Raw genomic sequence first — 72,089 nt, forward strand, 5'->3', positions numbered from 1 at the left:
CCTTGCTGCCCTATCTATCCACTCTTTGTTGTACCCACACACCGTGAAGTTTTCCTGCATTTTCCCAGCTTGTGCCTTGAATTGTTCTTCTTTAGAGCAATTCCTTTTGACCCTTTTCAGTTGTCCTGCTGGGATTGAACGGAGCCAATTCCGATGATGGCAACTCGTTGCATTGATATAACTCAATGAATCGGTACTTTTAGTATATGTTTTTGTCTGGAGTGAGTTATTCTCTACATAGATTGTAATGTCCAGGAAGTTAATACACTCCCGGCTACTTACAAAAGAGAACTCTATATTCAAAGAATTATCATTTAAATATAGGCAGAATTCTCTAAGGGATTCCTCATCCCCTCTCCAGAAGAACAGCACATCATCGATGTACCTGGACCAGGACACCAGGCTCGCCCCAAATCGGTGGCCACTCCATATGTGCTCATCCTCCCACCTTCCCATGAACACATTGGCATAACTTGGGGCGAACCTGGTGCCCATCGCGGTCCCAATCTTCTGCAGGAAAAAATCCCCCCCAAAGGCAAAGTAGTTATTCTGTAGAATGAAAGTCACTGATTCCACCAGAAATTTTTGTAATTCCTCACTAAGTTCGCTTCTCTCCAGGGTTTTCATTACTGCTCCAATGCCATCCTGATGGTCTATTATGGTGTATAACGACCTGACGTCGGCAGTCACCATAATCAGGTCATTATCCCATGTGATGTTTCTGATTAACTTAAGGGTATCTTTGGTGTCCTTTAAATGCGATCTATTCATGGACACTAAGGGCTGCAAGTGGTGGTCCACAAACTGTGACAGATTTGCTGTCACGGAGTCGATTCCCGATACTATAGGTCTCCCCGGGGGATCCACCAGGCTTTTGTGGATCTTGGGGAGAACATACAGTACCGGGATAACAGGCTCCGTGTTATTGATGAATTTTTGTTCATCCTCCTTGTGAGCGGCTAACAAGGATGTACCGCCTGCTGCTGTGCAGGTGTCGTCACTCCACCCACCTGTGCAACGCCGCCGCAGACGATTTCCAGGCACGCCAGAGACTTCACTCTCGAGACCACTCCTCAGGGCGGACACCACCTCACCGCGGACGACAGGGGTCTGGAAAGAGAGGAATATGTCGGTTGAGACGTACGCCCGACCTCCGCCTGGAGTACGGGACACGTCAGGGGTAGCCGCGACCTTAACCGGCTGGGCGGAAGGTCATCACTGGCCAATAGGCCTCAGCTACCCAATTCTCACACACTCGCACTCTCGCACGTTGTGTGGTGAGAGGGGGGTCCTCGCGTCCGCGAGCAAACCCTCCGGACCGGTATACAGGGGGGATGACCGACAGACAGACACAGGGTGATACTCACTTCCAACTTGCGGGTCACCTTGATTGTCGCACCTCTCCACTCCTGTTGGGACAAGAAGAACAACCTCCCTACCTGCAGGCTACTCTACGGCTAACAACGATACAGCCAACTACGCCTGCCTAACAAACTAACTCAAACAACTGGAGGCTACTGGTTCTGCCCCAATCAACGGAGACTGTACTAATTAACACGTGCACTACCCGGCAAGTCAGTGGAACACTTCCCCGGCCTAACAGTATACCCCGATTTACTAGTCCTACCTTCCGGATGTTGGACACCAGCCGGTGCCTTCGGTTCACAAGGGAGGGCGGGGGTCTGGAACAGACTGGCCCACTTCCGATGACCGGGGGATGGCGACGTGTGGGACGGGAACGTTACTCCACACTTCCAATCCCCTGGGTCATACACCGCGTGGGGCCGGTCGGCTTCAAACAGCAACCTCTGACCCCTCGAGAGCTGCTGCACAGCCCACTTCCAGCCGGAAGGGCGCAGGCAGGAGCCTGAAGGAGGGGCACAGGCCTGGGGCCTGGAGAGAGGGCACAGGCCTGGGGCCTGGAGGGAGGGCACAGGCCTGGGGCCTGGAGAGAGCACAGGCCGGAGCCTGGAGAGAGGGCACAGGCCTGGGGCCTGGAGAGAGCACAGGCCGGAGCCTGGAGAGAGGGCACAGGCTTGAGGCCTGGAGGGAGGGCACAGGCCTGGGGTGAGGGTACAGGCCTGGGGCCTGGAGTGAGGGCACAGGCCTGGGGCCTGGAGTGAGGGCACAGGCCTGGGGCCTGGAGAGAGCACAGGCCGGAGCCTGGAGAGAGGGCACAGGCTTGAGGCCTGGAGGGAGGGCACAGGCCTGGGGTGAGGGTACAGGCCTGGGGCCTGGAGTGAGGGCACAGGCCTGGGGCCTGGAGTGAGGGCACAGGCTTGAGGCTTGGAGGGAGGGCACAGGCCTGGGGCCTGGAGTGGGCACAGGCCGGAGGCCTGCCTAACGTGCACACAGGCCGACAGGGCCTGACTCTGCCCGCAGGCCTAGTGCCTGTCCCTGGTGCTTTAGGGAGGATTATATATAGGTAGAGGTGGCCCAGGGCCGCCTACCTGTCGCGGAGGGAGAGGCTGCAGCGGGGAGCTTCGTTAGCTCTTTTGCTCTCCACACGCTGCAGCACTCTCCGCCGGACATCCGCCGCTGGTCACCGTCTTCCGTCTTCCTGGGTGCCTCCGCCGACGTCTTCCTCCGCACCGCCGACGTCTTCTTCCGCACCGCCGATGTCTTCTTCTCCGCCGACGTCTTCTTCCGCAGGAGCTCTTCTTCCTCTTCTGTCCTCGTCCGCCGTCCGACTGACTGGTCCCGCTCCGCAGCGCCTCTTATATGGCGCCGGGAGCGGGTGGAGCTATGACGCGGCGAGCCCCGATTGGCTCGCCGCGGCGAGCTCTGATTGGCGGCCGAGGCGCGAGCCCTGATTGGCTCGCGCTTGGCGCGCCGTTTGAAATACGCCGCTGGGATTGGAGGGGCTTGAATCCTTTCGGATGCAAGCCCCTCCAGACTGGAAACCGCCCGCCGCTCCGCCGCCCGCCGCTCTGCCGCCCGTCGCTCCGTGGAGGGGAAAGTGGTAATCCCCTTCACATTTCCCCCCCCTTTGTCCTTTGTGGTCTCCACAAAGCAAGAATCCGACCACACAAAGTTCGGATCCGCGTAGCGAGGGCCCGGAACGCCCCTATTTGAGCGCAGAGAGCGCCTTGGCAGGGGAGAGGCCACTACTTCGGCTGGGGGTTGAGGTTCCGATGCCTCCTCCGGATGATTCTCCTCCACCGGCAACCACCATTCCTCGTCTGACAGAGGGGTCAGAGCGTCCTCGATAGGGGCCCCTAACCCGTCCTCCGCTGCCGGGGACTCAGCCCCGCTCGCCGGATCCGGGAACGGACAAGGTCGCAGTTTACTACGATGTAACGTGCGCAGGCGTCTCGTCCCATCGGTAGACTCCACTTGATACACTGGTCCCCCCGGGTCCAAGCGACGGCGAACAAGGTATGGGGTTACTTCCCACCGTTCGGACAATTTCCCCCCTGGGCGAACCTTTCGCACCAACACTCGCTGGCCCACGGCCAACGATCCAGGCTCGTGGGACCTCACAGGTGGATGCTGGTGGTCGGCGATCAGCCTCCCAGCCAACTCGTGCGCCGCCTTCAGACGTAAGCGATGGTCCTCGACCCATTCGGCAGGGGCGAGGGGCGTTACCTCCTCAGTCCCGGACAGTTGTAAGTCGTGTGCCTCCCGTCCGGGTCGGCCGAACAACAAGAAAAAAGGTGAAAATCCCGTGGTGTGGTGAACTCTGTTGTTGTAAGTCCAGACCAGCTCCTGAACACGTTCGGGCCATCGCTGCTTCTCGGCACGCTCCAACACGCGGAGCATATGCAGCAGAGTCCGGTTGAATCTCTCGCAGGCGCCATTCCCCTGCGGATGGTAAGGTGTCGTGCGGGACTTTTGAACGCCATAAAGCTGGCAGAGGCGCTCCATCAGCTGCCCCTGGAAACAGGCACCCTGGTCCGAATGGATCCGCTCAGGACAACCGTACTGCCGAATGAAATGTTCGACGATCGCTCGTGTTGCCGACTCTGCGGTCTGGTTTCGGGTGGGAACCACTACCGTGAATTTAGTGAAGTGGTCAGTCATTACCAAGGCATACTGGTGCCCACTTACAGATTCCCCGACCAACACGTAGTCGATCATCAGCATCTCCAGTGGCCGACTGGTCCGGATCGTCTGGATGGGCACGTGTTGTTCCGGTGGTTTAACTACCGCACACCGCCTGCACTCACGACACACCTGGTCCACGACCGCTTGCAGCCGGGGGCGAAATATTGGCGTCTCAACCAATGGTATGTCTTATAGGGTCCCAAATGGGCCCCTTGCTCGTGCGCCTCTTCCACCAGCGACCGCACCCGGGCTTCTGGCACGACCATCTGCTCCACAGTACGCATTTCCTGTTCCAAGTAGCAGCGTCTCCGCAAGGTACCAGCGCAGACCCGCAAATGGTCCCAACGACGTACCACCTTCCTACAGAACCCGGTCAGTCCATCCTGCTCTTGGCGGGATGGCACATGACCCCTCTGTACCCACTGTCGAACGAGGTCCAAATCCTCATCAGCCTGCTGTTCCTGTGCCCAGTCCATCTCCGTGTACCTAAGCAAGGCAGTCTGGGCGTTTTGTCGGTACAACTCTCCGGCCGTGGCCTGCCGCACATGAGTGAGATCCGGCATTTCTTCGCCGCAGTCCTCTTCTTCCCCACCAGGTTCGGGGGTTTCCACCGGAAAACGAGACAGGGCATCTGCGTTGGCATTACTCTTCCCCGGTCGATAGCGGATTTTGTAGGAGAACTTGGCCAACCTGGCCACCCATCGTTGCTCCAAGGCACCCAACTTGGCGGTCTCCAGGTACGCCAAGGGGTTGTTATCCGTGAAAATATCCACGTGGGTGGCGGTCAAGTACTCCGCAAACTTCTCGGTCACGGCCCACACCACTGCCAGTAGCTCCAACTTGAAGGAACTGTAGTTGTCTGGGTTCCTTTCGGTCTCTCGCAGGCTACGACTGCCGTAAGCAATCACCCGCTCCTGCCCATCCTGGACCTGAGCCAAGACCGCGCCCAACCCCTGTAGACTCCCATCCGTGTATAGGACGAAGGGCTTCTCGAAGTCTGCGTACCCCAACACTGGAGCTTCCGTGAGACTTCCTTTCAGTTGGTCAAAGGCCAGGTTCTGCGCTTCTCCCCAAGTCTCCAGGGCAGCTTTCTTAGTGGTCGCAATCCCCCTAAGCAAGGCATGTAGGGGTTCCGCGATCCGGGCGAAATCCTTGATGAAGCGCCGGTAGTACCCCACCAAGCCCAGAAATGCCCGCAATTCCGTGACGGTGGTGGGCACCTTCCATTCCTGGACGGCCGCCACTTTGCTGGGGGTTGGGTACACCCCATCACGTGACACTACATGCCCGAGGTACTCCAAGCTGGATTTCAACAGGTGGCACTTCCGGGGCTTGAGCTTCAGGCCGTATGCTTCCAACCGCTGAAGAACCAGGTCGAGTCGAGCAAAGTGTTCCTCCAAGGTCGGGGCGAACACAATGATGTCGTCCAAGTAAATCAGCAAGGCTTCAAAGTTCAAGTCTCCCAAGCACCGTTCCATCATCCGCTGGAATGTGGCGGGTGCATTGTTTAACCCAAACGGCATGCGGCAGAATTCGAACAACCCCATGGGAGTGACGAATGCGGTCTTCTCCCTATCCTGGGGGGCCACCGGCACTTGCCAGTATCCACTGGCCAGGTCCAGGGTCGAAAAAAACTTCGCATTGCCCAGTGCAGCTAGGGACTCCTCGATCCTAGGGAGAGGGTAAGCGTCCCGGACGGTGCAACTGTTCAGCTTCCGGTAGTCCACACAGAACCGGATAGTCCCGTCCTTCTTCCGGACTAAGACTATGGGTGCAGCCCAGGGACTTTTGCTCTCCTGGATCACGTGGTTGTCCAGCATCTGACGCAACATGCTCTTTACTTCCTGGTACAACCGGGGCGGTATCGGCCGATACCGCTCCCGAACCGGGGGGGCGTCTCCGGTGCGGATCTCATGCTGCAGGTCCTCCGTATACCCAAAATCTTCCTCATGCCGGGAGAACACCTTCTGACGGTTCCAGAGCATCTGGTCCAGCTTGGCTACGTCCCCGGCCGCGCACTCTTCCAGCGACACGTCCATCTGTGTACGGATCATGGTACCGTTCCACTCGGGGCAGGGCCCCTCCTGCTCCTCCACTTGAACGGATAACGCCCATGCCTCGGAAGCCTCTGGCCGTAGGGACAGTTTACGCATACCCTGAACGCTATTCTCGTGAATCGCCACCACCTGAGCGATAACTGTCCCAGCCGGGACTCGGCAAAGCTGGTCGGTAAGATTGCAAAAGCGGACGGAGACCTTTCCACCGGTCACCACCGACACGGTCCGTGCCACCATCACTCCAGACCCTACCCTCAGCACATCAGTGGGCTCGACCATCACCTCCATGCCATTTAGGCGCTGATGGGTCCGCACTTCCAGAGGGATCAGGACTTCCTGGCGAGGTGGCAACTCCAGGCGCTGGTGGTGACCGACCTTCAAAAGGCCCAGGTGCTCTTCGATTGTCCCTAGGGCCCTGGTTCCCCGTCGTCCCACTTGTTGGAGTGCCTGCTGGACGGGGCGCTGGACTCCCAGGTTCCTCCAATATTGTGGCCCATTTTCCTGGAACAAGAGCTGGTCGAGATGTCGGAGTACATTCATCCCGAGGATCACTGGGCCATGGCTCAGTCCCGGGCTGCTGACTACCAGCAGCCCCTTCCTACCCAGCTCTCGGCCACAAACTACCATCTCCATCCACACCACCCCCACCACGGGAATGGGTAGGTTATTAGCCGCCGTGAGGGTAATGAAGCTCTCGGACACCTCACTTTTAAGATGGGCGTAATGTTCAAGAAAACAGGCCTCAGAAATGGTGGATACCTGAGAGCCGGTATCCAACAAGCAGGACTGATCTTTCCCGCCGAGGCGGCTGACTACCACGGGACACTCTCCTACCAATTCAGCCTGTTCGTTAATGGCTGATCTCTCCCCATCGCTCCCCCCCACGGGTGGTCCCGTTACCGCGAGGGAGGTCAGTTTAACTGTGCCTCCGGGATTGCTTCGGTACAGGTCCGCGCAATATGCCCATACCGATGGCATCGGTAACAACGAGGGCCCCGGCCCTCTCCCGGACGGCCGTCCGGTTCCGCGCCTCGCCCACGGGGCCGCCTGGTGTCCCGCTCACGGGACTCCGTGCCCCGCTGGTCACGCCGGTACACTTCCTCCCTCAGCTGGGAGACCTCTTCCCTCATTTCTTTAGTCACCCGAAGGAAGGCCTCTTTCAGGTCTTGCACGCAGGTCTCTAAGGGATTGGTCTCCCGGCTAGCCACGGGCGCGGAGATCGGCTGTACCCACTGGGGAAAAACGGCGTGTGGCCCGTAATTGGCATTGCGGTCCCTGGCTACGGCGTCGATCTCCACCTGATGGAAGGTCAGGGTGTCATCCTGGGATATCTTATCCAGCATCACCTGCCTCAGGGGCACGTTCCGGAGTCCCATGGCGAACTGGTCCCGCAATATTTGGCTGGTGTTGGTGAGCGCCCCAAACCCATCGGGGTCTTTCCGACGCACTTCTCCCATCATCTCTTGGAGCGCGTTTGCATACTGGGGGATGGACTCATCCTCCCTCTGGAACCGGCCAAACAGACGCTGCCGGAGGGTCCCCGCCGAGGAGGTGTCGCCATAAATATCCCCCAGGATATTATAGATCTCCTCCAGCTCCTCGCGTTCATCGTCGGGCCGCAAGAGAATCGTCCGACGAGCCTCGCCTTCCAGAGAATTCAGGGCGAGGGGCACCTGCAGGTCGTCGGGCACCCGATAGATGAGGAATGTCGCCTCTAGTCGGGCCTTCCAGTCCTCTAAGGTCATATTGCGACCGTCGTAACGGGGTAGGTGGGCGAGGGCTGGTCCGACGTTGAGTCGACGCGATGACCTCCGTCGCTCGTCGTCCGTTCCCCTCGCCACCACATCAGTGGAGCTGGCAGTCGAGCCTCTCCGAGTGCGTGGTTTCGGCGCATCTGTCCACGGCTTCTCGGCCGTGGGTAGTGACCGATCTTCGTCCATCCTGCCGACTACGCCAAGTGTGAGCGGCTAACAAGGATGTACCGCCTGCTGCTGTGCAGGTGTCGTCACTCCACCCACCTGTGCAACGCCGCCGCAGACGATTTCCAGGCACGCCAGAGACTTCACTCTCGAGACCACTCCTCAGGGCGGACACCACCTCACCGCGGACGACAGGGGTCTGGAAAGAGAGGAATATGTCGGTTGAGACGTACGCCCGACCTCCGCCTGGAGTACGGGACACGTCAGGGGTAGCCGCGACCTTAACCGGCTGGGCGGAAGGTCATCACTGGCCAATAGGCCTCAGCTACCCAATTCTCACACACTCGCACTCTCGCACGTTGTGTGGTGAGAGGGGGGTCCTCGCGTCCGCGAGCAAACCCTCCGGACCGGTATACAGGGGGGATGACCGACAGACAGACACAGGGTGATACTCACTTCCAACTTGCGGGTCACCTTGATTGTCGCACCTCTCCACTCCTGTTGGGACAAGAAGAACAACCTCCCTACCTGCAGGCTACTCTACGGCTAACAACGATACAGCCAACTACGCCTGCCTAACAAACTAACTCAAACAACTGGAGGCTACTGGTTCTGCCCCAATCAACGGAGACTGTACTAATTAACACGTGCACTACCCGGCAAGTCAGTGGAACACTTCCCCGGCCTAACAGTATACCCCGATTTACTAGTCCTACCTTCCGGATGTTGGACACCAGCCGGTGCCTTCGGTTCACAAGGGAGGGCGGGGGTCTGGAACAGACTGGCCCACTTCCGATGACCGGGGGATGGCGACGTGTGGGACGGGAACGTTACTCCACACTTCCAATCCCCTGGGTCATACACCGCGTGGGGCCGGTCGGCTTCAAACAGCAACCTCTGACCCCTCGAGAGCTGCTGCACAGCCCACTTCCAGCCGGAAGGGCGCAGGCAGGAGCCTGAAGGAGGGGCACAGGCCTGGGGCCTGGAGAGAGGGCACAGGCCTGGGGCCTGGAGGGAGGGCACAGGCCTGGGGCCTGGAGAGAGCACAGGCCGGAGCCTGGAGAGAGGGCACAGGCCTGGGGCCTGGAGAGAGCACAGGCCGGAGCCTGGAGAGAGGGCACAGGCTTGAGGCCTGGAGGGAGGGCACAGGCCTGGGGTGAGGGTACAGGCCTGGGGCCTGGAGTGAGGGCACAGGCCTGGGGCCTGGAGTGAGGGCACAGGCCTGGGGCCTGGAGTGGGCACAGGCCGGAGGCCTGCCTAACGTGCACACAGGCCGACAGGGCCTGACTCTGCCCGCAGGCCTAGTGCCTGTCCCTGGTGCTTTAGGGAGGATTATATATAGGTAGAGGTGGCCCAGGGCCGCCTACCTGTCGCGGAGGGAGAGGCTGCAGCGGGGAGCTTCGTTAGCTCTTTTGCTCTCCACACGCTGCAGCACTCTCCGCCGGACATCCGCCGCTGGTCACCGTCTTCCGTCTTCCTGGGTGCCTCCGCCGACGTCTTCCTCCGCACCGCCGACGTCTTCTTCCGCACCGCCGATGTCTTCTTCTCCGCCGACGTCTTCTTCCGCAGGAGCTCTTCTTCCTCTTCTGTCCTCGTCCGCCGTCCGACTGACTGGTCCCGCTCCGCAGCGCCTCTTATATGGCGCCGGGAGCGGGTGGAGCTATGACGCGGCGAGCCCCGATTGGCTCGCCGCGGCGAGCTCTGATTGGCGGCCGAGGCGCGAGCCCTGATTGGCTCGCGCTTGGCGCGCCGTTTGAAATACGCCGCTGGGATTGGAGGGGCTTGAATCCTTTCGGATGCAAGCCCCTCCAGACTGGAAACCGCCCGCCGCTCCGCCGCCCGCCGCTCCGCCGCCCGTCGCTCCGTGGAGGGGAAAGTGGTAATCCCCTTCACATACATTTCCATATTTATCAATCAGAGTTTGTAATTTTTTGAGGATCTCTATAGTAGGGTCAGTTCGCAATTTCCAATACGTGGTGCGGTCCCCCAACTGTCGCATGATCTCAGCCTCATAGTCTGTGGTGTTCATCACTACGACCCCCCCACCCTTATCGGCTGGTTTGATGGTAATTTCTGGCCTCTCTTGTAATTCCTTTAGGGCTTTCCTTTCGTTTCTAGTTAGATTTTGTCTACAGTGTCCTTTTTTCACTTGTTTCAAATCATCTAGTACCAATGTATGGAATGTATCTATAAAATTTCCTTTACAGTAAGTGGGGTAAAAAATGGACTTTGGCCTGAACGGCCTATATTCCACTTCTTCCATAGTGGTGGGAGTTTCCGTTTCGCGGCCCAGGAAGAATTTTTTTACGGTCAATTTTCTTATATACCGTTGTAAATCTACAAATAGGGAGAACTGGTTAATGTTATTGGAAGGAGCGTATTTTAGCCCTTTCTCCAAAACACTATTTTCATGTGTAGTCAGAAGGTGAGTGCTTAAATTGAAAATTTTGATTTTCCCTCTACACGGATCTGTGCCTTCTATAATCTCATCAATCTTATCTTCTCCTCCTTCTCTTTCTTTGGTAATATTTTTTTCCACATCAGTTTTCCCTTTTCTCTTCCTTCTGGGTCTTTTTCGTTTCCCCCCCCCCCTTTTACCTCTTTTCCTCCTTGGGGCTCCGTTCAATCCCAGCAGGACAACTGAAAAGGGTCAAAAGGAATTGCTCTAAAGAAGAACAATTCAAGGCACAAGCTGGGAAAATGCAGGAAAACTTCACGGTGTGTGGGTACAACAAAGAGTGGATAGATAGGGCAGCAAGGGAGGTGGAAACCTTAGACAGAGATTCGTTGCTCAAAGATAGGGAAGGTGACATAGAAACCAAAGAGAAGAAGAAAAAGAAAAAAGATCTTGGTTGGGCTTTTGTGACCACCTATAATGACCAATTTAGATCAATAGAGAAAATCATGACCCGACATTGGGAGGTCCTAAGGAAGGACCCAGTGATAGGGGGGTCTCTGCCCAATAAGCCAGTGTGCATCTATCGAAAAGCGCCAAATATAGGAAATAGCCTTGTAAGAAGTGCCTTTCATCCAAACACAAACTCTTCAAGGGTGAAATCAAAGGGCTTCTATAGATGTATGTCTTGCATTGCCTGCAAAGAGGTGAAAATGGTAAACCAAAGTAAAACTAGTGAATTGGATATTAATGGGAAATCATTTGAAATAAAAGAATTCATCACGTGTGCGACAAAGAACGTTGTATATGCGGTAGAGTGCGAGTGTAAACTGGTATATATAGGGCGAACATCTAGACCCCTTAAAGTTAGGCTGGGGGAACACCTCAGAAACATAAAAAAGGGTTTGGAAACCCATGCCCTCTCTAACCATTTTAAGAGAGTACACGGGTGTTCAACATCAGCCATCACGCGGTTTCTAGGTTTGCAATGGGTTCAGGGACATTGGAGGAGGAGGGATCTCCCCACTCAACTAGCAAGGGCTGAAATGAAGCTAATCTATGAAATGGGTACCCTTCAACCGGGTGGATTAAATCTAGATTTTGAGGTGAAGTGGTTTCTTTAAACATATTGTGAAATTGCTAATTGATTTTTTTACTTTTAAACACCTTTTTAGATCTGAATTGTAAACATGTTCCGTATGAATCGGATATGAACTTGTTATTCATAAGAAACCTCCTCATCATGTACAAACGGAGTGATCTGGGAATAAGACCGGTTCCGATCACCATAGCAACCGAGTAACTCAAAATAACACGGGAAGGAAAGGTCTCCAAGGCAACGAGATACATCAGAGAATAGTCACGTGAACGGACTACGTGATGACGCGAGTTACGATGTACGGCCAGACGGCTGCTGTGACGGAAGTTGCTAGGAGACGATAAACACACAAACTTGTGACGTCAGTGTGTTTTGATCACATGACCGGCGAATGAGAACGGGATTGAATGAGGAGGCTAGAGATGTCATACAGGGGGCGGTCTTGGCACACGAGCGTCAGAGACTTGAGGATAATGATTGTATAGAGACCAGCTGTGCCGGGACCAATCAGGAATAAGGGAGGGACTTTTAAACCAGGAGAAGGACTGAGAAGGCATTCAGAGGAGCTGACCTTGAGAAAGACCCAGGAAGGGTCGGAACGCGTGGGTGCTCGTGGGGACTGACCTGACTAAATCGGGACGTGGTACCATCTATGCCAGACCTGGGAGGCGTTTGGACACCAGAAAACTCTCCAAGCTGCAGCTGGACAGTCTGATGTAACTTATGCTCATAGAACTGATTATTCGGTTCTCACCAGTTCGTGGTAATTATCCATTGCTCTATTTTTGTCAGGACCCAGCCCACAGATGAATGCCATTAGCACATGCTGTGCAGATTTTATGTATTTGTAGTGGAGATTGCTTTTGGAAAAATCATCTTCCACTTTTTGTCTTGTTTTTAAATTTAAATTTTAATAAATTATGTAACCTAAGGTAATACACTATGGTTTGCAATTTTCCCTTTTTTTCCGGTACAAACTGAGAAATCAGGAAAACTACGGGAATACGAATCTGTTCTACCCCGATACAGCGCTGGTTTTGTGGTATCATATATGTTGTGTGCTTGTCTGTTTTGATTTGAGGGAGGAGAAACCTCTTTTATGATATCTTAATTAGCAGCTGTAAGCAGCGCCTTGTCACTTGTCTAAATTCTATTTTGCAAAACCCTAGGGACTCCATGCTTGCTGGCCTGACTCACTAACCTACTCCTCAGCTCACCCCACATCATTCCTCGCCAGCCAAGCCATCTGACACCCTGCACTCCAAGTAATGCCTGAGACCCTTCCGAGGCCACAAACCTGGCCGCCCAGTAAATGTAAGAGTGGCCAACCACCCAAATGGTCAAATAGTCGTCAAACCATCCTGAAGGGAAAAAGAGGGGTAGAATTGATTACTAAGAGGCTTATTAATTGTTTATACTGAAGGATCTGCCAAAAAGAAAAACTTTAGATCTCGCTATTGCAGCAGTCACGGCCTAGCCGACTGCACCATGTTTCGTTTCCAATTTAAAGCTCAATTAAAGACACAAAGGGGGAAGATCAAATAAAACAAACTAAATAAAAACAGGGAGGGGGGGGGGGTATAAAATGGGAAACACATGTAATAACTCAGCTGGAGGTGAAAGCGTAAAGACCTGCTGAGGGACTCTGATTAGACCAGATTAGCCGAATTGTAGATTAGAATTCAGTCCGTCAAGTCAGGCAAAAAATCGCAAAATAACTCCAGACCCCCGCTGCCGACTCATGCCAGCAACGGCGAGTAGCTAATCCCTGAGTAGGATAAAAAGGGGGAAAAACACCAACAAACGCACACTCCACAAACTCACAGAACTGGAACAGCATAATACATTGCAATAACAAAGCACCAAGCGCAAACCGACCTCTCATGTGACGGGGCGAATATATCGTCTGTAACTTGACGACTTCCATCGCCCCACCGCCTGGATTTCAGTTCTGGAGAAACCCGCCGCAGCAGCCGACGTCGCCGCGCCTATACGAAAGGAATGGGTACCGAAAGCAGCGGGTGGGAGGCCCAAGCCTGCCAAACAACGACCCAGCATCCAACGGAACTGATATTTCGTGAGTGGCAGCCCGTCATAATGCAATAGCCAAGACCCCTCCTTAACGGGTCGCACCACCACATATTGCATTGCCAGACCCACCGGGCAAACGCCTTCCTCTAGCGCTGGAACCATTGTGACCCAGCGGCCTCTCCCCACTTGATCCGTCTTGGAGCGCCGCAATCTGCACAGCAAGGACCTCTCACCCACTACCACGTCCCCGACCAGCATGCGCGAATCTGCTCTCTTGGAAGGCGCTACCAACTCAGAAACTCGAAAGGCCCCGTGGTAAGCCATTGAGAACGCCAAACTGAACAAGAGCATCTCAAACCTGGACGACGCGACTCGCCCTACCGCCGCGATGACTGCCGGCAACAAAGCCGCATCGATGGGCCGCCTCCTATCTGGTGGCGTCGGCGCAACTCGCGCCCACCCTTTCATTGCCTTCCGCAGAACCTCGCTTTTCGTTACGTCAGGGACGCCTCGCAGCTTGCAGAAAAATGAGACGCCAGCCAAGTACCGTGATACCACCGCTCGTGACCTACCGGAAACGTAAAGCTGCCATATAAAAGAAAGCATCAGCCGATGCCTGCTCTTACCTTGATGCTGACGACCCTGGACAAACTCCTCCCACTCGCTCCAAGCTTGTCCGTAAGCCTTGAGCGTGGCTGGCGCGATTGACCGCAACGCTAGACCCTCCAGTCCGGCCCGATCACCTGCCAAACATAACCAGGACAGTGAAAACCTTGCTCTTCGGCCTCGGGTGCCAAATCCCAAAATCTCTCCCACTGTCCACGCGACAACGCGTCTGCGATTCCGTTCTCCAAACCGGGCACATGTTGTGCCCGGAACCATAGGTTCCTGCGCAAGCACGTCAAAAGCAATTGTCCGAGCACCCGCAGAACCACTAGCGATTTCGCCCTCTGGTTATTAATCGCATGCACCACGCCCAGATTATCGCACCTAAACACTATGCTGCGGTTAGCCAACCGATCACCCCAAACTTCCAACGCTACCATAATGGGGAAAAGTTCCAGCAGCACCAGATCTCTTGTAAGACCCTCGCTATGCCAGTTTTCCGGCCAAGAAGCCGCACACCATGATCCCTCCAAAAAACAACCGAATCCAGAAGCACCTGCAGCATCGGTAAACAGCTGCAAACGCTCGCTGTCTACGGCTGGCGCTTGCCATATGTTCACCCCGTTGAAATCCTCCAGGAACGAAGCCCAGACGGCCAAATCCCTTTTTAATTCAGAGGACAGTCGAACGAAATGATGCGACCTGGCACACCCCGCCGTTGCCCTCTCGAGCTTCCGGCAGAAAACCCTGCCCATCGGTATTACCCGACAAGCAAAGTTCAGCATGCCCAGCAAGGACTGCGCCTGTCGCAGCGTGACTTTACGCGAGCCGTTGAAACAGCAAATGGTTTCGCGGAGCTTCGACACTTTGTCCTGGGGCAGGCGACACTCTCCCGCCACAGTGTCAATTTCAATCCCCAAAAATGATAGGCAGGAGTCCGGACCCTCCGTTTTGTCCTTGGCTACAGGAACACCGAAGTGGTAAAAAAGAGCCCGGGTGCTAAACAGCAAGTCGCCGCACCTTGTGTCATTAGCCGGACCCGCACATAGGAAATCATCGAGGTAATGTGCAACCCCGTGACCGCCTGACGCCGACTCCACGCACCAATGAAGAAAAGTGCTAAAGCGCTCGAAAAACGAGCATGAAACGGAACATCCCATCGGCAGACATTTGTCGATGAAATACTCCGCCCCAATCCGGAAACCCATAAAACGGAATGAGTCCGGATGCAATGGCAGTAATCTAAAAGCTGACTCAACATCAATCTTAGCCATGAGGGCCCTGCTCCCGTAGCTGCGGACCATCTCCAGCGCCTCGTCAAATGACTGATACACCACCGAGCAATAAGCCGGTGGTATTTCGTCGTTGACCGATGCCCCTGGCGGGTAAGAAAGATGCTGGATGAGCCGAAAAGCACCTGGAGTCTTCTTCGGTACCACCCCGACCGGGGAGATGACCAAGTCATCCACCGGGGGTGACTTAAACGGCCCCTCCATCCTGCCCAACCTGACCTCCTTATCCACTTTCTCCCGTAACACCGTCGGCATGGCTCGGGCAGACTGAAGGTTCCTATGCGCGCGCACTGACACTTCGCTTGCAACAGGCAAGCGAAAACCAAACTTAAAACCGTCTAACAAAAATTTTGCATCCCTTTTATTAGGATACAGACCCAACCATTTACCCATCGTCTCCAGCTTAACTGGCGTTGGGGCTCTGCTGAGCGGTCCCGCTTGCGGCCTGTTTCGGGTATGGTTGTTTCCCCCGATTTCCCTGTCGTCCCCCTTTGAAACAAGAGGAGGCTGGGTGGGTTCCACCACACTGCTGGCAAGAGTGACGAAAACGACACTATTTGCCAAATGAACATGTTCCGCTGTTAAAAGCGAAGCATTTCCCTCGAGGGGCAGACCGCCCGCCCATGCGAACGGCCAATCCGCCTGTCTTGGCAAATCCCCCGTCCGCGCCCGCTCCCTGCGCTGATGACCCCGCGCGACGCCCACCTGCTCCCTGTTTCTGGGTTTCCTCCTCCCGCTGGGATGCCCGGGTCACTTTGAGCCAGACCTCCACGTCCTTGAACCCAAAATCCATGACCCGTAGCCCGTCCTGCTTCTCCCGAAACTCTTGGTCATATCGCCGCCATTCCGAGCCCGAGGATGTGCGCTGCATGTCGTGCACGAGATGAAGGTACCGGATGATATTCATGTGCTCTTCCGGCCTATCCTCCAAATAGCAAGCCGCAAACACCCAGAAACCGGCCAGCCAGTTATCAAAAGACCGGAAAGCTTCTGCCCCCATGCCCTTCGTAGCGGCCGCCGCTTTGTACTCCTTCTTCATGGCCTTAGTCAAGCCGAATAAGTCCACGAAGTCACTCCTACGTATCTTCTTGCGGCAGCTGTCTCGCAGCCCCCGCATAACTGCGGTGTACTCGCAGCGCACTACCCCAGGCAGATCGCGCCGCTTCTTCCCCCTGCGCTCCTCCTCACTAATTCGCCTGCGCCGCTTACGCCTCTTCTGCTGTTTTGCTGCCCTTTTGGCAAATTTTTCGGCCTCCTTCCTTGCCCTAGCAGTACTATCAGCGTCGGACGCTTGCGACGCCAAAGAAGAGGAGGAGGACGAAGAGCTACGCGAACTCGAGCTCGCGGTGGAAATTGATATAGACTGTACCAACTCACCGGATGCCATCGACCTCTCCGACCCGGATTCTTCGTTTTCTTCAGTCCAATCATCGTCCACCACGAAATCTGCCAAATCCCTTTCCTCTCGGCCCTCTGTGGAAGACAAAACAGAAGAGGGCCCGGCCCGTGCTTGCGGCGCACGCCGGGCACCCCGTGTGGAATGCGCAGTGACCGTGCGCCCCTGCTGCTCCCGGTCTGACCTTAGCTCCAGCTCCGCCGCGGCGGCCCCCAGCTCTCGGCTGGCTCGTGCCACTCGCTGCGCCGCTGATGCCCTTCGATTGCCAGACCCCCTGCCTCCCGCAGACTGGCCGAAATCCGCCATCGCCCTAGGGGAGGCCACTGCAGCTAACGGCCCCAGAGCCTCCACCACCGTGGCCAGCGCCGACGCTATGGCCCCAGGAGGATCACGTGCGGCGCGACCCCCGGAAATGGCGCCCGAAGGACGACCGGTCCTTGGTTGGGCGCGAGCCCGCGCCCACCGACCGCCCGATGCGACCCGGGGACCCTGCCCCTCATGTTCTGACCCGAAAGCAAGTGCCCCCCGGCCGGCCCAATCGCTCTCAATTTCCGATCCTTCGCCTTCCCTCTCTAGGGAAGCAGAAGAATCCCCTGGTCCTGGGGAGGACCCGCTGTCGTGCGCAGCGGCCCGTGCCGCGGCCCTGCGGCCGCTGACCCATTCCCTGTCTCCCCTCCCGCCGCGGGACCCGCTGCGTCCCGCCTCCGCAGTGCTGGTGTGGGTAGTCACAGGGACCTGCTGCGCCCCCGCGCGTGCTCCCCCGCGCGTCACCTGACCCGCGGAGTGCGCGCGCGCATGCTGCTCCCGGCCACCCCTTGTAGCTCCTGCCGTGTCCCGCTCTCCTATTGCCCTCTCTATGCGCCCAGCGCTGCCTACCCGAGGCATACGCTGCACCCCCCTAATGCGCTCACTCCCCCTGCCGGATTCCGGCATCCGGGGAGTAGAAGCGGGTGGCCTGTGTGATGGTGGCGCCGCTGCGCGCGCACGTGTGCGGCCAGCGGCGTCCGGAGCGAGCGTGGGCGCGCGCGCACCCCGAGCGCGCGTCCCACGTCCTCCCGCCAACGGCCTCCCGCACTGCTCCTCCTCCTCGGCCGCCGCGCGAGGTTCCTGCACAGGCCCCGCGCGGCGACCGCCAGCTCCCTCTCCCGTCCTCTCCCCCCGCCCGGCACGAGCATTCGGCCGTGGCGAGGAAGGAGAGCTAGTGCCTGCAACTCCCGGGCGCCCCCCACGGCGCGCACGCGCGCGCCCGCGGGCGCCCGACATGATCCCGGGCTCGGCGGCTCCCGGAGGGGACGGCCGCCGCCCGCCGATCCTCGAGCGGCTTGAAGGGACCCCTGGTCCCCCACGCCGCCCTCGCCTGGCCGGAGTGCCCGACTCGGCTGCCGGCGGCGAGCCCGCCCGGGCCCCGCTTGCGTTGTTTGCGGCCGTGGTTGGTGAGGCCCTAGGGGACGGAGCCCCGTCCCTCATGCCGCCCACTGCCGCCTCAGGGCCCGCTCGGCCGTCCGACCCACGGTACCGAGCCGGGGCCCTCAGCACACGCTGGGGGCGAGCAGACATCTCAGCAGATAATAATACTAGGAGGGGAGAAGGAGTATGACAATAGGTAGGGGTTACTCTGGAGAGGAGGAGTATTACCAAAGGTGAGGGTTATTCTATGTACTGTTTGCACAGTAAGTGAGAAAAACAAAATTGCTTGCACTGCAGCACTCACCTAAAGCAAATCACCAAGAGACTTAAGATGGCCTCACCTTCCCTATATATACCAAACCCTCCCCCTAAAGAAGGCTGTACTTTCCTCACAGCTAGGTCCACCCCTCCCCAGATGTTTAACTCTTTTCTCTCCTATACAGTCAATACTCTCTCCTTCATGAAGCAGTGAAAAGTGTGGAGAAGTGAGACAGTGGAGAAGTTGCCCATGGCAACCAATCACACACACAATTGTACGGAGCAGCTGATTGGTTGCCATGGGCAACTTCTCCACAGGCACATTTGTCTACTCTTTTCACTGCTTCATGAGTAGACCCTTTAGTATTTTAAAGTAGGTCAGGTTACTTGGCTCTCGGTATATGTCCAGCCCTGAGTTAGTGCCAAGCTGATACTGCCTGAGGCGTTGTGGCTGAATATGCTTTACCGGGAGTTGTACCTAGCACGCTCAGTCATACAACTTTAGTAAGCGCCCGTTCCCTCATTACTTAATATAAAAACAATGTCATTAGTATGAGACCAATAAGCATAAAATAACATTAAACTCAATACAAGATAATGCAATTAATAAAAGTCACTATGCATTACCATGCTCACTGCAGTTCTAGTATATGCTTACTTGCCCTGTGGTGTAATATAGCCCTGGCACTATACACAGGAAGATAATTCATGTCAGCTTCAGAAAAAATCAGATTCTCGTGCTTACTACACCTTGGTAATCAATATGGTAACATTGTGGATTGCTGTCATACAAATAACTTGGGAACATAGCCTGGGGGCGCAGTGGCCACAGGCTTCTGGCTGTAGCTCCTAGCTCCCGAGGTGTACATTCACTGATTACACAGACCTGAGAGGAAATCTGATTACGCTCTTCTCCTCATTAAACGTGATATTGATTCAGAATTCACATATATCTTACACGGCTTCTTTCTGTTTCATGTTTGCACTGAAATTATTTCTTCCCAGACATACTGTTGGTTTATCAGCTTTGAGTGGAACAGACACAGAGCTAAACAGACTGTAATTTAAATGATATGAGCCTACAAGATGCTCGTCCCAATTTTAATTTTTATTAACGACTTCCTTCTTTTCAAAGACAGCGAGAGAGAGGGAGTACACACACAGAGAGAGAGAGAGAGAGAGAGAGAGAAAGTGTGAGGACAGAGAGAAAGAAAAAGAGGAAAGAGAGAGAAAAAAAGAGGAGAGATAGAGTACAGAGAGAGAGAGAGAGGAGAGGACAGAGGGCGGGATGTACTACAGGGAAAATGCGGCAAAAACCACATTTTCTGGAGTTTTATCGCATTTTCATATGTACTATAGCCTGCCCGCCGTGTTTTCACCGCCGAGGGTATCGCAATCTTTTTATAAGCCTACGGGCTTTTCGCACCCACCGCCACATCCAGCCGCCAAGCGTTGCATCCGCCGCCCAGCGCCGCACACGTAGGCCCCCCTTCTCACCTGTATCCAGGCAGCGCTCCATGATCCACCAGCTCCTTCTCCCCCGCAGCACAGCCATTTCTGCTTCCAGCAGCAGGGGGGAGGAGGAGGAGCCCGGGGACTCCCAGCACATGTCACCTCCTGGGGCTGAGACAGGTGCTTGGCTTCTTTTGAAAAAGCACTTCGGAGAGATTTTGAAATTAACACCAGGGCCACAACTGGGGGAGGGGGTGGGGGGTTTTAAAGGGCGCTGGAATTGAAGGAGTGCTGAGGGGTTACAGGAGAGCAGGCATAGAATACAGGCAGTGTTGTGCTGCTTCAGTGAGCAGAGTAGCTGCCACTGAGAGAGGCTGAATTCTCTATATTAAGGCAACCCTAGAGGCGGATCTCGGGATGGAGGTGCAGCTCTTTGAAGAAGCCGAGACTACTAGGAGGGATAGCCACAGTGACACCAGACTAGAGATGAGTGGGTCCGGTTTCTTGGAAACCGAACCCACCCAAACATACCAATTCCGAGGGGATCTGAGACCCAGCTCGGATTTCGGCGCCATTTTCGGAATCCAAAATAAGCCCGGAACGTCATCCTTCCGAGTCGGATTCTTGCGGAACTTGGTATCCATAAAAAGTGCCGCGGCCGGGACTCTGCGCCATTTATGTCTAGTGCATGCTACCGTTAGCTGCGTTGTACTCTGCTGTAGGGGCTGTGTGTAAGAGGCACACTTACTGTACTGTGTCTGACTCTAGACTCACAAGCCATAGCTGTGCAATTATTACCGGGGCACACTGTACTACTGTGCTGTGTCCGACTCCAGACTCACAAAGAATGTTTTTCCCATAGAGAGTGTGCAGTCTGGGCGTAGCTCAATACTTACTTCTCAATATTTACTCCTCCAGTGTGAAGAAATCAGGCTGATCGGGTTCGGAGCTGACGTCCTGACACTCCCAGAAAACGGGCAGTTACCACCCACAAACGCCGGCTTCCTGTCAATCACCTTGCGAACAGCCATGCGTTTGAAATTTTCGCACCACCTTGTCGCTGTTTGGCGACGCACGTGCACATTGCGGTGCATATGCATGCGCAGTAGTTCGATAAATCGCTCGCTGTGCGAAAATGCACAGCAGCGATCAGGTCTGAATCGGGCCCTATATTTGCAGGAGATACAATAAAATAATTGTTTTTAGAAAAAACTGCTCCTACAAACTTTTGCTGCAGCATACGAAATGCTACGTTACAGTGTTTTCTAGCATTTCATGTGCAGACGCACACAGAATATAGGCATGCCACATATCCTTTTAATCAGCAAAAGCTTCTTGTGCATCCTATTGGCATCTTTTTGCAGATTTTAATGGCCACACGATTAGACATTTGACACTACCAGCAAGTCACGCCATGGCATGGTGTGACTAAAAGGGCTGTTTAATGTGCAGGCTAGATGTATGTGGACACATCTGTACTGTCATTTTTAGTTTACAGTTATGTTTATTGCACCATAAATTAAGGTTCTCCAGCTCTATGGGTTTTTTTTCAAACGAGTCTCGTATTGTAATCATTTCCATTCTTTCTGCACTGCTCTCTGTCCCGGCTGCAGGCGCTTTAATTTCAATGTGCTATGTGGTGAGTTCCTCCGACAGCTGTAGCTCAGGTTTATGTGCTACTAGTGTTTTAGACTCATCACTCACTGGGTCGTGACTATGCAAAAATGCATAGAATTATGATTACGTGTCCAAACGATTGCGGTCACACTCATTGTACTTCATTATGGACATTACTCCTGGAAAGTTCCACATCTTACCACTGTCTCTGTAGATTGCTGCTAATGAAGGGAGTAACCAAAGACTGTTGCTAAGTAACAGCTACATTACAGTGATTGACAGTTGATCTGTATTCTGACTAGAAATGAGCGGGTTCGGTTCTCAGAGAACCGAACCGTACCGAACTTAACGCTCTGAACCCGGTTCCGAGCCTGGCTCGGGTTTTCCCGCCTGATTCGGAAACACGAACGAGGCAAAAAGTCATCATCTCGCTGTCGGATTCTCGCGGGATTTGGATTCCATATAAGGAGCCGCGCGTCCCCGCTATTTTCACTCCGGCATTGGAGAGTGTACAGAGAGGACGTGTCTCCATTCTCTCAGTGTGCTCAGTGTCCATGGCTTGTGCTGAATCTGTCCAGTCACAGTACTTGTGTCCTCTGCTGCCATATGTCCAGTGCTGCTGTATAGGGTGCTCTGTTGTGCTGCATTCAGTTCAGGGTGGTGTATTGTGCTGCATCAGTCCAGTCACAGTGGTGGTGTCCCCTGCTGCCATATGTCCAGTGCTGCTGTTTAATAAGTCCCTTACAGTGTTGCTGTGTTGTCCTGCATCCGACCAGTGCTAGTGTCCTGGGCATCAGTCAGTCCAGTGACCATTCACAGTGGTGGTGTCATCTGCTGCAATATGCCCAGTACTGTTGTATAATTATTTGTGATGTCCTGCATCCGACCAGTGCTAGTTTCCTGTGCATCAGTCAGTCCAGTGACCATTCACAATGGTGGTGTCCTCTGCTGCCATATGTCCACTGCTGCTGTATAATAAGTCCCTTACAGTGTTGCTGTGTTGTGCTGCATCAGACCAGTGGTAGTGTCCTGGCCACCAGTCATTCCAGTGACCAGGCAGTCACAGTGGTATACACTGCTGCTATATGTCCACTGCTACAGTATTATAATAATAATAATAACAACCACAAGTCCCTTACAATGTTGCTGTGTTGTGCTGCATCAGACCAGTGGTAGTGTCCTGGCCATCAGTGATTCCAGTGATCAGGCAGTCACAGTGGTATACGCTGCTGCTATATGTCCACTGCTGACATATAATAATAATAATAATAATAATAATAATAATAATAATAACAGCAAGTCCCTCACAGTGGTGTATGCTGCTGCTATATGTCCACTGCCGACGTATAATAATATAAAAATAATAATAATAATAATAACAACAAGTCCCTCACAGAGTTGCTGTGTTGTGCTGCATCAGACCAGTGGTAGTGTCCTGGCCATCAGCCATCAGTCACTCCTGTGCCGTATATTGTGTTATATACAGTAACTCCAGAAAAATAATGCAGAATAAACATTTGAAGTATAAAATAGGAAAAGATCAAGAACTGTTTCCTCCTAGTGCTAAAGCTGCTGCCACTAGCCATGACATAGATGATGAAATGCCATCGTCGTCTGCCAAGGCCGATGCCCAATGTGATAGTAGAGGGCATGTAAAATCCAAAAAGCCAAAGTTCAGTAAAAAGACCCAAAAAAAGAAATTTAAATGGTCTGAGGAGAAACGTAAACTTGCCAATATGCCATTTACGACACGGAGTGGCAAGGAACGGCTGAGGCCCTGGCCTATGTTCATGACTAGTGGTTCAGCTTCACATGACGATGGAAGCCCTCATAACTGAGGCCTTGACACTTATGTTGGTGTTAGACGTGCGTCCGGTATCCGCCATTAGTGCAGTGGGATTTAGACAATTGATGGAGGTATTGTGTCCCCGGTACCAAATCCCATCTAGATTCCACTTCACTAGGCAGGCGATACTGAGATTTTGCCATTTAATTCCAGTGATTTGGACGTATAATTATTAATTACAGTGATTTTGTCAATTAATTACAGTGATTTGGACGTATAATTCCAGTGATTTTGCAGTATAATTCCAGTGATTTGGACATATAATTCCAGTTGGAATTGTTTGTGTCGCTTGGCTGTCATACAGCTACCTCATTGCACCTCTTCGACATCTTTGCATGAGGTGCTGTTTGGGGCCTAGTTTTTGAAAAGTGCCATCCTGTCTGACAATGCCGTATGAGTCGAGGGGTATTGCTGTATTAGTCCTGGGGTACTGCCGTATAAGTCCACCAATTGCAAAATAAAAAAAATGACTGGAGCGCGCTGGAGATGCTGTCAGTGGACCGAACAATTGCGGCTCACTCTCGACATTCAGCCACTGCGTGACACTACTAGATGGGCCAGGTGGTTGTGTCGTTTAGCTTAGTCATACAGCAACCTCGGTGCACCTTTTTTTTCTTCTTTGCATCATGTGCTGTTAGGGGCCTTTTTTTGATATCTGCCCTCTTGTCTGCCACTGCAGTGCCACTCCTAGATGGGCCAATTATTTGTGTCGCTTGGCTTAGTCATACAACTACCTCATTGTAATTATTTTTCTTCTTTGCATGATGTGCTGTTTGGGGCCTTTTTTTTTTAGATCTGCCCTCCTGTCTGCCACTGCAGTGCCACTCCCAGATGGGCCAGGTGTTTGTGTCTCACACTTGTGTTGCTTAGCTTAGTCATCCAGCAACCTCGGTGCAACCTTTTGGCCTAAAAACAATATTGTGAGGTGTTCAAAATAGACTGGAAATGAGTGGAAATGATTGTTATTGAGGTTAATAATATCGTAGGAGCAAAATTACCCCCAAATTCTGTGATTTTAGCTGTTTTTATGTTTTTTTCAAAAATCATCCAGATCGAAAACCAAAACCAAAACACGAAAGGGTGGTTTTGGCAAAACCAAGCCAAAACACGAAAAGTGCCTGCCGCACATCTTTAATTCTGACTCCTCCCACCAGTGTCAGTGATGTCATTCCCTTAGAGTTCCGACATCTGCTGAGCATGTCTGACCTGGGACTTGCCATTCATCTCCATTACATCTATCAGGGGCAAACGCAGGATTTATTTAGGGGGGTTTCCGTGGATGTGTATCTGTGAATGTACATACTGTATAATATATATATATTTATATATATATATATATATGTATATGTATATATATATATATATATATATATATATATAGATATATATATATGGGACGCAGTTAAAATGCCGGCTGCCGGGATCCCGGTGTTCGAGAGACTGACATGCCAGAATCCCTACAGCTGGTGAAATACCGACAAACGGAATCCCGATATCCGCAGGGTACTCCCACTCGGTTAGTTGCTCCACGCTACCAACCAAGTGGGAATATAACCTGTGCCAAGCGAAGCGAGCAACAGGGCCCGCAGCGAGCCCGCGAAGGGTCTCGCCGCCTCGATTCCGACAGACGGGAAGCCACTGTCGGTATACTGACAGCTGGCATCCCGTGTGCTGGCAAAACATACTGATATTATTATATATATATATATATATGCCAAGAGAAAGATTACTAATGTGCCACATGTGATGGGAACACGTATCAGATATGCTTTGTAAATTGTGATAGTAAACAGTTGAACACTCCCCTATACTACTTATGGGGCGTCAGCTTAATCCCTCAAAAAACAACAGGGGTGGTAACGTCCCTGAATAAATATAATCGGTAAGCAAGGAATGAGGGATGTATAGCGACCGCTGGTGTCCAACAACACAATAAATATTGGTATAGGTAAAAAAGTAATAACAGTTTATTTAACAATAAAACATAAAACATAAAAAATGGGACAATAATACAAATCACAGCTGGACTAAAGTACTTAAAAAATATTTAAAAAATATTAAAAACTACAATACGATCAATAAAAAGGTTATTCCTTATCTGGATATGAGGTAGGTACAGGTCTAACAACGCGTTTTGTCACATGGACTTCATCAAGGGGCTGGGGTGTAGTGGGACTGACTGATTATTTATAGTAGTGATAATTAGGAGCTCATCGTGACATCACTTCCTGTTTTAAAAATTACCATATCTTAGAGTATCCTTTGCAGTGTGTAAATATAGTGTTACAACATAATGGATGGTGTTACTAGTGAGTATATTGAAAAACGAGTGTTCCTTTCTATAAGAAACAAGTCCGTTTTTCTGTAAGGGCGGCCAGCGCGGTACTTCCGCCCTTCTTCCGGTGTCCACGTCTATCCGTGACTTCCGCCCCACTTCCGGGGTTTCACTGCGCATGCGCCCACCGGAGGCTGGAGGACGAGTGGTGCCATAGTCTTTAGCTGTGTAGCGGTGGCCATTTTGTTGTTGTATCTGTATTTCTCAGCAGTGCGGTGGCCATCTTTGGGAAAATCAATTTGGAGGACATTCTTCGTTCTATTTTGATGCAACAATCGCTTGTAAATAAACAGAGAATATATATGAGACACAGATAGTTTCTTACAGTACACTTTTGGTTTACAATATGGGGCAATGGGTGTAACAAGGTATATAAATAAATAAAGTGGAGTGCATGTTATTATTTCTGTAACAGGCTGAAAAAAAGTTATTGTTTATTTAAAGTGCATATGCTTATGTGGCTAAATATAAAGTGCATGTGCTTTTGTGATCAGGGAATGTATTATAAAGTGCTGGTATCATAGAGAATATTAAGAGTTAGTGTAAGTGAATATACTATAAAGTACTATATAAAGTGCTATATATAGATATATATATACTATAAAGTGTATATAGCCAATATGAAATGATGCCTCTCTCAGGCAATTAATAAATGTTACATGATACAGTACCTGATCTTCCCAGGTGGTCTCCCTTTCTGGTACTGATCAGGCCCAACACTGCTTAGCTTCCAAGATCGGACGTAGTTGGGCATTTCCAGTGTGGTTTAACTGTAGCAAACTTATGCCTCTTCAACTGTCATTCCGAATTACACAAATATACTTAAAATTAGGTAATATCCATGATTTTTGCGCTCTGCTTCGCTTATCTGTTCATGGGATGTTGGGAACAGAGTTTTATTTATGATCATCATGATTTTAACAGCAACATTATTTTTTACCGGAGTTATATAGATGACATTTTAATAATCTGGGATGGAAACACTGAATGTTTTAACAGCTTTTTAGAGTACATCGGTACAAACGAAATGAATCTTGCCTTTACGTCCAACACAAGTAAAGAGTCCATTGAATTTTTAAACTGGATTCTCATAGGAGAAGAGGGGAGAATTTTAACTAAGAATCATGTGAAACAAGTAGATACCAACAGTTATCTTCACTACAAGAGCAAGCATCTCAAAAGATGGAAGAACAATATTCCATTCTCCCAATTCAGCAGGATTAAAAGGAACTGCAGCAAACCAGAAGATTGCCAATCACAACTCCAGATGTACAAGAATAGATTCAAGAAAAAAGACTACCCGGATACCATCTTAGAAGAGGCCATCATTAAAACAAATAAGGTGGAAAGATCTAAACTGCTAGAATATAAAACCAGAGATAAAACAAAAGACTCTACAGCCTTCATCACTACCTACAGTCGACATGAAAAATCCATCAGAGATTCATTCAGGAACCACTGGAAAATACTACTAATGGATCCCATTTTCAAGGAAATTCTCCCTCCACGCCCAGAAATTATTTTTAAGAAATCACGTAACTTGAAAGACATCCTAGCCCCGAGCATGCTGACAATTGAGCAGGAGAAAGACCACTCCTGGCCCAAGTGTCTGGGCTCGTACAAATGCGGACCTTGTAACGTCTGCAGATTTCTACACCCAAATAGGAAAATCTTTACGGATGGAGAAAGGAGGAAGGAGTACAAAATTAAAGACTACATGAACTGTAACACTCAATCAGTTATATATCTCTTGGAGTGCGAATGCGGAAAACAGTACATCAGGAAAACTAAAAGACCACTTAAGCTGAAGATACAGGAACACGTTAGAATTATCAAGAACAAAGTGGAAAGCCATGCTGTATCCAAACACTTCAGTCTGGTACACAATTCCAATCCGGAGGCATTAACCTTCAAAGCCATTGAATTGGTAAAACTGGGAGAGAGAGGAGGTGACCTGGCCAACAAACTGTCACGTCGTGAAATGTTTTGGATATTCCAACTCCAGACATTACATCCAACGGGATTCAACGACAATTATGAAATCGCCCCATTCTTATGAATACCCTACAGTGCTTATGTAACAATTTTCCTGGTCAACACGGCCCGCCCCCTTCCTTCCCTCACCCTCTCCTTTCCCCCCCTTATTCCCCTCCCCTTCCCCACCTGCTCCCACCCCGCCCCCCCTTTTCCTTCTCCCCTCCCCCCCACCCGATCACACCCACATATTCTGCTAGAGATAAATATCACCTTCACACACTATAGGTGGATATTACCTAATTTTAAGTATATTTGTGTAATTCGGAATGACAGTTGAAGAGGCATAAGTTTGCTACAGTCAAACCACACTGGAAATGCCCAACTACGTCCGATCTTGGAAGCTAAGCAGTGTTGGGCCTGATCAGTACCAGAGAGGGAGACCACCTGGAAAGATCAGGTACTGTATCATGTAACATTTATTAATTGCCTGAGAGAGGCGTCATTTCATATTGGCTATATACACTTTATAGTATATATATCTATATATAGCACTTTATATAGTACTTTATAGTATATTCACTTACACTAACTCTTAATATTCTCTATGATACCAGCACTTTATAATACATTCCCTGATCACAAAAGCACATACACTTTATATTTGGCCACATAAGCATATGCACTTTAAATAAACAATAACTTTTTTTCAGCCTGTTACAGAAATAATAACATGCACTCCACTTTATTTATTTATATACCTTGTTACACCCATTGCCCCATATTGTAAACCAAAAGTGTAATGTAAGAAACTATCTGTGTCTCATATATATTCTCTGTTTATTTACATGCGATTGCTGCATCAAAATAAAACGAAGAATGTCCTCCAAATTGATCTTCCCAAAGATGGCCGCCGCACTGCTGAGAAATACAGATACAACAACAAAATGGCCACCGCTACACAGCTAAAGACTATGGCACCACTCGTCCTCCAGCCTCCGGTGGCGCATGCGCAGTGAAACCCCGGAAGTGGGGCGGAAGTCACGGATAGACGCGGACACCGGAAGAAGGGCGGAAGTACCGCTCTGGCCGCCCTTACAGAAAAACGGACTTGTTTCTTATAGAAAGGAACACTCGTTTTTCAATATACTCACTAGTAACACCATCCATTATGTTGTAACACTATATTTACCCACTGCAAAGGATACTCTAAGATATGGTAATTTTTAAAACAGGAAGTGATGTCATGATGAGCTCCTAATTATCACTACTATAAATAATCAGTCAGTCCCACTACACCCCAGCCCCTTGATGAAGTCCATGTGACGAAACACGTTGGGAGACCTGTACCTACCTCATATCCAGATAAGGAATAACCTTTTTATTGATCGTATTGTAGTTTTTAATATTTTTTAAATATTTTTTAAGTACTTTAGTCCAGCTGTGATTTGTATTATTGTCCCATTTTTATGTTTTATTGTTAAATAAACTGTTATTACTTTTTTACCTATACCAATATTTATTGGGTTGTTGGACACCAGCGGTCGCTATATATCCCTCATTCCTTGCTTACCGATTTTATTTATTCAGGGAAGTTACCACCCCTGTTCTTTTTTGAGGGATTAAGCTGACGCCCCATAAGTAGTATAGGGGAGTGTTCAACTGTTTACTATCACAATTTACAAAGCATATCTGATACGTGTTCCAATCATATGTGGCGCATTAATAATCTTTCTCTTGGCATACTTTTTTGGTAATAATTTGTTTATTGCGGCCTGGTGAGGGGACATATTTTACAGAATGTTGAGAAACTCAGATCGTACAAGTAAAAGGAATGTATGGTGCCAAAAAAAATTTCATGAAAGTTTAAACACTAATGAGCCATCCCATCCTGGTGATTTAGATGAACTATTTTGGGGAATAGAAAGACTCCTCACTAAAGAAGTAAAGACATGGTGGGATATCAAGGGTTTAGAGCACTACATTTCAGTAGAGTACCAAGGGGTCTCAGGCTACTTAAGCAACCTACATTTGGCAATCAAGATGGGGTTTTTGTAGAAAAATGGGACAAAATACTACACACCTGTTCTATTGACTTAATGAAACTCCTTATTGATGAAAAAAAGAAGACCCTCTCATCTCTGGAGAATGAAATTAAGACCAAAGAAAGAGAATTGGAATTATTTAAGGATAAGGAGGACTACAAAATTAATGAAATAGTGCTTAACAAGAAACTGGAACGCATTGAGGAAGAGGTCACAAAAGGAAAGGAGAAAAAGTTTTTAAGGGACAAGAATGACTACGAACAAGGGAAAGTGAAGAATTGGAGCAGATTCAGACAGATCGGACATTCCAATGTCAGAACTGAAGGAGGGTATTGAAAAACGGTACCCACAAGAAGCAACACCAAACAGAAAAATGTAGACACCCCTATTAACAGTATAAGGACATTCAACAGGTTCACAGCTTTGCAGAGACACGGATCAAGTAGTGACCAGGATTTTTTATCCCAAAGAACAGGCACAAGACCAAAGAACACAATCAGGAACTCCGTGAGAGAAGACGTACGCCATGCATCCCCTCTCAAAAGAAGGTACACAGAGGAAGAGGAACTCGAGGAGGCAGGAGGGAGAGAACACAAAAAAAAGAACAATGTGACAACCAACCCAAGAGAAAAAGGCATATTCAACTTATCCCAACATACCCTGACAGAACCAGAAATATCTTGTTGGATAAAGGACTTACTTTTGCACCCACAGGTGGCCTAAACAAGTTCGAGACATTTATAGACCTTAACAAATTTGTTAGGAAGCTGACGCTTAAAAGGCATTTTTAAAAAAAGGAAGATGCAATTATTACTATGAAAACCGTTCCAAATCAGGCCTAAGACCAACATCTAAATACTACCCACTAGAATCCAAAGGGAGTAACATCGGTATATTCTATGAGTTGGTAAAATAGAAACCTGTGTGATACTGACCAAGTAAAGATAAAGGAGAAAAATATAAATAATCGGGAGAGTGAAGCTTTGAAGAACCTACAGAAGAATAAAGGCATTATTATAAAACAAGCTGACAAAGGGGGGGGGGGGGGCTGGTCATTATGGATTGGGTCAAATACATTACAGAAGCTGAAAGACTATTATCAGATGATGAGTCATATATCAAATTGAGAGGAGACCCGAAAGATGGATACATCAAAGAATTAAGGACACTTCTGTTGCATGGTCTAAGAACAGAGGTCATCACCAAAGAGGAATACCAATTTTTAATGAGATCAGACCCCACCACCCCCATCTTCTACTTTTTACTGAAAATCCACAAAAATTTGGACAACCCACCCGGGAGACCTATAGCGGCGGGTATAGACTCACTTACCTCGAACTTATCTGAGTATGCAGATGTATTTTTGAAGGTCTACGTAAAGGATTTACCATCATACCTTAAGGACACCACCTCAGTGTTGAATTGTTTGAAAGATATAGAGTGGAAGGACTCTTATATGTGGGTAACGGTAGATGTCCAGTCACTGTACACATGCATTGAACATGAGAAAGGAGTGGCAGCATGTAAAGAATTCTTGGACAGAGACACCACACTAACAGCCAACCATAAAGATTTTATTTGTGACATCATGTATTTTATTCTTCAACACAATTATTTTAAATTCTTGGACCAGTTTTATCTTCAGCGGTGCGGAACCGCTATGGGCACGATTTTTGCGCCCATCTTCGCTAATCTGTTCATGGGATGTTGGGAAAAGAGTTTTATTTATGATCATCATGATTTTAACAGCAACATTATTTTTTACCGGAGATATATAGATGACATTTTAATAATCTGGGATGGAAACACTGAATGTTTTAACAGCTTTTTAGAGTACATCGGTACAAACGAAATGAATCTTGCCTTTACGTCCAACACAAGTAAAGAGTCCATTGAATTTTTAGACCTGATTCTCATAGGAGAAGAGGGGAGAATTTTAACTAAGAATCATGTGAAACAAGTAGATACCAACAGTTATCTTCACTACAAGAGCAAGCATCTCAAAAGATGGAAGAACAATATTCCATTCTCCCAATTCAGCAGGATTAAAAGGAACTGCAGCAAACCAGAAGATTGACAATCACAACTCCAGATGTACAAGAATAGATTCAAGAAAAAAGACTACCCGGATACCATCTTAGAAGAGGCCATCATTAAAACAAATAAGGTGGAAAGATCTACACTGCTAGAATATAAAACCAGAGATAAAACAAAAGACTTTACAGCCTTCATCACTACCTACAGTCGACATGAAAAATCCATCAGAGATTTATTCAGGAACCACTGGAAAATACTACTAATGGATCCCATTCTCAAGGAAATTCTCCCTCCACGCCCAGAAATTATTTTTAAGAAATCACGTAACTTGAAAGACATCCTAGCCCCGAGCATGCTGACAATTGAGCAGGAGAAAGACCACTCCTGGCCCAAGTGTCTGGGCTCGCACAAATGCGGACGTTGTAACGTCTGTAGATTTCTACACCCAAATAGGAAAACCTTTACGGATGGATAAAGGAGGAAGGAGGGATCCAACGGGATTCAACGACAATTATGAAATTCTTATGAATACCCTACAGTGCTTATGTAACAATTTTCCTGGTCACCACGGCCCGCCCCCGCCCTTCCCTCACCCTCTCCCCCCCCCTTATTCCCCTCCCCCATCTGCTCCCCCCCCCTTTTCCTCCCCCCCCCCACCCGATCACACCCACATATTCTGCTAGAGATAAATATCACCTTCAAACACTATAGGTGGATATTACCTAATTTTAAGTATATTTGTGTAATTCGGAATGACAGTTGAAGAGGCATAAGTTTGCTACAGTCAAACCACACTGGAAATGCCCAACTACGTCCGATCTTGGAAGCTAAGCAGTGTTGGGCCTGATCAGTACCAGAGAGGGAGACCACCTGGGAAGATCAGGTACTGTATCATGTAACATTTATTAATTGCCTGAGAGAGGCGTCATTTCATATTGGCTATATACACTTTATAGTATATATATCTATATATAGCACTTTATATAGTACTTTATAGTATATTCACTTACACTAACTCTTAATATTCTCTATGATACCAGCACTTTATAATACATTCCCTGATCACAAAAGCACATGCACTTTATATTTGGCCACATAAGCATATGCACTTTAAATAAACAATAACTTTTTTTCAGCCTGTTACAGAAATAATAACATGCACTCCACTTTATTTATTTATATACCTTGTTACACCCATTGCCCCATATTGTAAACCAAAAGTGTACTGTAAGAAACTATCTGTGTCTCATATATATTCTCTGTTTATTTACATGCGATTGCTGCATCAAAATAAAACGAAGATTGTCCTCCAAATTGATCTTCCCAAAGATGGCCGCCGCACTGCTGAGAAATACAGATACAACAACAAAATGGCCACCGCTACACAGCTAAAGACTATGGCACCACTCGTCCTCCAGCCTCCGGTGGGCGCATGCGCAGTGAAACCCCGGTAGTGGGGCGGAAGTCACGGATAGACGCGGACACCGGAAGAAGGGCGGAAGTACCGCTCTGGCCGCCCTTACAGAAAAACGGACTTGTTTCTTATAGAAAGGAACACTCGTTTTTCAATATACTCACTAGTAACACCATCCATTATGTTGTAACACTATATTTACCCACTGCAAAGGATACTATAAGATATGGTAATTTTTAAAACAGGAAGTGATGTCATGATGAGCTCCTAATTATCACTACTATAAATAATCAGTCAGTCCCACTACACCCCAGCCCCTTGATGAAGTCCATGTGACGAAACGCGTTGGGAGACCTGTACCTACCTCATATCCAGATAAGGAATAACCTTTTTATTGATCGTATTGTAGTTTTTAATATTTTTTAAATATTTTTTAAGTACTTTAGTCCAGCTGTGATTTGTATTATTGTCCCATTTTTATGTTTTATTGTTAAATAAACTGTTATTACTTTTTTACCTATACCAATATTTATTGTGTTGTTGGACACCAGCGGTCGCTATATATCCCTCATTCCTTGCTTACCGATTTTATTTATTCAGGGAAGTTACCACCCCTGTTCTTTTTTGAGGGATTAAGCTGACGCCCCATAAGTAGTATAGGGGAGTGTTCAACTGTTTACTATCACAATTTACAAAGCATATCTGATACGTGTTCCAATCATATGTGGCGCATTAATAATCTTTCTCTTGGCATACTTTTTTGGTAATAATTTGTTTATTGCGGCCTGGTGAGGGGACATATTTTACAGAATGTTGAGAAACTCAGATCGTACAAGTAAAAGGAATGTATGGTGCCAAAAAAATTTTCATGAAAGTTTAAACACTAATGAGCCATCCCATCCTGGTGATTTAGATGAACTATTTTGGGGAATAGAAAGACTCCTCACTAAAGAAGTAAAGACATGGTGGGATATCAAGGGTTTAGAGCACTACATTTCAGTAGAGTACCAAGTGGTCTCAGGCTACTTAAGCAACCTACATTTGGCAATCAAGATGGGGTTTTTGTAGAAAAATGGGACAAAATACTACACACCTGTTCTATTGACTTAATGAAACTCCTTATTGATGAAAAAAAGAAGACCCTCTCATCTCTGGAGAATGAAATTAAGACCAAAGAAAGAGAATTGGAATTATTTAAGGATAAGGAGGACTACAAAATTAATGAAATAGTGCTTAACAAGAAACTGGAACGCATTGAGGAAGAGGTCACAAAAGGAAAGGAGAAAAAGTTTTTAAGGGACAAGAATGACTACGAACAAGGGAAAGTGAAGAATTGGAGCAGATTCAGACAGATCGGACATTCCAATGTCAGAACTGAAGGAGGGTATTGAAAAACGGTACCCACAAGAAGCAACACCACACAGAAAAATGTAGACACCCCTATTAACAGTATAAGGACATTCAACGGGTTCACAGCTTTGCAGAGACATGGATCAAGTAGTGACCAGGATTTTTTATCCCAAAGAACAGGCACAAGACCAAAGAACACAATCAGGAACTCCGTGAGAGAAGACGTACGCCATGCATCCCCTCTCAAAAGAAGGTACACAGAGGAAGAGGAACTCGAGGAGGCAGGAGGGAGAGAACACAAAAAAAAGAACAATGTGACAACCAACCCAAGAGAAAAAGGCATATTCAACTTATCCCAACATACCCTGACAGAACCAGAAATATCCTTGTTGGATAAAGGACTTACTTTTGCACCCACAGGTGGCCTAAACAAGTTCGAGACATTTATAGACCTTAACAAATTTGTTAGGAAGCTGACGCTTAAAAGGCATTTTTAAAAAAAGGAAGATGCAATTATTACTATGAAAACCGTTCCAAATCAGGCCTAAGACCAACATCTAAATACTACCCACTAGAATCCAAAGGGAGTAACATCGGTATATTCTATGAGTTGGTAAAATAGAAACCTGTGTGATACTGACCAAGTAAAGATAAAGGAGAAAAATATAAATAATCGGGAGAGTGAAGCTTTGAAGAACCTACAGAAGAATAAAGGCATTATTATAAAACAAGCTGACAAAGGGGGGGGGGGGGCTGGTCATTATGGATTGGGTCAAATACATTACAGAAGCTGAAAGACTATTATCAGATGATGAGTCATATATCAAATTGAGAGGAGACCCGAAAGATGGATACATCAAAGAATTAAGGACACTTCTGTTACATGGTCTAAGAACAGAGGTCATCACCAAAGAGGAATACCAATTTTTAATGAGATCAGACCCCACCACCCCCATCTTCTACTTTTTACTGAAAATCCACAAAAATTTGGACAACCCACCCGGGAGACCTATAGCGGCGGGTATAGACTCACTTACCTCGAACTTATCTGAGTATGCAGATGTATTTTTGAAGGTCTACGTAAAGGATTTACCATCATACCTTAAGGACACCACCTCAGTGTTGAATTGTTTGAAAGATATAGAGTGGAAGGACTCTTATATGTGGGTAACGGTAGATGTCCAGTCACTGTACACATGCATTGAACATGAGAAAGGAGTGGCAGCATGTAAAGAATTCTTGGACAGAGACACCACACTAACAGCCAACCATAAAGATTTTATTTGTGACATCATGTATTTTATTCTTCAACACAATTATTTTAAATTCTTGGACCAGTTTTATCTTCAGCGGTGCGGAACCGCTATGGGCACGATTTTTGCGCCCAGCTTCGCTAATCTGTTCATGGGATGTTGGGAAAAGAGTTTTATTTATGATCATCATGATTTTAACAGCAACATTATTTTTTACCGGAGATATATAGATGACATTTTAATAATCTGGGATGGAAACACTGAATGTTTTAACAGCTTTTTAGAGTACATCGGTACAAACGAAATGAATCTTGCCTTTACGTCCAACACAAGTAAAGAGTCCATTGAATTTTTAGACCTGATTCTCATAGGAGAAGAGGGGAGAATTTTAACTAAGAATCATGTGAAACAAGTAGATACCAACAGTTATCTTCACTACAAGAGCAAGCATCTCAAAAGATGGAAGAACAATATTCCATTCTCCCAATTCAGCAGGATTAAAAGGAACTGCAGCAAACCAGAAGATTGCCAATCACAACTCCAGATGTACAAGAATAGATTCAAGAAAAAAGACTACCCGGATACCATCTTAGAAGAGGCCATCATTAAAACAAATAAGGTGGAAAGATCTAAACTGCTAGAATATAAAACCAGAGATAAAACAAAAGACTCTACAGCCTTCATCACTACCTACAGTCGACATGAAAAATCCATCAGAGATTCATTCAGGAACCACTGGAAAATACTACTAATGGATCCCATTCTCAAGGAAATTCTCCCTCCACGCCCAGAAATTATTTTTAAGAAATCACGTAACTTGAAAGACATCCTAGCCCCGAGCATGCTGACAATTGAGCAGGAGAAAGACCACTCCTGGCCCAAGTGTCTGGGCTCGCACAAATGCGGACGTTGTAACGTCTGTAGATTTCTACACCCAAATAGGAAAACCTTTACGGATGGATAAAGGAGGAAGGAGGGATCCAACGGGATTCAACGACAATTATGAAATTCTTATGAATACCCTACAGTGCTTATGTAACAATTTTCCTGGTCACCACGGCCCGCCCCCGCCCTTCCCTCACCCTCTCCCCCCCCCTTATTCCCCTCCCCCATCTGCTCCCCCCCCTTCCCCTCCCCCCCACCCGATCACACCCACATATTCTGCTAGAGATAAATATCACCTTCAAACACTATAGGTGGATATTACCTAATTTTAAGTATATTTGTGTAATTCGGAATGACAGTTGAAGAGGCATAAGTTTGCTACAGTCAAACCACACTGGAAATGCCCAACTACGTCCGATCTTGGAAGCTAAGCAGTGTTGGGCCTGATCAGTACCAGAGAGGGAGACCACCTGGGAAGATCAGGTACTGTATCATGTAACATTTATTAATTGCCTGAGAGAGGCGTCATTTCATATTGGCTATATACACTTTATAGTATATATATCTATATATAGCACTTTATATAGTACTTTATAGTATATTCACTTACACTAACTCTTAATATTCTCTATGATACCAGCACTTTATAATATATTCCCTGATCACAAAAGCACATGCACTTTATATTTGGCCACATAAGCATATGCACTTTAAATAAACAATAACTTTTTTTCAGCCTGTTACAGAAATAATAACATGCACTCCACTTTATTTATTTATATACCTTGTTACACCCATTGCCCCATATTGTAAACCAAAAGTGTACTGTAAGAAACTATCTGTGTCTCATATATATTCTCTGTTTATTTACATGCGATTGCTGCATCAAAATAAAACGAAGATTGTCCTCCAAATTGATCTTCCCAAAGATGGCCGCCGCACTGCTGAGAAATACAGATACAACAACAAAATGGCCACCGCTACACAGCTAAAGACTATGGCACCACTCGTCCTCCAGCCTCCGGTGGGCGCATGCGCAGTGAAACCCCGGTAGTGGGGCGGAAGTCACGGATAGACGCGGACACCGGAAGAAGGGCGGAAGTACCGCTCTGGCCGCCCTTACAGAAAAACGGACTTGTTTCTTATAGAAAGGAACACTCGTTTTTCAATATACTCACTAGTAACACCATCCATTATGTTGTAACACTATATTTACCCACTGCAAAGGATACTATAAGATATGGTAATTTTTAAAACAGGAAGTGATGTCATGATGAGCTCCTAATTATCACTACTATAAATAATCAGTCAGTCCCACTACACCCCAGCCCCTTGATGAAGTCCATGTGACGAAACGCGTTGGGAGACCTGTACCTACCTCATATCCAGATAAGGAATAACCTTTTTATTGATCGTATTGTAGTTTTTAATATTTTTTAAATATTTTTTAAGTACTTTAGTCCAGCTGTGATTTGTATTATTGTCCCATTTTTATGTTTTATTGTTAAATAAACTGTTATTACTTTTTTACCTATACCAATATTTATTGTGTTGTTGGACACCAGCGGTCGCTATATATCCCTCATTCCTTGCTTACCGATTTTATTTATTCAGGGAAGTTACCACCCCTGTTCTTTTTTGAGGGATTAAGCTGACGCCCCATAAGTAGTATAGGGGAGTGTTCAACTGTTTACTATCACAATTTACAAAGCATATCTGATACGTGTTCCAATCATATGTGGCGCATTAATAATCTTTCTCTTGGCATACTTTTTTGGTAATAATTTGTTTATTGCGGCCTGGTGAGGGGACATATTTTACAGAATGTTGAGAAACTCAGATCGTACAAGTAAAAGGAATGTATGGTGCCAAAAAAAATTTCATGAAAGTTTAAACACTAATGAGCCATCCCATCCTGGTGATTTAGATGAACTATTTTGGGGAATAGAAAGACTCCTCACTAAAGAAGTAAAGACATGGTGGGATATCAAGGGTTTAGAGCACTACATTTCAGTAGAGTACCAAGGGGTCTCAGGCTACTTAAGCAACCTACATTTGGCAATCAAGATGGGGTTTTTGTAGAAAAATGGGACAAAATACTACACACCTGTTCTATTGACTTAATGAAACTCCTTATTGATGAAAAAAAGAAGACCCTCTCATCTCTGGAAAATGAAATTAAGACCAAAGAAAGAGAATTGGAATTATTTAAGGATAAGGAGGACTACAAAATTAATGAAATAGTGCTTAACAAGAAACTGGAACGCATTGAGGAAGAGGTCACAAAAGGAAAGGAGAAAAAGTTTTTAAGGGACAAGAATGACTACGAACAAGGGAAAGTGAAGAATTGGAGCAGATTCAGACAGATCGGACATTCCAATGTCAGAACTGAAGGAGGGTATTGAAAAACGGTACCCACAAGAAGCAACACCACACAGAAAAATGTAGACACCCCTATTAACAGTATAAGGACATTCAACAGGTTCACAGCTTTGCAGAGACACGGATCAAGTAGTGACCAGGATTTTTTATCCCAAAGAACAGGCACAAGACCAAAGAACACAATCAGGAACTCCGTGAGAGAAGACGTACGCCATGCACCCCCTCTCAAAAGAAGGTACACAGAGGAAGAGGAACTCGAGGAGGCAGGAGGGAGAGAACACAAAAAAAAGAACAATGTGACAACCAACCCAAGAGAAAAAGGCATATTCAACTTATCCCAACATACCCTGACAGAACCAGAAATATCCTTGTTGGATAAAGGACTTACTTTTGCACCCACAGGTGGCCTAAACAAGTTCGAGACATTTATAGACCTTAACAAATTTGTTAGGAAGCTGACGCTTAAAAGGCATTTTTAAAAAAAGGAAGATGCAATTATTACTATGAAAACCGTTCCAAATCAGGCCTAAGACCAACATCTAAATACTACCCACTAGAATCCAAAGGGAGTAACATCGGTATATTCTATGAGTTGGTAAAATAGAAACCTGTGTGATACTGACCAAGTAAAGATAAAGGAGAAAAATATAAATAATCGGGAGAGTGAAGCTTTGAAGAACCTACAGAAGAATAAAGGCATTATTATAAAACAAGCTGACAAAGGGGGGGGGGGGGCTGGTCATTATGGATTGGGTCAAATACATTACAGAAGCTGAAAGACTATTATCAGATGATGAGTCATATATCAAATTGAGAGGAGACCCGAAAGATGGATACATCAAAGAATTAAGGACACTTCTGTTACATGGTCTAAGAACAGAGGTCATCACCAAAGAGGAATACCAATTTTTAATGAGATCAGACCCCACCACCCCCATCTTCTACTTTTTACTGAAAATCCACAAAAATTTGGACAACCCACCCGGGAGACCTATAGCGGCGGGTATAGACTCACTTACCTCGAACTTATCTGAGTATGCAGATGTATTTTTGAAGGTCTACGTAAAGGATTTACCATCATACCTTAAGGACACCACCTCAGTGTTGAATTGTTTGAAAGATATAGAGTGGAAGGACTCTTATATGTGGGTAACGGTAGATGTCCAGTCACTGTACACATGCATTGAACATGAGAAAGGAGTGGCAGCATGTAAAGAATTCTTGGACAGAGACACCACACTAACAGCCAACCATAAAGATTTTATTTGTGACATCATGTATTTTATTCTTCAACACAATTATTTTAAATTCTTGGACCAGTTTTATCTTCAGTGGTGCGGAACCGCTATGGGCACGATTTTTGCGCCCAGCTTCGCTAATCTGTTCATGGGATGTTGGGAAAAGAGTTTTATTTATGATCATCATGATTTTAACAGCAACATTATTTTTTACCGGAGATATATAGATGACATTTTAATAATCTGGGATGGAAACACTGAATGTTTTAACAGCTTTTTAGAGTACATCGGTACAAACGAAATGAATCTTGCCTTTACGTCCAACACAAGTAAAGAGTCCATTGAATTTTTAGACCTGATTCTCATAGGAGAAGAGGGGAGAATTTTAACTAAGAATCATGTGAAACAAGTAGATACCAACAGTTATCTTCACTACAAGAGCAAGCATCTCAAAAGATGGAAGAACAATATTCCATTCTCCCAATTCAGCAGGATTAAAAGGAACTGCAGCAAACCAGAAGATTGCCAATCACAACTCCAGATGTACAAGAATAGATTCAAGAAAAAAGACTACCCGGATACCATCTTAGAAGAGGCCATCATTAAAACAAATAAGGTGGAAAGATCTAAACTTCTAGAATATAAAACCAGAGATAAAACAAAAGACTCTACAGCCTTCATCACTACCTACAGTCGACATGAAAAATCCATCAGAGATTCATTCAGGAACCACTGGAAAATACTACTAATGGATCCCATTCTCAAGGAAATTCTCCCTCCACGCCCAGAAATTATTTTTAAGAAATCACGTAACTTGAAAGACATCCTAGCCCCGAGCATGCTGACAATTGAGCAGGAGAAAGACCACTCCTGGCCCAAGTGTCTGGGCTCGCACAAATGCGGACGTTGTAACGTCTGTAGATTTCTACACCCAAATAGGAAAACCTTTACGGATGGATAAAGGAGGAAGGAGGGATCCAACGGGATTCAACGACAATTATGAAATTCTTATGAATACCCTACAGTGCTTATGTAACAATTTTCCTGGTCACCACGGCCCGCCCCCCCGCCCTTCCCTCACCCTCTCCCCCCCCCCTTATTCCCCTCCCCCATCTGCTCCCCCCCCTTTTCCTCCCCCCCCCACCCGATCACACCCACATATTCTGCTAGAGATAAATATCACCTTCAAACACTATAGGTGGATATTACCTAATTTTAAGTATATTTGTGTAATTCGGAATGACAGTTGAAGAGGCATAAGTTTGCTACAGTCAAACCACACTGGAAATGCCCAACTACGTCCGATCTTGGAAGCTAAGCAGTGTTGGGCCTGATCAGTACCAGAGAGGGAGACCACCTGGGAAGATCAGGTACTGTATCATGTAACATTTATTAATTGCCTGAGAGAGGCGTCATTTCATATTGGCTATATACACTTTATAGTATATATATCTATATATAGCACTTTATATAGTACTTTATAGTATATTCACTTACACTAACTCTTAATATTCTCTATGATACCAGCACTTTATAATACATTCCCTGATCACAAAAGCACATGCACTTTATATTTGGCCACATAAGCATATGCACTTTAAATAAACAATAACTTTTTTTCAGCCTGTTACAGAAATAATAACATGCACTCCACTTTATTTATTTATATACCTTGTTACACCCATTGCCCCATATTGTAAACCAAAAGTGTACTGTAAGAAACTATCTGTGTCTCATATATATTCTCTGTTTATTTACATGCGATTGCTGCATCAAAATAAAACGAAGATTGTCCTCCAAATTGATCTTCCCAAAGATGGCCGCCGCACTGCTGAGAAATACAGATACAACAACAAAATGGCCACCGCTACACAGCTAAAGACTATGGCACCACTCGTCCTCCAGCCTCCGGTGGGCGCATGCGCAGTGAAACCCCGGTAGTGGGGCGGAAGTCACGGATAGACGCGGACACCGGAAGAAGGGCGGAAGTACCGCTCTGGCCGCCCTTACAGAAAAACGGACTTGTTTCTTATAGAAAGGAACACTCGTTTTTCAATATACTCACTAGTAACACCATCCATTATGTTGTAACACTATATTTACCCACTGCAAAGGATACTATAAGATATGGTAATTTTTAAAACAGGAAGTGATGTCATGATGAGCTCCTAATTATCACTACTATAAATAATCAGTCAGTCCCACTACACCCCAGCCCCTTGATGAAGTCCATGTGACGAAACGCGTTGGGAGACCTGTACCTACCTCATATCCAGATAAGGAATAACCTTTTTATTGATCGTATTGTAGTTTTTAATATTTTTTAAATATTTTTTAAGTACTTTAGTCCAGCTGTGATTTGTATTATTGTCCCATTTTTATGTTTTATTGTTAAATAAACTGTTATTACTTTTTTACCTATACCAATATTTATTGTGTTGTTGGACACCAGCGGTCGCTATATATCCCTCATTCCTTGCTTACCGATTTTATTTATTCAGGGAAGTTACCACCCCTGTTCTTTTTTGAGGGATTAAGCTGACGCCCCATAAGTAGTATAGGGGAGTGTTCAACTGTTTACTATCACAATTTACAAAGCATATCTGATACGTGTTCCAATCATATGTGGCGCATTAATAATCTTTCTCTTGGCATACTTTTTTGGTAATAATTTGTTTATTGCGGCCTGGTGAGGGGACATATTTTACAGAATGTTGAGAAACTCAGATCGTACAAGTAAAAGGAATGTATGGTGCCAAAAAAAATTTCATGAAAGTTTAAACACTAATGAGCCATCCCATCCTGGTGATTTAGATGAACTATTTTGGGGAATAGAAAGACTCCTCACTAAAGAAGTAAAGACATGGTGGGATATCAAGGGTTTAGAGCACTACATTTCAGTAGAGTACCAAGGGGTCTCAGGCTACTTAAGCAACCTACATTTGGCAATCAAGATGGGGTTTTTGTAGAAAAATGGGACAAAATACTACACACCTGTTCTATTGACTTAATGAAACTCCTTATTGATGAAAAAAAGAAGACCCTCTCATCTCTGGAGAATGAAATTAAGACCAAAGAAAGAGAATTGGAATTATTTAAGGATAAGGAGGACTACAAAATTAATGAAATAGTGCTTAACAAGAAACTGGAACGCATTGAGGAAGAGGTCACAAAAGGAAAGGAGAAAAAGTTTTTAAGGGACAAGAATGACTACGAACAAGGGAAAGTGAAGAATTGGAGCAGATTCAGACAGATCGGACATTCCAATGTCAGAACTGAAGGAGGGTATTGAAAAACGGTACCCACAAGAAGCAACACCACACAGAAAAATGTAGACACCCCTATTAACAGTATAAGGACATTCAACAGGTTCACAGCTTTGCAGAGACACGGATCAAGTAGTGACCAGGATTTTTTATCCCAAAGAACAGGCACAAGACCAAAGAACACAATCAGGAACTCCGTGAGAGAAGACGTACGCCATGCATCCCCTCTCAAAAGAAGGTACACAGAGGAAGAGGAACTCGAGGAGGCAGGAGGGAGAGAACACAAAAAAAAGAACAATGTGACAACCAACCCAAGAGAAAAAGGCATATTCAACTTATCCCAACATACCCTGACAGAACCAGAAATATCCTTGTTGGATAAAGGACTTACTTTTGCACCCACAGGTGGCCTAAACAAGTTCGAGACATTTATAGACCTTAACAAATTTGTTAGGAAGCTGACGCTTAAAAGGCATTTTTAAAAAAAGGAAGATGCAATTATTACTATGAAAACCGTTCCAAATCAGGCCTAAGACCAACATCTAAATACTACCCACTAGAATCCAAAGGGAGTAACATCGGTATATTCTATGAGTTGGTAAAATAGAAACCTGTGTGATACTGACCAAGTAAAGATAAAGGAGAAAAATATAAATAATCGGGAGAGTGAAGCTTTGAAGAACCTACAGAAGAATAAAGGCATTATTATAAAACAAGCTGACAAAGGGGGGGGGGGGGGGGCTGGTCATTATGGATTGGGTCAAATACATTACAGAAGCTGAAAGACTATTATCAGATGATGAGTCATATATCAAATTGAGAGGAGACCCGAAAGATGGATACATCAAAGAATTAAGGACACTTCTGTTACATGGTCTAAGAACAGAGGTCATCACCAAAGAGGAATACCAATTTTTAATGAGATCAGACCCCACCACCCCCATCTTCTACTTTTTACTGAAAATCCACAAAAATTTGGACAACCCACCCGGGAGACCTATAGCGGCGGGTATAGACTCACTTACCTCGAACTTATCTGAGTATGCAGATGTATTTTTGAAGGTCTACGTAAAGGATTTACCATCATACCTTAAGGACACCACCTCAGTGTTGAATTGTTTGAAAGATATAGAGTGGAAGGACTCTTATATGTGGGTAACGGTAGATGTCCAGTCACTGTACACATGCATTGAACATGAGAAAGGAGTGGCAGCATGTAAAGAATTCTTGGACAGAGACACCACACTAACAGCCAACCATAAAGATTTTATTTGTGACATCATGTATTTTATTCTTCAACACAATTATTTTAAATTCTTGGACCAGTTTTATCTTCAGCGGTGCGGAACCGCTATGGGCACGATTTTTGCGCCCAGCTTCGCTAATCTGTTCATGGGATGTTGGGAAAAGAGTTTTATTTATGATCATCATGATTTTAACAGCAACATTATTTTTTACCGGAGATATATAGATGACATTTTAATAATCTGGGATGGAAACACTGAAGGTTTTAACAGCTTTTTAGAGTACATCGGTACAAACGAAATGAATCTTGCCTTTACGTCCAACACAAGTAAAGAGTCCATTGAATTTTTAGACCTGATTCTCATAGGAGAAGAGGGGAGAATTTTAACTAAGAATCATGTGAAACAAGTAGATACCAACAGTTATCTTCACTACAAGAGCAAGCATCTCAAAAGATGGAAGAACAATATTCCATTCTCCCAATTCAGCAGGATTAAAAGGAACTGCAGCAAACCAGAAGATTGCCAATCACAACTCCAGATGTACAAGAATAGATTCAAGAAAAAAGACTACCCGGATACCATCTTAGAAGAGGCCATCATTAAAACAAATAAGGTGGAAAGATCTAAACTGCTAGAATATAAAACCAGAGATAAAACAAAAGACTCTACAGCCTTCATCACTACCTACAGTCGACATGAAAAATCCATCAGAGATTCATTCAGGAACCACTGGAAAATACTACTAATGGATCCCATTCTCAAGGAAATTCTCCCTCCACGCCCAGAAATTATTTTTAAGAAATCACGTAACTTGAAAGACATCCTAGCCCCGAGCATGCTGACAATTGAGCAGGAGAAAGACCACTCCTGGCCCAAGTGTCTGGGCTCGCACAAATGCGGACGTTGTAACGTCTGTAGATCTCTACACCCAAATAGGAAAACCTTTACGGATGGATAAAGGAGGAAGGAGGGATCCAACGGGATTCAACGACAATTATGAAATTCTTATGAATACCCTACAGTGCTTATGTAACAATTTTCCTGGTCACCACGGCCCGCCCCCGCCCTTCCCTCACCCTCTCCCCCCCCCCTTATTCCCCTCCCCCATCTGCCCCCCCCCCCTTTTCCTCCCCCCCCCCCCACCCAATCACACCCACATATTCTGCTAGAGATAAATATCACCTTCAAACACTATAGGTGGATATTACCTAATTTTAAGTATATTTGTGTAATTCGGAATGACAGTTGAAGAGGCATAAGTTTGCTACAGTCAAACCACACTGGAAATGCCCAACTACGTCCGATCTTGGAAGCTAAGCAGTGTTGGGCCTGATCAGTACCAGAGAGGGAGACCACCTGGGAAGATCAGGTACTGTATCATGTAACATTTATTAATTGCCTGAGAGAGGCGTCATTTCATATTGGCTATATACACTTTATAGTATATATATCTATATATAGCACTTTATATAGTACTTTATAGTATATTCACTTACACTAACTCTTAATATTCTCTATGATACCAGCACTTTATAATACATTCCCTGATCACAAAAGCACATGCACTTTATATTTGGCCACATAAGCATATGCACTTTAAATAAACAATAACTTTTTTTCAGCCTGTTACAGAAATAATAACATGCACTCCACTTTATTTATTTATATACCTTGTTACACCCATTGCCCCATATTGTAAACCAAAAGTGTACTGTAAGAAACTATCTGTGTCTCATATATATTCTCTGTTTATTTACATGCGATTGCTGCATCAAAATAAAACGAAGATTGTCCTCCAAATTGATCTTCCCATAGATGGCCACCGCACTGCTGAGAAATACAGATACAACAACAAAATGGCCACCGCTACACAGCTAAAGACTATGGCACCACTCGTCCTCCAGCCTCCGGTGGGCGCATGCGCAGTGAAACCCCGGTAGTGGGGCGGAAGTCACGGATAGACGCGGACACCGGAAGAAGGGCGGAAGTACCGCTCTGGCCGCCCTTACAGAAAAACGGACTTGTTTCTTATAGAAAGGAACACTCGTTTTTCAATATACTCACTAGTAACACCATCCATTATGTTGTAACACTATATTTACCCACTGCAAAGGATACTATAAGATATGGTAATTTTTAAAACAGGAAGTGATGTCATGATGAGCTCCTAATTATCACTACTATAAATAATCAGTCAGTCCCACTACACCCCAGCCCCTTGATGAAGTCCATGTGACGAAACGCGTTGGGAGACCTGTACCTACCTCATATCCAGATAAGGAATAACCTTTTTATTGATCGTATTGTAGTTTTTAATATTTTTTTAATATTTTTAAGTACTTTAGTCCAGCTGTGATTTGTATTATTGTCCCATTTTTATGTTTTATTGTTAAATAAACTGTTATTACTTTTATACCTATACAAATATTTATTGTGTTGTTGGACACCAGCGATCGCTATACATCCCTCATTCCTTGCTTATCGATATATATATATATATATATATATATATATATGTATTAGTGATGAGCGGGTTCGGTTCCTCGGGATCCGAACCCTCCCGAACTTCACCCATTTTACACGGTTCTGAGGCAGACTCGAATCTTCCCGCCTTGCTCGGTTAACCCGAGCGCTCCGGATTCTCGCGAGATTCGTATTCTATTTAAGGAGCAGCGCGTCGCCGCCATTTTCACTCGTGCTTTGGAGATGATAGCGAGAGGACGTGGCTGCGTTCTCTCAGTTTCTGTGTTCAGTGTGCTGCAAATATCTGCTCAGTGTGCTGCAAATATCTGTGCTCAGTGTGCTTGCAAATATCTGTGCTCAGTGTGCTGAAAATATCTACGTTCTCTGCCTGAAAAACGTTCCATATCTGTGCTGCATTGTAGTATATAGTAGGAGGACAGTGCAGAATGTTGCTGTGACCACCAGTATATATATAGCAGTACGTACAGTAGTCCACTGCTCTATCTACCTCTGTGTCGTCAAGTATACTATGCATCCATACCTGTGCTGCATTTTAGTTGTGCGCAGTATATAGTAGGAGGGGACAGTGCAGAATGTTGCTGTGACCACCAGTATATATATAGCAGTACGGTACAGTAGTCCACTGCTCTACCTCTGTGTCGTCAAGTATACATCTGTAATCTCTCTCTCTCTACTGGTATTTTTCCTTCACTCTTCAAGCATGCAGTGATTACTCCCATTTAAAAAAAACAAGATTCTGACCCTAATGCTCTCTCAAACTACCGCCCTATCTCTCAGCTCCCTTGTCTCTCTAAGCTACTTGAGAGACTTGCCTACACTCGACTCACACACTTTCCTAACTCATACACTTTGTTGGACCCACTTCAGTCAGGCTTCCGTTCCCAACATTCCACAGAGACAGCACTGACTAAAGTGGTTAATGATTTGGTCACTACGAAGTCTAAAGGCCACTACTCACTACTTATTCTTCTAGATCTATCTGCTGCATTTGACACTGTAGACCACTCTCTTCTCATACAGACACTACAATCCCTAGGTCTTAAAGACACAGCCCTTTCTTGGTTCCTATCGTACCTATCTAATCGCTCCTTCAGTGTTCGCTTCTCTGAATCTACCTGCTCTTCGCTACCTTTTTCAGTTGGAGTACCGCAAGGCTCAGTCTTGGGTCCTCTGGTTTTCTCTATCTATACCTCATCTCTTGGTAAACTAATCAGCTCTTTTGGTTTTCAGTATCATCTGTACGCAGATGATACTCAAATCTACCTATCCTCCCCTGACTTGTCCCTATCTGTACTGGACCGTGTCACTGAATGCCTTTCTGCCATTTCATCCCGGATGACATCTCGCCACCTCAAACTGAATATTTCAAAGACAGAGTTAATTATATTTCCACCAGCCAATAGTAGGTACCAACCTGATATCTCTATCACTGTTGAAAACTCGACTATCTACCCTACCCCACAAGCTCGCTGCCTAGGGGTCATCCTTGACTCTGATCTGTCCTTTGTTCCCCACATTTAATCTGTCTCAAGATCATGTTACATGCATCTAAAAAACATATCCAAAATACGACCATACCTTACACAAGACACTGCTAAAACTCTAATCCACGCTCTCATTATCTCCCGCATTGATTATTGCAATAGTCTCCTAACTGGTCTTCCCAAAACGAGACTCTCACCACTACAATCCATTCTGAATGCAGCGGCAAGGCTTATCTTCCTCGCTAGACGTTCATCATCTGCAGATCCACTCTGTCAGTCCCTCCATTGGTTACCTGTACTCTACCGCATTCAATACAAAATACTTTTACTCACGCACAAGGCCATTAACCAAACTACACCAACGTACATCACTTCGCTTATCTCAAAATATCTCCCAACCCGACCTCTTCGCTCTTCACAAGACCTGCGTCTCTCATCCACACTCATTACTCGCTCCCACTCACGACTGCAGGACTTTCATCGGGCTGCACCCACTCTGTGGAATGCCCTACCACGCACAATGAGACTCTCTTCTAGTCTCCAAACCTTCAAGCGTTCCCTGAAAACTCACCTCTTTAGGCAAACGTATCAAATTCCAGAATCGCCCACATAACTTTCATAAACCTTCCTATCAAATTGCATCCACTCTGGACAGTCCACACATATCCTCACATGTCTTCTCATTCTATGCAATAGATAGCACCTTTCCTTGTGTACATATGCCTATTTCCCTATAGATTGTAAGCTTGCGAGCAGGGCCTTCCTACCTTTATGAATGTTATCACCTAGTTTGTTATTGTTATTTCAAATTGTAAAGCGCAATGGAATTTGCTGCGCTATATAAGAAACTGTTAATAAATAATAAAGTATACTATGCATCCATACCTGTGCTGCATTTTAGTTGTGCGCAGTATATAGTAGGAGGGGACATTGCAGAATGTTGCTGTGACCACCAGTATATATATAGCAGTACGGTACAGTAGTCCACTGCTCTACCTCTGTGTCGTCAGGTATACTATGTATCCATACCTGTGCTGCATTTTAGTTGTGCGCAGTATATAGTAGGAGGGGACAGTGCAGAATGTTGCTGTGACCACCAGTATATATATAGCAGTACGGTACAGTAGTCCACTGCTCTACCTCCGTGTCATCAAGTATGCTATGCATCCATACATGTGCTGCATTTTAGTTGTGCGCAGTATATAGTAGGATGGGACATTGCAGAATGTTGCTGTGACCACCAGTATATATATAGCAGTACGGTACAGTAGTCCACTGCTCTACCTCTGTGTCGTCAAGTATACTATGCATCCATACCTGTGCTGCATTTTACTTGTGCGCAGTATATAGTAGGAGGGGACAGTGCAGAATGTTGCTGTGACCACCAGTATATATATAGCAGTACGGTACAGTAGTCCACTGCTCTACCTCTGTGTCGTCAAGTATACTATGCATCCATACCTGTGCTGCATTTTAGTTGTGCGCAGTATATAGTAGGAGGGGACAGTGCAGAATGTTGCTTTGAACACCAGTATATATATAGCAGTACGGTACAGTAGTCCACTGCTCTACCTCTGTGTCGTCAAGTATACTATGCATCCATACCTGTGCTGCATTTTAGTTGTGCGCAGTATATAGTAGGAGGGGACAGTGCAGAACGTTGCTGTGACCACCAGTATATATATAGCAGTACGGTACGGTAGTCCATTGCTCTACCTCTTTGTCGTCAAGTATACTACAAAAGTTCAGTAAAATGACCCAAAAATCTAAATTAAAAGCGTCTGATGAGAAGCGTAAACTTGCCAATATGCCATTTACGACACGGAGTGGCAAGGAACGGCTGAGGCCCTGGCCTATGTTCATGGCTAGTGGTTCAGATTCACATGAGGATGGAAGCACTCATCCTCTCGCTAGAAAACTGCAGTGCCACTCCTAGATGGGCCAGGTGTTTGTGTCGGCCACTTGGGTCGCTTAGCTTAGCCACACAGCTACCTCATTGCACCTCTTATTTTCTTTGCATCATGTGCTGTTTGGGGACTATTTTTTAAATCTGCCATCCTGTCTGACACTGCAGTGCCACTCCTAGATGGGCCAGGTGTTTGTGTCGGCCACTTGGGTCGCTTAGCTTAGTCACACAGCTACCTCATTGCACCTCTTTATTTCTTTGCATCATGTGCTGTTTGGGGACTATTTTTTAAATCTGCCATCCTGTCTGACACTGCAGTGCCGTTAGGAGAGGACTCCTAAGTCTTGCCAGTAGAGATGTGCACTTGAAATTTTTCGGGTTTTGTGTTTTGGTTTTGGGTTCGGTTCCGCGGCCGTGTTTTGGGTTCGACCGCGTTTTGGCAAAACCTCACCGAATTTTTTTTGACGGATTCGGGTGTGTTTTGGATTTGGGTGTTTTTTTCAAAAAACACTAAAAAACAGCTTAAATCATAGAATTTGGGGGTCATTTTGATCCCAAAGTATTATTAACCTCAAAAACCATAATTTCCACTCATTTTCAGGCTATTCTGAATACCTCACACCTCACAATATTATTTTTAGTCCTAAAATTTGCACCGAGGTCGCTGGATGACTAAGCTAAGCGACCCTAGTGGCCGACACAAACACCTGGCCCATCTAGGAGTGGCACTGCAGTGTCACGCAGGATGGCCCTTCCAAAAAACACTCCCCAAACAGCACATGACGCAAAGAAAAAAAGAGGCGCAATGAGGTAGCTGTGTGAGTAAGATAAGCGACCCTAGTGGCCGACACAAACACCTGGCCCATCTAGGAGTGGCACTGCAGTGTCACGCAGGATGGCCCTTCCAAAAAACACTCCCCAAACAGCACATGACGCAAAGAAGAAAAAAAGAGGCGCAATGAGGTAGCTGTGTGAGTAAGATAAGCGACCCTAGTGGCCGACACAAACACCTGGCCCATCTAGGAGTGGCACTGCAGTGTCATGCAGGATGGCCCTTCCAAAAAACACTCCCCAAACAGCACATGACGCAAAGAAGAAAAAAAGAGGCGCAATGAGGTAGCTGTGTGAGTAAGATAAGCGACCCTAGTGGCCGACACAAACACCTGGCCCATCTAGGAGTGGCACTGCAGTGTCACGCAGGATGGCCCTTCCAAAAAACACTCCCCAAACAGCACATGACACAAAGAAGAAAAAAAGAGGCGCAATGAGGTAGCTGTGTGAGTAAGCTAAGCGACCCTAGTGGCCGATACAAACACCTGGCCCATCTAGGAGTGGCACTGCAGTGTCACGCAGGATGGCCCTTCCAAAAAACACTCCCCAAACAGCACATGACGCAAAGAAGAAAAAAAGAGGCGCAATGAGGTAGCTGTGTGAGTAAGATAAGCGACCCTAGTGGCCGACACAAACACCTGGCCCATCTAGGAGTGGCACTGCAGTGTCACGCAGGATGGCCCTTCCAAAAAACACTCCCCAAACAGCACATGACGCAAAGAAGAAAAAAAGAGGCGCAATGAGGTAGCTGTGTGAGTAAGATAAGCGACCCTAGTGGCCGACACAAACACCTGGCCCATCTAGGAGTGGCACTGCAGTGTCACGCAGGATGGCCCTTCCAAAAAACACTCCCCAAACAGCACATGACGCAAAGAAGAAAAAAAGAGGCGCAATGAGGTAGCTGTGTGAGTAAGCTAAGCGACCCTAGTGGCCGACACAAACACCTGGCCCATCTAGGAGTGGCACTGCAGTGTCACGCAGGATGGCCCTTCCAAAAAACACTCCCCAAACAGCACATGACGCAAAGAAGAAAAAAAGAGTCGCAATGAGGTAGCTGTGTGAGTAAGCTAAGCGACCCTAGTGGCCGACACAAACACCTGGCCCATCTAGGAGTGGCACTGCAGTGTCACGCAGGATGGCCCTTCCAAAAAACACTCCCCAAACAGCACATGACGCAAAGAAGAAAAAAAGAGGCGCAATGAGGTAGCTGTGTGAGTAAGATAAGCGACCCTTGTGGCCGACACAAACACCTGGCCCATCTAGGAGTGGCACTGTAGTGTCACGCAGGATGGCCCTTCCAAAAAACACTCCCCAAACAGCACATGACGCAAAGAAGAAAAAAAGAGGCGCAATGAGGTAGCTGTGTGAGTAAGCTAAGAGACCCTAGTGGCCGACACAAACACCTGGCCCATCTAGGAGTGGCACTGCAGTGTCACGCAGGATGGCCCTTCCAAAAAACACTCCCCAAACAGCACATGACGCAAAGAAGAAAAAAAGAGGCGCAATGAGGTAGCTGTGTGAGTAAGATAAGCGACCCTAGTGGCCGACACAAACACCTGGCCCATCTAGGAGTGGCACTGCAGTGTCACGCAGGATGGCCCTTCCAAAAAACACTCTCCAAACAGCACATGACGCAAAGAAGAAAAAAAGAGGCGCAATGAGGTAGCTGTGTGAGTAAGATAAGCGACCCTAGTGGACGACACAAACACCTGGCCCATCTAGGAGTGGCACTGCAGTGTCACGCAGGATGGCCCTTCCAAAAAACACTCCCCAAACAGCACATGACGCAAAGAAGAAAAAAAGAGGCGCAATGAGGTAGCTGTGTGAGTAAGCTAAGCGACCCTAGTGGCCGACACAAACACCTGGCCCATCTAGGAGTGGCACTGCAGTGTCACGCAGGATGGCCCTTCCAAAAAACACTCCCCAAACAGCACATGACGCAAAGAAGAAAAAAAGAGGCGCAATGAGGTAGCTGTGTGAGTAAGATAAGCGACCCTAGTGGCCGACACAAACACCTGGCCCATCTAGGAGTGGCACTGCAGTGTCACGCAGGATGGCCCTTCCAAAAAACACTCCCCAAACAGCACATGACGCAAAGAAGAAAAAAAGAGGCGCAATGAGGTAGCTGTGTGAGTAAGCTAAGCGACCCTAGTGGCCGACACAAACACCTGGCCCATCTAGGAGTGGCACTGCAGTGTCACGCAGGATGGCCCTTCCAAAAAACACTCCCCAAACAGCACATGACGCAAAGAAGAAAAAAAGAGGCGCAATGAGGTAGCTGTGTGAGTAAGCTAAGCGACCCTAGTGGCCGACACAAACACCTGGCCCATCTAGGAGTGGCACTGCAGTGTCACGCAGGATGGCCCTTCCAAAAACACTCCCCAAACAGCACATGACGCAAATAAAAATGAAAGAAAAAAGAGGTGCAAGATGGAATTGTCCTTGGGCCCTCCCACCCACCCTTATGTTGTATAAACAGGACATGCACACTTTAACCAACCCATCATTTCAGTGACAGGGTCTGCCACACGACTGTGACTGAAATGACGGGTTGGTTTGGACCCCCACCGAAAAAGAAGCAATTAATCTCTCCTTGCACAAACTGGCTCTACAGAGGCAAGATGTCCACCTCATCATCATCCTCCGATATATCACCGTGCACATCCCGCTCCTCACAGATTATCAATTCGTCCCCACTGGAATCCACCATCTCAGCTCCCTGTGTACTTTGTGGAGGCAATTGCTGCTGGTCAATGTCTCCATGGAGGAATTGATTATAATTCATTTTAATGAACATCATCTTCTCCACATTTTCTGGAAGTAACCTCGTACGCCGATTGCTGACAAGGTGAGCGGCGGCACTAAACACTCTTTCGGAGTACACACTTGTGGGAGGGCAACTTAGGTAGAATAAAGCCAGTTTGTGCAAGGGCCTCCAAATTGCCTCTTTTTCCTGCCAGTATAAGTACGGACTGTCTGACGTGCCTCCTTGGATGCGGTCACTCATATAATCCTCCACCATTCTTTCAATGGTGACAGAATCATATGCAGTGACAGTAGACGACATGTCCGTAATCGTTGTCAGGTCCTTCAGTCCGGACCAGATGTCAGCATCAGCAGTCGCTCCAGACTGCCCTGCATCACCGCCAGCGGGTGGGCTCGGAATTCTGAGCCTTTTCCTCGCACCCCCAGTTGCGGGAGAATCTGAAGGAGGAGATGTTGACAGGTCGCGTTCCGCTTGACTTGACAATTTTGTCACCAGCAGGTCTTTGAACCCCAGCAGACTTGTGTCTGCCGGAAAGAGAGATACAAGGTAGGTTTTAAATCTAGGATCGAGCACGGTGGCCAAAATGTAGTGCTCTGATTTCAACAGATTGACCACCCGTGAATCCTTGTTAAGCAAATTAAGGGCTCCATCCACAAGTCCTACATGCCTAGCGGAATCGCTCCCTTTTAGCTCCTCCTTCAATGCCTCCAGCTTCTTCTGCAAAAGCCTGATGAGGGGAATGACCTGACTCAGGCTGGCAGTGTCTGAACTGACTTCACGTGTGGCAAGTTCAAAAGGTTGCAGAACCTTGCACAACGTTGAAATCATTCTCCACTGCGCTTGAGACAGGTACATTCCACCTCCTATATCGTGCTCAATTGTATAGGCTTGAATGGCCTTTTGCTGCTCCTCCAACCTCTGAAGCATATAGAGGGTTGAATTCCACCTCGTTACCACTTCTTGCTTCAGATGATGGCAGGGCAGGTTCAGGCGTTTTTGGTGGTGCTCCAGTCTTCTGTACGTGGTGCCTGTACGCCGAAAGTGTCCCGCATTTCTTCTGGCCACCGACAGCATCTCTTGCACGCCCCTGTCGTTTTTTTAAAAATTCTGCACCACCAAATTCAAGGTATGTGCAAAACATGGGACGTGCTGGAATTTGCCCATATTTAATGCACACACAATATTGCTGGCGTTGTCCAATGCCACAAATCCACAGGAGAGTCCAATTGGGGTAAGCCATTCCGCGATGATCTTCCTTAGTTGCCGTAAGAGGTTTTCAGCTGTGTGCGTATTCTGGAAACCGGTGATACAAAGCGTAGCCTGCCTAGGAAAGAGTTGGCGTTTGCGAGATGCTGCTACTGGTGCCGCCGCTGCTGTTCTTGCGGCGGGAGTCCATACATCTACCCAGTGGGCTGTCACAGTCATATAGTCCTGAGTCTGCCCTGCTCCACTTGTCCACATGTCCGTGGTTAAGTGGACATTGGGTACAACTGCATTTTTTAGGACACTGGTGAGTCTTTTTCTGACGTCCGTGTACATTCTCGGTATCGCCTGCCTAGAGAAGTGGAACCTAGATGGTATTTGGTAACCGGGGCACACTACCTCAAGAAATTGTCTAGTTCCCTGTGAACTAACGGCGGATACCGGACGCACGTCTAACACCAACATAGTTGTCAAGGCCTCAGTTATCCGCTTTGCAACAGGATGACTGCTGTGATATTTCATCTTCCTCGCAAAGGACTGTTGGACAGTCAATTGCTTGGTGGAAGTAGTAAAAGTGGGCTTACGACTTCCCCTCTGGGATGACCATCGACTCCCAGCAGCAACAACAGCAGCGCCAGCAGCAGTGGGCGTTACACGCAAGGATGCATCGGAGGAATCCCAGGCAGGAGAGGACTCGTCAGAATTGCCAGTGACATGGCCTGCAGGACTATTGGCATTCCTGGGGAAGGAGGAAATTGACACTGAGGGAGTTGGTGGGGTGGTTTGCGTGAGCTTGGTTACAAGAGGAAGGGATTTACTGGTCAGTGGACTGCTTCCGCTGTCGTCCAAAGTTTTTGAACTTGTCACTGACTTATTATGAATGCGCTGCAGGTGACGTATAAGGGAGGATGTTCCGAGGTGGTTAACGTCCTTACCCCTACTTATTACAGCTTGACAAAGGCAACACACGGCTTGACAAATGTTGTCCGCATTTCTGTTGAAATACTTCCACACCGAAGAGCTGATTTTTTTGGTATTTTCACCAGGCATGTCAACGGCCCTATTCCTCCCACGGACAACAGGTGTCTCCCCGGGTGCCTGACTTAAACAAACCACCTCACCATCAGAATCCTCCTTGTCAATTTCCTCCCCAGCGCCAGCAACACCCATATCCTCCTCATCCTGGTGTACTTCAACACTGACATCTTCAATCTGACTATCAGGAACTGGACTGCGGGTGCTCCTTCCAGCACTTGCAGGGGGCGTGCAAATGGTGGAAGGCGCATGCTCTTCACGTCCAGTGTTGGGAAGGTCAGGCATCGCAACCGACACAATTGGACTCTCCTTGTGGATTTGGGATTTCGAAGAATGCACAGTTCTTTGCGGTGCTTTTGCCAGCTTGAGTCTTTTCATTTTTCTAGCGAGAGGCTGAGTGCTTCCATCCTCATGTGAAGCTGAACCACTAGCCATGAACATAGGCCAGGGCCTCAGCCGTTCCTTGCCACTCCGTGTGGTAAATGGCATATTGGCAAGTTTACGCTTCTCCTCCGACAATTTTATTTTAGATTTTGGAGTCCTTTTTTTACTGATATTTGGTGTTTTGGATTTTACATGCTCTGTACTATGACATTGGGCATCGGCCTTGGCAGACGACGTTGCTGGCATTTCATCGTCTCGGCCATGACTAGTGGCATCAGCTTCAGCACGAGGTGGAAGTGGATCTTGATCTTTCCCTAATTTTGGAACCTCAACATTTTTGTTCTCCATATTTTAATAGGCACAACTAAAAGGCACCTCAGGTAAACAATGGAGATGGATGGATACTAGTATACTTATGGATGGACGAGCGACTGCCGACACAGAGGTAGCTACAGCCGTGGACTACCGTACTGTGTCTGCTGCTAATATAGACTGGATGATAATGAGATGAAATTAATATATATATATATATAATATCACTAGTACTGCAGCCGGACAGGTATATATATTTATTATGTAATGACTGATGACGGACCTGCTGGACACTGTCAGCTCAGCAGCACCGCAGACTGCTACAGTAAGCTACTATAGTAGTATGTATCAAGAAGAAAGAGAAAAAAAAAACCACGGGTAGGTGGTATACAATTATGGATGGACCAGCGACTGCCGACACAGAGGTAGCTACAGCCGTGGACTACCGTACTGTGTCTGCTGCTAATATAGACTGGATGATAATGTGATGAAATTAATATATATATATATATATATATAATATCACTAGTACTGCAGCCGGACAGGTATATATATTTATTATGCAATGACTGATGACGGACCTGCTGGACACTGTCAGCTCAGCAGCACCGCAGACTGCTACAGTAAGCTACTATAGTAGTATGTATCAAGAAGAAAGAGAAAAAAAAAAAACACGGGTAGGTGGTATACAATTATGGATGGACCAGCGACTGCTGACACAGAGGTAGCTACAGCCGTGGACTACCGTACTGTGTCTGCTGCTAATATAGACTGGATGATAATGAGATGAAATAAATATATATATATATATATATAATATCACTAGTACTGCAGCCGGACAGGTATATATATTTATTATGTAATGACTGATGACGGACCTGCTGGACACTGTCAGCTCAGCAGCACCGCAGACTGCTACAGTAAGCTACTATACTAGTATGTATCAAGAAGAAAGAGAAAAAAAAACCACGGGTAGGTGGTATACAATTATGGATGGACCAGCGACTGCCGACACAGAGGTAGCTACAGCCGTGGACTACCGTACTGTGTCTGCTGCTAATATAGACTGGATGATAATGAGATGAAATTAATATATATATATATATATAATATCACTAGTACTGCAGCCGGACAGGTATACATATTTATTATGTAATGACTGATGACGGACCTGCTGGACACTGTCAGCTCAGCAGCACCGCAGACTGCTACAGTTAGCTACTATAGTAGTATGTATCAAGAAGAAAGAGAAAAAAAAAAAACACGGGTAGGTGGTATACAATTATGGATGGACCAGCGACTGCCGACACAGAGGTAGCTACAGCCGTGGACTACCGTACTGTGTCTGCTGCTAATATAGACTGGATGATAATGAGATGAAATTAATATATATATATATATATATAATATCACTAGTACTGCAGCCGGACAGGTATATATATTTATTATGTAATGACTGATGACGGACCTGCTGGACACTGTCAGCTCAGCAGCACCGCAGACTGCTACAGTAAGCTACTATAGTAGTATGTATCAAGAAGAAAGAGGAAAAAAAAACCACGGGTAGGTGGTATACAATTATGGATGGACCAGCGACTGCCGACACAGAGGTAGCTACAGCCGTGGACTACCGTACTGTGTCTGCTGCTAATATAGACTGGATGATAATGAGATGAAATTAATATATATATATATATATAATATCACTAGTACTGCAGCCGGACAGGTATACATATTTATTATGTAATGACTGATGACGGACCTGCTGGACACTGTCAGCTCAGCAGCACCGCAGACTGCTACAGTTAGCTACTATAGTAGTATGTATCAAGAAGAAAGAGAAAAAAAAAAAACACGGGTAGGTGGTATACAATTATGGATGGACCAGCGACTGCCGACACAGAGGTAGCTACAGCCGTGGACTACCGTACTGTGTCTGCTGCTAATATAGACTGGATGATAATGAGATGAAATTAATATATATATATATATATATATATATAATATCACTAGTACTGCAGCCGGACAGGTATATATATTTATTATGTAATGACTGATGACGGACCTGCTGGACACTGTCAGCTCAGCAGCACCGCAGACTGCTACAGTAAGCTACTATAGTAGTATGTATCAAGAAGAAAGAGGGAAAAAAAACCACGGGTAGGTGGTATACAATTATGGATGGACCAGCGACTGCCGACACAGAGGTAGCTACAGCCGTGGACTACCGTACTGTGTCTGCTGCTAATATAGACTGGATGATAATGAGATGAAATTAATATATATATATATAATATCACTAGTACTGCAGCCGGACAGGTATATATATTTATTATGTAATGACTGATGACGGACCTGCTGGACACTGTCAGCTCAGCAGCACCGCAGACTGCTACAGTAAGCTACTATAGTAGTATGTATCAAGAAGAAAGAGAAAAAAAAAACCACGGGTAGGTGGTATACAATTATGGATGGACCAGCGACTGCCGACACAGAGGTAGCTACAGCCGTGGACTACCGTACTGTGTCTGCTGCTAATATAGACTGGATGATAATGTGATGAAATTAATATATATATATATATATATATAATATCACTAGTACTGCAGCCGGACAGGTATATATATTTATTATGCAATGACTGATGACGGACCTGCTGGACACTGTCAGCTCAGCAGCACCGCAGACTGCTACAGTAAGCTACTATAGTAGTATGTATCAAGAAGAAAGAGAAAAAAAAAAAACACGGGTAGGTGGTATACAATTATGGATGGACCAGCGACTGCTGACACAGAGGTAGCTACAGCCGTGGACTACCGTACTGTGTCTGCTGCTAATATAGACTGGATGATAATGAGATGAAATAAATATATATATATATATATATAATATCACTAGTACTGCAGCCGGACAGGTATATATATTTATTATGTAATGACTGATGACGGACCTGCTGGACACTGTCAGCTCAGCAGCACCGCAGACTGCTACAGTAAGCTACTATACTAGTATGTATCAAGAAGAAAGAGAAAAAAAAACCACGGGTAGGTGGTATACAATTATGGATGGACCAGCGACTGCCGACACAGAGGTAGCTACAGCCGTGGACTACCGTACTGTGTCTGCTGCTAATATAGACTGGATGATAATGAGATGAAATTAATATATATATATATATATAATATCACTAGTACTGCAGCCGGACAGGTATACATATTTATTATGTAATGACTGATGACGGACCTGCTGGACACTGTCAGCTCAGCAGCACCGCAGACTGCTACAGTTAGCTACTATAGTAGTATGTATCAAGAAGAAAGAGAAAAAAAAAAAACACGGGTAGGTGGTATACAATTATGGATGGACCAGCGACTGCCGACACAGAGGTAGCTACAGCCGTGGACTACCGTACTGTGTCTGCTGCTAATATAGACTGGATGATAATGAGATGAAATTAATATATATATATATATATATAATATCACTAGTACTGCAGCCGGACAGGTATATATATTTATTATGTAATGACTGATGACGGACCTGCTGGACACTGTCAGCTCAGCAGCACCGCAGACTGCTACAGTAAGCTACTATAGTAGTATGTATCAAGAAGAAAGAGGAAAAAAAAACCACGGGTAGGTGGTATACAATTATGGATGGACCAGCGACTGCCGACACAGAGGTAGCTACAGCCGTGGACTACCGTACTGTGTCTGCTGCTAATATAGACTGGATGATAATGAGATGAAATTAATATATATATATATATATAATATCACTAGTACTGCAGCCGGACAGGTATACATATTTATTATGTAATGACTGATGACGGACCTGCTGGACACTGTCAGCTCAGCAGCACCGCAGACTGCTACAGTTAGCTACTATAGTAGTATGTATCAAGAAGAAAGAGAAAAAAAAAAAACACGGGTAGGTGGTATACAATTATGGATGGACCAGCGACTGCCGACACAGAGGTAGCTACAGCCGTGGACTACCGTACTGTGTCTGCTGCTAATATAGACTGGATGATAATGAGATGAAATTAATATATATATATATATATATATATATAATATCACTAGTACTGCAGCCGGACAGGTATATATATTTATTATGTAATGACTGATGACGGACCTGCTGGACACTGTCAGCTCAGCAGCACCGCAGACTGCTACAGTAAGCTACTATAGTAGTATGTATCAAGAAGAAAGAGGGAAAAAAAACCACGGGTAGGTGGTATACAATTATGGATGGACCAGCGACTGCCGACACAGAGGTAGCTACAGCCGTGGACTACCGTACTGTGTCTGCTGCTAATATAGACTGGATGATAATGAGATGAAATTAATATATATATATATAATATCACTAGTACTGCAGCCGGACAGGTATATATATTTATTATGTAATGACTGATGACGGACCTGCTGGACACTGTCAGCTCAGCAGCACCGCAGACTGCTACAGTAAGCTACTATAGTAGTATGTATCAAGAAGAAAGAGTAAAAAAAAATCCACGGGTAGGTGGTATACAATTATGGATGGACCAGCGACTGCCGACACAGAGGTAGCTACAGCCGTGGACTACCGTACTGTGTCTGCTGCTAATATAGACTGGATGATAATGAGATGAAATTAATATATATATATATATATATATATATATATAATATCACTAGTACTGCAGCCGGACAGGTATATATATTTATTATGTAATGACTGATGACGGACCTGCTGGACACTGTCAGCTCAGCAGCACCGCAGACTGCTACAGTAAGCTACTATAGTAGTATGTATCAAGAAGAAAGAGAAAAAAAAACCACGGGTAGGTGGTATACAATTATGGATGGACCAGCGACTGCCGACACAGAGGTAGCTACAGCCGTGGACTACCGTACTGTGTCTGCTGCTAATATAGACTGGATGATAATGAGATGAAATTTATATATATATATATATAATATCACTAGTACTGCAGCCGGACAGGTATATATATTTATTATGTAATGACTGATGACGGACCTGCTGGACACTGTCAGCTCAGCAGCACCGCAGACTGCTACAGTAAGCTACTATAGTAGTATGTATCAAGAAGAAAGAGAAAAAAAAACCACGGGTAGGTGGTATACAATTATGGATGGACCAGCGACTGCCGACACAGAGGTAGCTACAGCCGTGGACTACCGTACTGTGTCTGCTGCTAATATAGACTGGATGATAATGAGATGAAATTAATATATATATATATATATATAATATCACTAGTACTGCAGCCGGACAGGTATATATATTTATTATGTAATGACTGATGACGGACCTGCTGGACACTGTCAGCTCAGCAGCACCGCAGACTGCTACAGTAAGCTACTATAGTAGTATGTATCAAGAAGAAAGAGAAAAAAAAACCACGGGTAGGTGGTATACAATTATGGATGGACCAGCGACTGCCGACACAGAGGTAGCTACAGCCGTGGACTACCGTACTGTGTCTGCTGCTAATATAGACTGGATGATAATGAGATGAAATTTATATATATATATATATAATATCACTAGTACTGCAGCCGGACAGGTATATATATTTATTATGTAATGACTGATGACGGACCTGCTGGACACTGTCAGCTCAGCAGCACCGCAGACTGCTACAGTAAGCTACTATAGTAGTATGTATCAAGAAGAAAGAGAAAAAAAAAAACCACGGGTAGGTGGTATACAATTATGGATGGACCAGCGACTGCCGACACAGAGGTAGCTACAGCCGTGGACTACCGTACTGTGTCTGCTGCTAATATAGACTGGATGATAATGAGATGAAATTAATATATATATATATATATATATATATATAATATCACTAGTACTGCAGCCGGACAGGTATATATATTTATTATGTAATGACTGATGACGGACCTGCTGGACACTGTCAGCTCAGCAGCACCGCAGACTGCTACAGTAAGCTACTATAGTAGTATGTATCAAGAAGAAAGAGAAAAAAAAAAACCACGGGTAGGTGGTATACAATTATGGATGGACCAGCGACTGCCGACACAGAGGTAGCTACAGCCGTGGACTACCGTACTGTGTCTGCTGCTAATATAGACTGGATGATAATGAGATGAAATTAATATATATATATATATATATAATATCACTAGTACTGCAGCCGGACAGGTATATATATTTATTATGTAATGACTGATGACGGACCTGCTGGACACTGTCAGCTCAGCAGCACCGCAGACTGCTACAGTAAGCTACTATAGTAGTATGTATCAAGAAGAAAGAAAAGAAAAAAAAAACACGGGTAGGTGGTATACATATACAATTATATATATATTATATACAATTATATATATATATATATATATATATATATATTAAACTGGTGGTGATTAATTAAACTGGTGGTCAGGTCACTGGTCACACTATCAGCAACTTGCATGTAGTACTCCTAAGCAGACAATCACAATATATACTGGTGGTCAGTGTGGTCACAATGGCAGTGTGGCACTCTGGCAGCAGAGTGCCAGCAAAAGTGTGCACTGTACGTTAAAATATGTACTCCTGCTCTCAGACTCTAACTGCTCCCCACTGTCTCCCCCACAAGTCAGATATACAGTCACACTATCACTTCAGCAAGTAGTAGTACTCCTCCTAATGCTCCCCAAAATTACTAAAGTAAATAATACTGTGTCTCTCTCTACTCTAGTAGTCTCACTCTCTATAAACAGAGAGGACGCCAGCCACGTCCTCTCCCTATCAATCTCAATGCACGTGTGAAAATGGCGGCGACGCGCGGCTCCTTATATAGAATCCGAGTCTCGCAATAGAATCCGAGCCTCGCGAGAATCCGACAGCGGGATGATGACGTTCGGGCGCGCTCGGGTTAACCGAGCAAGGCGGGAAGATCCGAGTCGCTCGGACCCGTGTAAAAAAACCTGAAGTTCGGGCGGGTTCGGTTTCCGAGGAACCGAACCCGCTCATCTCTACTTGCCAGTGACATGGCCTGCAGGACTAATGACGTTCCTGACTGAGGAGGAAGTTGACGTTGAGGGAGTTGGTGGTGTGGCTTGCAGGAGCTTGGGTACAAGAGGAAGAAGGGATTTAGGTGTCAATGGACTGCTTACGCTCTTACCCAAAGTTTCACAACTTGACACTGACTTCTGATGAATGCGCAGCAGGTGACGTATAAGGGAGGATGTTCCTAGGTGGTTAACATCCTTACCCCTACTTATTACAGATTGACAGAGGCAACACACGGCTTGGCACCTGTTGTCCGGATTTGTGCCACCGAAGAGGTGGCTTTTTTGGTATTTTGTCCAGGCATCATAATGGGCTTATTCATCCCACGGACAACAGGTGTCTTCCCCGGTGCCTGATTTAAACAAACCACATCACCATCAGAATCCTCATCGTCAACTTCCTCATCAGTGCCAGCAACACCCATATGCACATCCTGGTGTACTTCAACAGTGACATCTTCAATATGAATATCAGAAACTTCCCTTCGACACACTTGGGGGTAAATTTACTAAGATGGGAGTTCTATTTAATATGGGAAGTTGGCCATAGCAACCAATCAGATTCCAGGTATTATCTTCTAGAAGGTGCTAGATAAATGAGAAGTAGAATCTGATTGGTTGCTATGGGCAACATCTCATCTTAAATAGAACTCCCATCTTAGTAAATTTACCCCTTGGACTCTTCTTGCAGATTTTTGATACCATCTCAGAGCGCACAGTTCTTTGCTGTGCTTTTTCCAGCCTAACTCTTATAATTTTTCTAGCGGGAGGATAAGGGCTTCCATTGTCATGTGAAGCTGAACCACTAGTCATGAACATAGGCCAGGGCCTTAGCCGTTCCTTGCCACTACGTGTCATAAATGGCATAATGACAAGTTTACATTTCTCCTCAAGGTGGGTACACACTGGAAAGATATATCTGCAGATCAATTGATCTGCAGATATATCTATGGACGGGTCGGGCAGTGTGCTGTGCATACACACGCCCGCCCAGTTCAGCTGTTAATCACCGCCGGCCGCTGCAGCATGTGTACGGGCGGTTGGCCGACCGCCGTACACACACAGCGACGCGCTAATATATCGTTAGACACTGGAAAGATATATCTGCAGATCACACTGGAAAGATATATCTGCAGATCAATTGATCTGCAGATATATCTATGGACGGATCTGGCAGTGTGCTGTGCATACACACTGCCCGATCCGTCGGGGACTGACGTCATGAACTGGGTGGGCGTGTACACGCGCCCACCCAGTTCAGCTGTCAATCACTGCCGGCCGCCGCAGCATGTGTACGGGCGGTCGGCCAACCGCCATACACACACAGCAACGCGCCAATATATCGTTAGATATATTGGCCGTCGGCTGTGCTGCGGGGCCGACGCGATACGTCTGTGAACGATGGAGTTCACAGACGTATCGGCCATACACACTGGCCGACGGACCCGCGATATATCGGCGTTCAAGTGAACGGCCGATATATCGGCCACTGTGTACGGGCCTTCAGACCATTTAAATTTTTGGGGGGGTCTTTTTACTGAACTTTGGCTTTTTGGATTTTACATGCCCTCTACTATCACATTGGGCATCGGCCTTGGCAGACGACGTTGATGAGATTTCATCGTCTATGTCATGACAACTGGCAGCAGCTTCAGCACTAGGAGGAAGTGGTTCTTGAGCTTTCCCTATTTTATCCTCCAAATTTTTGTTCTCCATTATTTTCCTGGAGTTATATAACAATATGCGGTACAGGAGAGCGTACCGCTATACCACACAGGGCAAACCCTGTGAAAATTATTTGGATTAAATATTAATAACCCCTTTATTTGGAGTAAATAATATACAGGACAGCACCACTGAAGTTATATGGCACCACCACTGGACTGGACTTATACGGCAGTACCACTGGAATTATACGGCAGTATCACTGGATTTATACAACAGCACCACTGGACTGGATTTATATGGCAGTATCACTGGATTTATAGGCCAGTACCACAGGAAATATATGACAGAATCACTGGAATTATATGACAGTATTACTGGAATAATATGGTAGTATCACTGGAATTATATGGCAGTACCACTGGATTTATACGGCAGTACCACTGGACTGGATTTATACGGCAGTATCACTGGACTTCTACACCAGTACCACTGGAAACTATACGGCAGTCTCACTGGAATTATATGGCAATACCACTGGACTTCTACGGCAGTACCACTGGAATTATATGGCAATATCACTGGAATTATACGGCAGTATCACTGGAATTATACGGCAGTATCACTGGAATTATACTGCAGTACCACTGGAATTATATGGCAGTACCACTGCAATTATACGGCAGTATCACTGGAATTATATGGCAGGATCACTGGAATTATACTGCAGAATCACTGGAATTATACAGCAGTACCACTGGATTTATATGGCAGTGCCACTGGACTGTATTTATACGGCAGTATCACTGGATTTATATGCCAGTACCACTGGAATTATACGGCAGTACCACTGTACTTATACGACAGTACCACTGGACTGGATTTATATGGCAGTATCACTGGATTTATACAGCAGTATCACTGGATTTATATGCCAGTACCACTGGAATTATATGGCAGTATCACTGGGATTATACGGCAGTATGACTGGAATTATACGGCAGTACCACTGGACTTGATTTATACGGCAGTATCACTGGATTTATATGCCAGTACCACTGGAATTATACAGCAGTATCACTGGAATTATACAGCAGTATCACTGGAATTAAATGGCAGTATCACTGGAATTATACGGCAGTACCACTGGATTTATATGGCAGTACCACTTGGTTGGATTTATACGGCAGTATCAATAGATTTATACACCTGTACCACTGGAATTATATGGCAGTATCATTAGAATTATACGGCAGTATCACTGGAATTATACGGCAGTATCACTGGAATTATATGGCAGAACCACTGGATTTATGCGGCAGTACCACTGAACTGGATTTATATGGCCGTATCACTGGACTTATACACCAGTACCACTGGAATTATATGGCAGTACCACTAGATTTATATGGCAGTACCACTGGACTGGATTTATACGGCAGTATCACTGGATTTATACGACAGTACCACTGGAATTATACAGCAGTATCACTGGAATTATACGGCAGTACCACTGGATTTATATGGCAGTGCCACTGGACTGGATTTATACGGCAGTATCACTGGATTTATATGCCAGTACCACTGGAATTATACGGCAGTACCACTGTACTTATACGGCAGTACCACTGGACTGGATTTATGAGGCAGAATCACTGTACTTGTACGCCAGTACCACTGGAATTATATGGCAGTATCATTAGAATTATACGGCAGTATCACTGGAATTATACGGCAGTATCACTGGAATTATATGGCAGTGTCACAGGAATTATACGGCAGTACCACTGGACTGTATATGGCATTATCACTGGACTGGATTTATACAGCAGTATCACTGGATTTATATGCCAGTACCACTGGAATTATACGTCAGTATCACTGGAATTATACGGCAGTACCACTGGACTGGATTTATATGGCAGTATCACTGGATGTATACGCCAGTACCACTGGAATTATACGGCAATATCACTGGAATTATACGGCAGTATCACTGGAATTATACGGCAGTGCCACTGGACTTCTATGGCAGTACCACTGGACTGGATTTATATGGCAGTATCACTGGATTTTTACAGCAGTATCACTGGATTTATATGCCAGTACCACTGGAATTATATGGCAGTATCACTGGGATTATACGGCAGTATGACTGGAATTATACGGCAGTACCACTGGACTTGATTTATACGGCAGTATCACTGGATTTATATGCCAGTACCACTGGAATTATACAGCAGTATCACTGGAATTATACAGCAGTATCACTGGAATTAAATGGCAGTATCACTGGAATTATACGGCAGTACCACTGGATTTATATGGCAGTACCACTGGGCTGGATTTATACGGCAGTATCAATAGATTTATACACCTGTACCACTGGAATTATATGGCAGTATCATTAGAATTATACGGCAGTATCACTGGAATTATACGGCAGTATCACTGGAATAATATGGCAGAGCCACTGGATTTATGCGGCAGTACCACTGAACTGGATTTATATGGCCGTATCACTGGACTTATACACCAGTACCACTAGAATTACATGGCAGTACCACTAGATTTATACGGCAGTACCACTGGACTGGATTTATACGCCAGTACCACTGGATTTATACACCAGTACCACTGGAATTATACAGCAGTATCACTGGAATTATACGGCAGTATCACTGGATTTATACGCCAGTACCGCTGGACATATATGGCAGTATCAATGGACATATACGGCAGTATCACTGGACATATACGGCAGTACCACTGGACATACTGTATACAGCAGCACAGGTACACTACCATGGGACTGATGCAGGACCACCGCAATAGACTGGACTTATACAGCAGCACAGGACATATGGCAGCAGAGGACACCACCACTGTGACTGGACTTATACAGCACAAGACACACTACCACTGTACTGATTCAGGACAACACAGCACCACTGCAATAGACTGGATTTATACAGCAGCACTGGACATATGGCAGCAGAGGACACCACCACTGTGACTGGACTGATGCAGCACAAGCCACTACCACTGTACTGATTCAGGACCACACAGCACCACTGCAATGGACTGGATTTATACAGCAACACTGGACATATGGCAGCAGAGGACACCACCACTGTGACTGGAGTGATGCAGCACAATACACCACCACTGAACTGATGCAGCACAACACAGCACCACTGCAATAGACTGGACTTATACAGCAGCACTGGACATATGGCAGCACAGGACACCACCACTGTGACTGGACTTATGCAGCACAAGCCACTACCACTGTACTGATTCAGGACCACACAGCACCACTGCAATGGACTGGATTTATACAGCAACACTGGACATATGGCAGCAGAGGACACCACCACTGTGACTGGACTTATGCAGCACAATACACTATCACTGTACTGATGCAGGGCAACACAGCACCACTGCAATGGACTTGACGTATACAGCAGCACTGGACATATTGCAGCAGAGGACACCACCACTGTGACTGGACTGATGCAGCACAATACACCACCACTGAACTGATGCAGCACAACACAGCACCACTGGACTGGACTTATACAGCAGCACTGGACATATGGCAGCAGAGGACACCACCACTGTACTGATGCAGGACACTGAGGACGGAGACACGTCCTCTTGCTACACTCTCCAATTCTGGAGTGAAAATGGCGGTGACGCGCGACTCCTTATATGGAATCCAAACCCCGTGAGAATCCGACAGCGGGATGATGACGTTTTGCCTCGTTCTGGTTTCTGTGTCAGGCAGGAAAACCTGAGCCTGACTCGGATCCGGGCTCGGGTAGTGAAGTCCGTTAGGGTTCGGTTCTCAGGGAACCGAACCCGCTCATCTCTATCTTAAATGGTATAAGTAAGCCTTTCCAAGTGTTGCTGACTCACTGTAGAGTGTCTTTTATATAAGAGCACACAGCTTTGTACCTTATATTGCTTTCTACCAATAATTATTACCGCTGCTGACCTTACTCTTTCTGGCCTATAATATACTTTCATGCAGGTATTTGTATATCCATTATTTATTTAACAGGCTAAGGCTAGTATTTGTTCACAATGGTTTTGTATTATGTAATAGTGAAAAACACATCTGCAAAAAACAAAAATAAAAAAACAAAAGTAAAGAAAAAACACAGAAAATACACATCTGCAAAAAACATACAAAAAAATCTGCAAAATGAAAAAAAAAAAACACCTACAGTAAATAAATAGAAACACAAAAAATGCAAGTCCCATACTCGTAAAAAATAACTAAAAAATAAAGAATATACAACCCACCACCCTGCAAAAAAAATTCAAAACCCCACCAAAAAATACAACCCACCATTCTCCTTAAAAAAAGGGTTACAAAACCCCCAAATTAAACAAAAAAATATAACCGAACCCCCTCCTGCATAAAATAGCCCCAAAAAAACACAAAACATACCCTCCACCACTATCACCTCTGGCTGCATGGATGTGATCTTACTTGTTTGATGCGGTTGGAACCAATTGGAACCAGTTGGAACCGGCTGAAACCAGTTGGAACTGGCTGGAACCGGCTGGAAAGGCTGAGGCTATAAATATCACCCCCTAGGCAGTTTACTGCCTTATCTGTTCAGTGCTACTAGTGAGAGGATGCCGACAGCAGGTGTAGCAAAGATACCATGCTGGTGTCCCTGTCGATACATAGCACCATGCGCCAGATCAACCAGTCAAGCTGGCATGGTCTTGCCCAAACAAGCTGTCGGGCCCTCAACTGGCCAAGCTTGAGAGCCCTAAGCTAACGGGCCCTAGCCGGGCCAAGCCATCGGCCCCAAGCCTGGCCCAGAAGGTGGGCCCAAGCCCAGCCCAGCCGACAGGCCCTAGCCTGGCCCAGACATTGATCACTAGCCCTGCCCAGCCGGTGGGCACTAGCCCGGCCCAGAAGGCAGGCCTAAGATTGGTCCAGAAGGTGGGTCCAAGCCCGGCCCAGCTGGTGGGCCCTGACCCGACCCAGACAGGGATTACCAGCCCTGCCCAGCCGGCAGGCACTAGCCCAGTCGGTGGGCACTAGCCCAGCCCAGAAGGCGGGCAAATCTAAGGCTGGTTTTTGGTCAAGATTGTTTTGTAATATGTAGTTGTAAAAAAGCACATCTGCAAGTAACAAAAATAAAAAAAACACAAACAATTAAGAAAAAACACAAAAATAAAGAAAAAAACACAAAAATACATATCTGCAAATACAAAACAAAAAATAAAGAAAAAAACACAAAAATACACATCTGCAAATACAAAACAAAAAACACAAAAATAAACTTCTTGAAAAAAAAACCCATACACATAAATGTACAAAATACACATCTGCATTAAGAAAACAAAAAATACACAAAAATAAAAACACAAAAATGCATATCTACAAAAAGAAAAAAAGCACTAAAAAAAACTACATCTGCAAAATAAAAGAAATGGGTATTAGGGCTACTGGCGACACCTCAAAAACAAAAACGACACTGGGCGGCCACCTCATGGGTGTGTTAGAAGAGCTGCTACTTATTTTTAATATGACAGTTACATCCAACTCATTGATAACTTAATAATTTAAAGATTTTAATCCGGGCAACGCCGTGTACTTCAGATACTGTAGTTATCAAAATTACTCTGATTAAAAAATACATATCTACAAAAAAAGACACAAAAAACAGACAAATAACATCTGCAAAATAAAGAAAACACAATAAAAATACCATAAAAAGCAAGCCCCCTATTCCTAAAAAAATAACTAAAAAATAAACACAAAGAATATACAACCCACTCCCATGCAAAAAAATAAAATAAAAAATACAGCCCAGCCAAACACCAAACTATAACCCACACCCCTCCTGCACCAAAAAGCCACAAAAACACACAAAAACACACTAATAACACCCCTCAAATAAAAACAAAACAAAAAGATCCAAAACACACTAAAAAGTACACACTCCTCCGCCACCATCACCACAGTCTGCATGTTTGTAATCTGACTTGCTTGAACCAGCTGAAACCGGTTACATAACCTGGTACATAATGTCACTGGGCTGTTACATAATATCACTGGACTGTTACATGACATCCCTGGACTGTTATATAATGTCGCTGGGCTGTTACCTAA

The 72,089-nt window shown here is 46.1% G+C and overlaps 6 pseudogenes; 5 read left to right on the forward strand and 1 right to left on the reverse strand.

The window, feature by feature from the left end:
- Nucleotides 1-26,416: 26,416 nt before the first annotated feature.
- LOC134937873 (5S ribosomal RNA) lies at nucleotides 26,417-26,535 on the reverse strand (annotated as a pseudogene).
- Nucleotides 26,536-28,084: 1,549 nt separating this feature from the next.
- LOC134938972 (5S ribosomal RNA) lies at nucleotides 28,085-28,203 on the forward strand (annotated as a pseudogene).
- A 4,386-nt stretch (nucleotides 28,204-32,589) lies between these two features.
- Nucleotides 32,590-32,708, forward strand: LOC134937822 (5S ribosomal RNA; annotated as a pseudogene).
- A 4,383-nt stretch (nucleotides 32,709-37,091) lies between these two features.
- On the forward strand, nucleotides 37,092-37,210 carry LOC134937823 (5S ribosomal RNA; annotated as a pseudogene).
- Nucleotides 37,211-41,598: 4,388 nt separating this feature from the next.
- On the forward strand, nucleotides 41,599-41,717 carry LOC134937825 (5S ribosomal RNA; annotated as a pseudogene).
- A 4,393-nt stretch (nucleotides 41,718-46,110) lies between these two features.
- On the forward strand, nucleotides 46,111-46,229 carry LOC134937826 (5S ribosomal RNA; annotated as a pseudogene).
- Nucleotides 46,230-72,089: the final 25,860 nt, after the last annotated feature.

The sequence above is a fragment of the Pseudophryne corroboree genome, chromosome 6 (assembly GCF_028390025.1).
Source record: "Pseudophryne corroboree isolate aPseCor3 chromosome 6, aPseCor3.hap2, whole genome shotgun sequence".
NCBI classification, from domain to species: Eukaryota; Metazoa; Chordata; class Amphibia; order Anura; family Myobatrachidae; genus Pseudophryne; species Pseudophryne corroboree.